Raw genomic sequence first — 72,089 nt, 5'->3', positions numbered from 1 at the left:
CCAAACCAAGCACGGTCTTCTGGATCAGGTTAGATGCATTAAAGGGATAGTTTGGGTGTTTTGAAGTGGGGTTGTATACTTATGCTTACTAGGTGTATTCCTTACAGTAGATGATGGTCGGCACACCCCCAGCTTGGAGAAACAGACAGGAGCACGGGCACCGGAGCAAAGCACTACAGTGCTGTGGATGGGGCCGGCAGAAAAACGTATTTTAGCTCACCTAAAAAAATTATATCCATTTAAGGGCACGCTATATTTATAATATTTTCCGATGGTGAACTGAACTGAAAGTGAAATATATCGATACGTTTTTTTTTTCATCTGAGCCTGCTAGCTTTGGAGAGGGCATAAGTTTCACTTTCAGGTCAGTTCCTTGTCGGAAAGGAGAAGGAAAGGGCTGGCTGACGGCAAGATAAATTGGTGAAAAAATTCTAAATATAGCATACACTTAAACAGATATTTATCCTTTATTGCAGGTGGCTAAAATATGTTTTTCTGCCGTCCCCGTCCACAGCCTTGTATTGCTTTGCTCTGGAATCGGTACTCCTGTCTGTTTCTTCAAGCGGGGGGCATGCAGACTGTCATCTACTGTCAGTAATACACCTATATCGATAAATACCTCATAGAACTGCACTTCAAAACACCCGAACAATCATTTCAAGGAGTTGTTCCACCAAAAGTCTGATGATCTGAACTCCATAATAGATCTTAAGAAGGAAACAATTCATTGTTAAGGTGGAGGGAAGGAAATATAAAAACACCTGATGAAACAGGTTAGTTTATGTTTGATTGCTTTCCACTTTCCAGTTGGGTCAAGATGTTGGCGTCTGGTAAAGCACCATCGGAGAACAGTTGCAGTATTGAGTTTTCAAGATGTCCTGATCCCCTTCTTCATTGTACTATATAATTACTTTTTTGTCATTAGTCAGTGCGGCCCAGTATGACTTCTGCTGTGATTTCTCTGTTGCCAAAACCAGGCAAAGACCATTTGCAGGTGAATGATGTCTTGAGAGAGTGGTTATCTTTAATTCATATAGATCAAGTGGGTGTCATTGCTGGCTGCCTCGCCTCTAGTAACATGAGGAGACCTTTTCACATAATGTCAAGAGTGGCGTCATTTCAGCATCCAGCAATGGCAACACCACTGGATGCCGAGAGAGCATTTGACATCATAGAATTGCAGTATTTAGTATGTACCAATATGTATACAGTGGGTTAAGGCTCTTTATTGTACTGTAACGGTGTATTGTCACCTCATTTTCAACTGCTTGGATCTACAAGACAGACTTGTCCTGTATCGCCACGCATATTTACGTTAGCACTTGAACCACTGTTTGCACTATTAGAGATAATCAGTACATAACTGGCATCCATACGATTTTAAAGTCAATCTTTATGCCGACAACATTTTGCTATCTAACCCAGGACTCAATTCCATACTTTTTGAAGATCATTAATGACTTTGGCCAGCTCTCTCGTTACATGGTTAATTGGTCTGGGAGTGAATCCATCCCGATTAACTATCCTACAATTCCCGATCACCTATAGCTTTACCCCCATTGTATGGAAAACACAAGGGTTTACAATTTTTCATGGAAAGACAAAGAAAATACCAGAAATCTTGGTGGTTTGGGTATTCCGGATGTTTATACATACTATTTTGCCTATAATGGTAGATATCCGCTGTCATGAGCATATAAAGCCCAATATGATGTAGGTTTTTGGGTTTGGTCAGAGCAAAATATAATTCCAGAAAATAACAAATACATTTATTGTGGCTCCCTATTGTATCACCCTAAATGTAATAGAAATAACCCCTTAATTCTCCATCCATGTGAGATAACTACAGAACATTATAGACATATTTGTATTTCTGGCTTGTCCCTGCCTTCGTGTCCAATTTGAAAGAACCCAATATTTACAGCTGGAGGAAAACCAGTTTTTAATAGGGTTTGGCAGCAGTAAAATCATTACTAAATTGTATCGATTTCTTTCTGATGGCAATGTTATTGAATTTAATGACTTGAAAATGCAGTATAATTTAAATGATGCCAAATTATTTTATGCAGTTAACAATTATCAAACATTTTATTAAATGGTGACATTGCAAAGGGCATCCCCATACAAGCTAATTAAAAAATAAAGACAGAGAAGGAGGGGCAATGAGTGGCAAAGGAACCGTTTCCAGCCCCTTGTCAGGCACTTTTTATAACTGTTGCATAGATATGAAATCACAGTGGAAGTATCTCTCTCCACAGATCAGTTGAAGATTTTATTTAGGTCATGTATAATCCCCCTCAAATTAAAGAAAATGTGTGTTAGATCTGAGTTGGCGTGGTTGTGGTGGACCAAGTACATTTATACATCAACTGGATCAGAATAGCAGACTCCCAGACACTGTCAGATCTTTTTTTTCAGTAGTTTTTATTGCTGTTTTGTGTTTTCCTTCTTTTTTTTGGTGGTGTTCTGTCTGCTGCTTGAAACAAAATGAAATTGAGATCCTGAATGCTGATGTATATGCTACCCCACGTACCTTGATGATTTGCTGGAAATTGTGTATGAGCCTACTGATGATTTGTTTTGATGTCAAAGGTATCACTGTGAGCTTTCTGCTTTTGCGAGGGTGCCAGGCTGGAGGCTCCGCATACCCGTCCCATTTGCAGGACTGGACTAACGGTGTCTCCAACTTGACACCTCTCGCTCCCCCAACTCCCCCATCTGTGACTATGCATTGTTGTGTGTATGTCTCTTGTATTGTTTATGTCTTCAATAAATGGACAAATAAAGTTTTGAAAAAACAAATAGACAAGTGCCCCAAAACTGAAAAACCATCATCTAGAAAATGCAAGCAAAATTAAATCCAATGTTTACTATATCATAACTTTACAAAGTCCTAGATATTCTTTTTAACTGTTTTTTTAACGCAGGGTGGTATTGGGATGGAATAAACTGTCCTCATGTCCCTCTTAAAACGGTGAATTATTTCCTGTTGTTATTGTTTTACAATAAAAAAGGGCTACAATTAGGGCTGTCAAAGTTAACGTGATAATAACACGTTAAAACAAATTAATTTTAACGCCACTAATTTCTTTAACGCATTAATGCAACCTGCTATTTTAGGTTGTCGTGGACTCGAACCTTGATTGAAGATACTGGCATCATACGAAACTAGAAAAAACAAAGAAATCCATTGGTACCAACCATGTCATATTAGCTTGTTACGAAGGAGGTTAAATAACGCTCCAAACGTATGCTAAATTTTGGCGAGGAAAACTGGCATGTCCATTTTCAAAGGGGTCCCTTGACCTCTGACCTCAAGATAAGTGAATGAAAATGGGTTATCTGGGTACCCACGAGTCTCCCCTTTACAGTCATGCCCACTTTATGATAATCACATGCAGTTTGGGGCAAGTAATAGTCAAGTCAGCACACTGACACACTGACAGCTGTTGTTCCCTGTTGGGCTTTAGTGTGCCATGTTATGATTTGAGCATTTAACATATTTTTTGTCATTGTTTTGTGTTGTTAATTGATTTCCAATAAAAGATATATACATACATATGCATAACGCAATAATATTTTGCTCACTCCCATGTTGATAAATGTATTAAATACTTGACAAATCTCGCTTTATGGTACATTTTGAACAGATAAAGAAATGTGTGTTTAACTTGAGATTAATCACGATTAAATATTTTAATCGATTGACAGCTGTAGCCAAAATACAAATCACTAACTACATTTGGTTTCACAATTTGCACTTTCTGATGACAACAGTGGGAAAGCAGGACAAAAAACAAATGAGAAATATAGGTGTTTTTTTTTTTGTTTTTTTTTTAAAAGAAGACATTTTGACATGCCACAGAAAAGCACGGGTGTAAATAATAACATTAATGCTATCTGAATTTCATTTAGCTGCTACTTTGCATGCTGGCTCACTGTCACACTGTCGTGGCTTACTGGGACACTTGAATAGAGCAGAGCCATCGTTAATGTTATTAGCAACGCCTGTGCTTTTCCCACTACGACAAGTCAAAACTGCTGTGAAAAAGGCCTATTGTATTGTTTGGCCTATGAGGAAAATGCCACTGACTTCATTAATTTTATTATTCTACGTTTTTCACTTTGTGACGTGGATGAGCATTGCTCACACATGGCTCTTTCTGTGCTCACAGATTGTCTAGAGGAAGCGACAGAGCATAACAACCAGTGAAAAGTTTGAGTGATGTGAGGAAATATCGAGTTTGCTACAAGTTTGCTGCACTTTTCTCAGAGTTTCAGCAGCCACAGAAGACACATAGGAGCTAATTACTAATTAGACACAGCTGCTGGAGTGAGCAGGAAGACACTGACATGTGGGAAGACATATGGTGGGCAGGTAGAGAAACAAAGGGCCTGTGAAAGAACAAAGGGGAAACACATTTAAAAAAAGAACTATAAGAAAATACAAGTGCTTTATTTTTTAACTGCACACAATACCTTTCTGTACATAGATAGATAGATAGTAAGTTTAATGATCCTGGGGGAAATTCAAGTTTCCAGCATCACAGTTCCTGCATACATTAGAACACAGCATACATTTATTGCTGATACAGCACAGGATTGCTGTCGTGTTACTGCAGTTGCCTAAACCAGCAATAAACATGGAAAGATTGTTTTATCACTCGTATGGATCATTTTGGAATGCATTGGACTTCTTTTTTTTTTTTTCATTGATTTAAGAGCACTTGTTGTGATATAACAAAATGTCAGAAGAGAATGATAAAGGGCAAGACGGATTTGAGCTGATATTAAAATATTTTTAAATTTGCCCAGCAGAGTGGAAAAAAAGGGCCACGCTCATTTAACCTTTGCTAATAAGGAGGGAGAAGAAATGACAAGAGAGACAGATGGAGAGCATGATCAATGAATAGAGGAGAGTGGAAGAAAGACAGAAACAGCCAGGACAAAGAGAGAAAGAGACAGAGATTGACTGAGCAAAGACAGAAAATACTTCATTAAGGAACTGTCAAAGGAAATCTGAAGGAGGAACGAACGAAAAGACAGCCTCCCACTTCAATCTTCTTCTTAAGTACGGGCTACTTCACATACTGTAAGTGTTTTAAAACCTGCTAGTTAAATGATGCCATCTGTAGAATTTACTCAAAGGGTCATCAGCATGGCACCATAAAGTAGGCATAATTACAGCTAACTGATAATGACAAATTGGCTTGAATTTCCAAGAAGAAATGAATGTGAGTGGAGGATGTGGGTATAGCAAACAAGATAACCCACAGATGGCGGAATTTAAATGAAACTGTTAAAGTACTGAGCATATTCACAGTTTAAACCTAAGCTCTTCTTAGAAAAAATTTAAATAGAAGCTTCCAAACACTAAAATTTGCCTATTATAATTTATGTAAGAAACAGGCCAGTCTATACAGAAATGCATTCAAAATTAATTAAATGTTAAATCAAAGCTAACTAGTGCTTTAGCAGTCTGAATTAGTCAATTCAATTAGTATTTTCCAAAGTTAGTCTATGTAGAATGAAATGTCCTTTTTGTGTTGGCCAGTAGGCTTTGTCCATTGCATTAATGTTGCAGGATGACATTTACTGGTATCCACATAATTGCCTTTGCCCAACCCAATCTTAAAGGAAGGTGTATAAATAGCACAACATTACAAGGACATTCCGTGTGTCATGAGAACACATTTTAGCCTTTTTGCATGTCATTTTTACACTACGGTAAGGGCCATAGTTAGGTTTAGGCAACAAAACCACTTAGTTAGGTTTAGGGAAAACATTATTATTGGGCTTAAAATACGTACAGAAACAACGTAGCAGAAGTACAGAAAACACGTCACAAACGTCACTAAAAAACATGCCAAAAACGTCGCTTCAAAATAATTCAACAACACTTTGGAACACGAACACCACTCTCGAACACCGATCTCCTGATTGGAAGTCCTGTGTTTGTTGGACCCATCCACTTCCCCTCCCACCCGCCATAAGCAGTCTCTCTCACTTATTATTCTACGTCACTAGCTCTGAGCGTAGCATGTTTACACAGATGTGTTCACATTGCAAGCAATATAGACTACATGGCGAACAAATGACACACCAAAAGCAGGAACGGTGCTCTTATTGCACGTGAAATGACTTGCGAATTACCATGTCATTCATACGCCATTTAGTGCGACCGGGATGCTTTGCCAGTTTCTGCTGCAAAGACCACCAAGAACTTGTGTCCAACCATAAACTACAATGTCCATGGTTCGAGTCAGGGGACTTTTGTTGCATTTCTTTCTCTCTCTCCACTCTCCAGTTCTGAAATAACTGATGCTATTGCAGCATCTACGCTAATCTCTTCAGGTCGTGGGATGTGTGATCCCACGAAAACCCAGCTCCGGGCCCTTCTGTGTGGAGTTTGCATGTTCTCCCCGTGTTAGCTTGAGTTTTCTCCGGGTTGTCCGCCTTCCTCCAACAGTCCAAAGACATGCAGGTTAGGATAAAATACCCCCCCAAATATGATAATCCAAAAGGCCACTAAGCACCACACAGAGTAGTGTTTGGTAGTATATTCCACCCCGTCTTGATTTGTCAGCTCTACAGCAGTTTGTATGACTTCATGTTTCAGGCACCTGCAAGAAAAAAAAATACATGTTATACGTTTAATATTCACACTTGAAGTTTTAACTCAAACTGATGTAAATGAAGTAATAGCTGTAAGGCAGTACTGCTGGACTACTTAGTGATTTTAATCACGTACGCTTCTCTTCATTTGATATTACTGCTCCCTGTAAAACCGAGACAATTAGGTCCGACAAAAGATCCCAGAGGATAAATGGTCGGCTAAAAGAACATTATATGCCCCATTATATGTCTCTGAGCTAATAACTACCATGAGTCACAAACCAAGTCTGCTATTCATTGTCCTGTTAATGCTCCGCCTGCCACCCTGCTCCTTGTGACTGTGAGAAAATCTTACGCTTAACTTGGCAAAACTGAAGGTATTTGACAGATTTGTTACTCCTAATTCCATGAACAACTGTGCTCCATCTCCTTGCAAGACCTTGTAGACGTACTGTAAATACCATGAAACCCCCTTCAGCCCATTAGTAAAGCACATTAAAAAAAAGGATTGAGCCACTTGGGTCAGACTTACTGGTATTTGCAGCCCTACTGGCCGTGTTACAAAAAGACAAAACCTGATATCAGACTGTTGAATCACCAAGCCTTTCCTCAAACTCCCCTTTATCTTCCCTTCATAAAATCGGACTCCCAAAAAGCAGCGTATCCTCATAAAACGGTTTGTATGATATTTTACGAAAAGTTATTTCTCATTTTTCATGCGTTTTCCTGAGAATGTCCAGCAACATGTGTCAATTTCCGCCTGTTACATGCATGCAGTTTTTTCAACATAAACTTCCGTTTTCACAGGAAACAACTTGGTTAGATTTAGGCAACAAATCTATTTGGTTAGGTTTGGAAAAGAACATGGTTTGGGTTAAAATAACTATCAAAGTGGGTTAACTTAAGTGTAGAAGTTATTTGACAAATAAATCAACATTGACTTCTGGTTTCACGCAGGATGCGAAAGTCTGTTTGTTGACCCACCCGTCCACCCCAACGTCCTCCCTATGCGCATTTGTCGCTCTTTATACTTCCTGGTTCACAATTACGTGGATTACATTCAAATTGATTTCATGGGATATATACCAGTTACAGTGCATTATTTTTCGTAGGTATAGCTACGAACGATGTATGAGAATAGCCTGCAAAAAGACACATTAATGAGTTATATAATCTGGGTTCTCCTCTTAAATATTTAAATTACACCAGAAACACCGGAACTAAAATGTGCTCATGCGAAATTGTCCCAACACGCACCACATTTGCACTGAAATTAAAAAATATAAATTACATTCGTACTTTGTCAAACCCTTTAATTCAATTTGACACTAATAGCATTTAGTATAAGTATTGTAGATTCTATTAACAGCCTAAACTCTAGGACCAGAAAATGAAAATCCTCCTGTTACTAGTTTTGTTTTTTCTTTTGCAGCCTAAAGATGGTTTACAGGAAAGTATGATCATCAGAAAAGATAAGATACTGTATTAGGCTCTGACTGTGCTTGTACTTGAAAACTTCGGTAAGCACTTACAAAGAAGGTTTTGTAACCCTCTGCTCTAGACAATGGATAGAGAATTTAGTAAATAAATAATTTAGTAAAAAGTAGAAAGAATATTTCAGTTTTAGACAAGCACCACACCTGTCAAGAAAACAACCCTGTCTCCCACAAAATTAAGTTCCCACTAAGCTGTATAAACAAAATACAATTTGAGGGAAACATATTTTCTATTACGGTCGCTGTTTTAAACAGTTTTAAACATGTGATTAACAAAACGAAAAAGCAACAAAACTACTGGGTTAGGTTCAGTTAAAAAACATCATGGCTTGTCTTAAAATGACTACGACATTTAAACAAAACAAAACTACTTTGATAGGGTTAGGCAACAAAATACTGGGTTAGGTTTAGTAAAGAAAAAATCATGGTATGGCTTAAAATGACTTAAAAACAAAATGAAAATGCAAGAAATTACTACGTTTCACACAAGACACTAATAGAGGTCTCCTAGGGGAAAGTGCTTGCTCGCTCGTTATACCCGTTGTTATTCAATAACATTTTTATTCAACTTATTTTAATTCACGGTCGCTCGATGTACTACATCACCTGCTCTGCGCGTCGCTCCTTGTGCTACTTCACTCACTGCAGCCGTCCGCAGACTTACAAAGGTATTTGTGATACGTAAAAGACAAACGTAATCCGTGACAAAATAGAAAAACAAGAAAAATACCTTTTTTTGTTATCTTATTTTATTGATACATTTAAATCCTATCCTAGGAAATAAGGCCATATCGAACAATTACATAAGGAAGGGAGTAGTGCTTTATGTAGAGAGGCGGAAAGTAAAGATGAGGATATCAGGTTGCTTAATGGGCGTGATGAAATATTGGCATTAGACAGTAAAAACAAATATTGTCATTTAACATAATCAAGAGTTGTGCAGAATCGTCAAATGTCAACATTCTTGGAGTTGTCACAAGCAATTACAAGTGATCAACAGAGTATGGCATTTCGTCAATAAGACTTGGTGTGCAAGAAATATAGTAACTGAAACATGTTTAGCACTAATGATGGTCCACAGTGGCAGATTACCAGCCATTGTGTATTCCACGCTGTCTGTTTTGTTTGTGCTCCCAAGGAGATGTTACACTTCCTGCTCCACTGCACGCATTAGCCAAATACTAGAGAGACTTAAATCTGCCCTCTTGTATATTACGCAACCGAAGCGTTTAACATTGTTCCACAAACAGAGACAGGAGCATTTAATGCTCCTCTATGAACTGAGAGCACATATCTATTATTAATGTGTATTTATTTTGACTTGATTTGATTTTATCATCACTAAAAGCCTTGTTAAACTGCTCTTTCAACACTCAGTGAGATGTAAACTTGTGCTGTTAAACAGCTGATGTAAAATATGCAGCGATAAAATTGGAGTCATTAAAATTATTACAAAAAGAAACCTGCAATAGAAAAATGCCTTAGGAATGTATATTCATTATGTTACCCTCTCCATCCTGCAGAGGAAAAAAAAAAGTTACTCAGCTTTTGCTAATGAAAAAAGAAATGGTGTAGGTTATCCAACACAACGCAGCCTTCAGGCTTCATGCTTAGTTTTAACTGTCTCCTCCTAAGTGGCTTTAATTGCCCAAGTGTACCACTGTCTGCTCAAATTAGATTAGTGCACCACTGGATACGCATAAGAATGAAGAACTAACACTGCATAGCCATCCACGTGCAACTGAGGCTGATGATTGAGTCTGATCATGTTTTTATTAGAGGCAAGTTAAAAAGCTAAGATAATTAAGATCAAGGCACTTTACAAAGGCATATTTTAATTCAAACTTTATTCAAACCACTATAAGCTATATGTACAGAATTTTGAATGCTGGCATCGTATAAAAGGGGTCTAGCACTATCAGTAATCTGCAACCTTCATTTTCAAATCAACATTGAAAGAAAACATTTAGTCACAACTGTATTTTAACCCCTCAACACAGAGTGAAGATACTGGTATCATATGAAACTAAAAAAAACATAAGGAGTCCCATGTTACCAACCATGTCATGCAAGCTTGTCAGGAAGAATGCTAAATAATGCTATTATGTTACGCTAAATTTTGGTGAGGAAAAACTGGCATGGCGTTGTCAAAAGGGTTCCTTGACCTCTGAACTGAAGATATGCAAATAAAAATGGGTTCTATGGGTACCCACGAGTCTCCCCTTTACAGACATGCCCACTTTATGAATATTACATGCAGTTTGTGGCAAAAACCATGCAGGTTTTTGCATGCAGTACAATGTTTTATTTTTGCTAATTCTAAATGGTATATTTTAATATTTCTGCATACTGGGGTTCCTAAACAGTCTTGGAATTACATACATTTGGTATGACTTGAAAGCTGAGACTTAGGTGTATTGACAATAAGGGGGGTTTGTGAGCAGTTTTCAGAACAGTGTTGCAATTCTTGCAGAAATCTCTAAATATCAAAGTTTTTGATACCAAATCACAGCATGGCTTTTTCTACGGTGTTCCTCAAGATCTTGGTGTCTTAATGTGGTATTTTGGAGGGATTATTGATATATTTTATACATTTTTGAGTGGTAAAAAATGGTTCTAAGACCTTATACACTTTCACAATTTATTTTAATTAATTCATTACTTTTGATTTCTTATTAACGACTACAACAACTTGACACACAGTACAGTGAGCTGCATTTCAAATTAATCTTCAGGTTCCCAGCTTTCAGATGATGTACACCACTTCTATGTGATATATCTTGTTGACTTTTTATCTACCCCCGAACATCCCCTGTCCCCTACCCTTACCTCTAAAAGAGGGCATAATGGTGAGGGGTTAAGGGTCCCATAGTATTGCAATAATTTTCTAAAAAAAATAACTGATATAACTGTAATTTCTTATGAAGGTTCCTGGAGAGGACCGTTGAATATGGTACTAATTATAGGGAAGATGGAGACAGTGTTTGTTAGATTTAAATTAATTTTAAATTAATTCCAATTAATTGATATAGTAACCAATGGTACTAATTATAGGGAAGATGGAGACAGTGTTTGTTAGATTTAAATTAATTTAAATTAATTCCAATTAATTGATAGAGTAACCATGAGAGTCGACGGAAAGTTGGTCAGCTGAACGTGCAAAAATGTAAATTTTGTGGTTGTAAATCACAGGCAAGCTTTAAAGTGAATGTGTGAAAGACATTCTCACTCCCAACTTGTCAAATACCAACGCTTGGTGCATCCCTCTGGTGTCAGTTTTGGACGTGCTAGGGACGGCGTGCCAATATATGTTCATTACATGCATAGTGTGTTTTCAAAATGAACTTCCGTCTTCACAGGAAGTTTAGGTTTAGGCAACAAAACTACTTAACTTGACTGACTAGCGAGTGACTAACGAGTCACGTGATTAGCGAGTGACTAATGAGTCGCTTGAGTATAGCGACTCACGTGACTGACTGACATGACACAATAAGTCAACGTTGACTTTTAGTTTCACACGGGACACAAACAGCAAGTGAAAATCCTGTGTTTCTTTGTCCCATGCACCAGCACTCCCATCCGGCCTTAGCAAACTTCTTGCTCTTAAATACTTCGTCAGTTGCTCTGACCGTCTAATAATGACACGAGCGGGCTTACCTTGGAGTTAGTTGAAAGCCTGATACAGATGCTAAAGGGTTCCTCCGTGCGTCTTTATCCGACCAAGCGTCGGCATTTGACGAGTTGGGAGCGAGAACGGGTTGGAACGTGTGTGCAGCCCAGAATCCCTTCTCACATGAAGTGAGTCTTATATGAGTTTGAGACAAGGTCAGTGACAGCACTCAAGTGTACTGCCACTGAGCAGGCAAACAAAGATCGAGGAATGATGCATCCTTCGCCAATTCTGTTCATCAACAGCCATACTGCTGTTGCACTGCTGTGGGTGAAGCTACTGTGAGACACAGGCAGCAGTGAAGAAGAACACTGAAAAGAAGTATCCTCGAACTCATGTAGGTAGTGATGAATTCAGGAGTGTCAGGGTATAACAACACAAGTTGCATCATACGGACAGCATCCTCATACTCCTGAATAGTGATGCCCACAGCATAGCTAAAACACCAGCACCAGCGTGTTCAGGTGGCTTGAGTAAATAATGGAGCCAGAAGCTTATTTTTTTGTATAGCATTCAACTTAGATGCCTTATGGCGCAATGGTTATTGAAAGGTTACATGAGTCATGTACTGCAAATGTTCCTTGAGTCATTAATTAGATGTCTGCTGTTCTTATTTTATCATGTAATGGACTCAATGTGCAATGTGCGTTGTAGACTCTTATATAATATGAGTCATACCTGATTGTACTTAATACATTAAAACTTCTTCTCTCGGAGCCTCAAAACAGAACAAAAGCTAGCTCAAGCCCAGTTCACGGTAACATTTTGACATTTCAGTGACGATAAGCAGCAGAGAGAAGCAAGTGAGTGAGCAACCCTGAATAATTGAATGGGAATGTGTGTGCAGCCCTTTATTGCTAAGAATTACATTCATATTTGAGGATTCTGAAGGATGTACAGTTCGTCCGATGTCAGTGCCAGTGCAGGAAGCAATGCGCTTCAGTATTTAGCGAGGTGGGAAGTACAGTAAGGGTTGGGACTTGATTAAGATTGAAATATTTTGACTAACTATTTGACAGATTGCCATGAAATTTTCAACCCGGAAGATGAGCATCAATCAGCATGTTTGCATTGATATTGGCATTCAGCCCAAAGCACAACTGTGCCTACATGCAGCCTCTCAGTAGCCACTAGGTTAGAGCAGCAGTGGGTGGAATTGGAGCAAACGTGATTAAAAAATGTTTATAAAACGGTCACTATATCCTGACAGTAGTGCATGAAAAAAAAATAATATCCCTTAGTGTCCTCCGTTGTCCTCCGGTGCTCCTAATGGCATCTTCAAGATTTCACCGACCAGAGGAAAACATCCAATCAGAGCTCATCTGGAGCTTTGCTGTCTCTGAGCAGCTGTCAATTGCTCACAAACTCCGATCAAATGCTGAAGTTGAAGAAATACCAAGCACCGCCCACCAGCCAGAGCACAGACAATAGGAACGCTCTCTCTGAAATTACCTGTGATTGGCCAAAGTCTCCCGTAACGGACTAGTTTTTCTAAAGCCTGAAAGCAGAGCCATGAGGAGGTGCAGAAGTCTAGTTATTTCTCAGAACACTTGAATTACAATATTCTGAAAGGTTATTATGGAATTTTTGCCCAATGATGCCAAAAGCATTCTGCCTACTGTCACTTTAAGGCATGTAGCTGTTACGGTTATGGTTAGGTTACACCTCCAGGAAATAAATATAAGTCAACGTAATGTCCTCACACGGGACAAAAACATGTGTGTCTGGATTTAATGAGGATACATTCCCACTATAATGACTGAAACTGTTCCCTGAAGATGTTCTCTATATTGATCTCCTTGCTCTCCATCCTCTATTCTCATCATTGCCGTCATCACTCCCTGTATCTGCAAACGGAGACTGATGACATTGCATCAAGCTAGGATAGAGCAATAAAAGAAGAGAGAGCGAGAGATGGATAAGGTGGAAAACAAAGAAGAGATATGAGGAAAAATGACAAATTGAAGAGGAAAGAAGCAGAATAGGAAAGGAAAAAAATTGTAGAGAAACTAAAACAAAGCTACACAGCACAAGATTAAGTGTCCAGGAAAAATGTGGGGCACTAGAAGAGATAAGTGGATGATGCTATACCTTTCCGTTTGTGTACTATCTGTGTGTTTGGGCTGAGGGAAAGATAATGAAACAATAGGGAGGGAGAGTCAGGGTTCAAATTGGGACTGACACCTTGAAAGTTTGTCCAAAAACCAGACAGAGAAGCATCCCATCTCTGAAACCAGATCTGTCAAGACAGAGAAGTTTAGAAGGCTTGGAGAGGGGAGGAGAGACATGGTGGGAAGAGAGGAAAGGAGACAAAATCTATACGAGAAGAGCTAAATTATTACGGACGCAGCGGAGTTCAGAGGAGATAAGATTACAAGACAAGAGGCTCTGTGAGATAGAGGCAAGATAGAGACAGGTGCACCATTCATAGAAGGATAAATGAACCAGAAAGCAATAGAGCAATAGAGGAGGTGTGGGTAGATCATCAGCCGGCCAGAGTGTCGGGCAGCGATATGAGGGGGAGAGTGTGACAAGGATGCATGGCAGCAAAGAGTTGGTCATGATAGATAGAAAGAAAAAAAAAGAGGCAGAACTGCCAGAATCCACAGCTCGTTGTCATTGCAAATAATCTGCTTGGGGTCACCTTATTCAGCATGGCCATGGCTGTGTCCCTTAGTAACACCTGGCTGCTGCTCTTCTGCTCCACACTTTGCCAAAGAAGATGTTGATGTCAACACAGTATATGTGCACTGAAACCCAAACCTTTAGGAGGAGGATTTGAAATGAGTTGTTAACCCAATTAACATATAAGAACATGTCATTTTTACCAACACAAAAGAAGAATTTCTATCTGTGCTTTTAAGTTTAAGACACGTAAACACTGTCAGAGTTTGAAGCAAGTCCAAGTCAGGTCTCAAGTCAATCGAGAAAAGGTCGAATCAAGTCTCCAACTCCAAGTTTAGACTCAGTTAATAGTTTTCGGTCTGCACAAGGTAAGCGGGTCATTCAGAGATGATTACATGGCTTTTTCTTTTTTTACAGTCACCCAATTTGCTTGCTTCACACTCAGGTTCGCATTATGAGTTTTGGGATTTGGGAGGTGTATGCATTAATTCCCTCGACGAGCCTCAGTGACCTATGATTTCCCACACCCTTCTCTGCGTAGGTCAGGTCCTCTTAAAGTCCATCTAAAATCACTATCAGTCACTCCTTTTTGCAGTCAAAAAATCGTTTATTTTTTTATTTTTAAGAAAGAAATATAATAAAATATATTGTGGAGAAATATTACAAATGTTCCTTTTTCTGTTAGCCAGTAAAGGGGTGGGGTGTCCATGTTTTATTGACAGTGGAGCTGGCAGGCTGAGCTCCAGCAGGGAAGTGACAAACAAACTGCGGCTTACAAGCCATTGGCAGACAGCATTTTGTTAACAGTAGCATTGAAGAGTAAGTACGCCAGGACCAGCATTTAAGTTGACAGAAATGTCTTTTTCAGGTACATTTTAAAGCTGTATTGTGCTGCAGCTGACCAGCTAACTAAGCTGCTTGACGTCAGCAGTGCGCTGTCCCCTGACGATGTTTGTGTGGTAGCTCATTCAACAAGCAAGACGGAGGACAAGACATGGGTCCATGTTTGCAAGTTAGTTAAGAAAGAGACATTAGCAGGAAAATTAATACTAGCTGTTTTGTAGCATGTATGTCATGAGGAGGCATTTTAGGCTTTTCGCGTTTCATTTGTACGCGACGCAACATGCCTATGGTAATGTAGTCAATTAGGTTTAGGCAACAAAACCAATCACTTAGGTTTAGGCAACAAAGCCACGTAGGTTTAGGAAAAATGTCATGGTTGGGCAAATAAGTAAAATACGTACAAAAACAACGTGACATAAGTACAGAAGACATGTCACAAACGTCAATAAAAAACATGTGAAAAACGTAACTTACAAAACAAATCACAGGCTTGAAAATCCTGTGTTTGTTGGACCCACTCAACTTCCCTTCCCATTCACCATAAGCGGTCTTTCTTGCTTTTTATTTTACGTCACTAGCTCTGAGCGTAACATAATATACCTGAACGCGTTTACATTGCAGTCAATATAGACTACATGGCATAAAAATGACACGTCAAAAACAATAAAGGCATTCTTATCGCACGGTGATTGCCTTATCGTGTCTTTCATACGCCTTTTTCTTTTTGACATACTGTGTAGTCATGAACATAAGTATACAAAAACAGAATATGTCTCCATTAAGATATTAAGTATGCTGTCGTTCTCGCTCATGGAAAAACACACTTCCTGCCAACAGGTAGAAATATCCACAGAGACCAGAATTGGTGAAGTCCTGCCAAGCACTGTCATCTCCATTTTAATACTGCTTAATTAGCTTGGTTTGACAGGCTCTGTTAATATGTAGCTGCTAAATGACTTACATCCAAGGATTATCCACTGACCCTACAATCAATCAAGACGGCATAATGGTAGCCAACTCTGAACAGTGTTTTATTATCAAGAGAACGAGCTGAAGCAATAATAATTTGTTTTGGATTTCACCACATGGGGTGCGACATGTGTGTGACATTCATGCAGATGCAGGCTTTCAGACTCTTAATGGCCTTCCATTACCATCAATCACAATAACCTTAAAGCACAATACCTGCGCTAGGATTAGCACTGGTGGCAGCATTTCATTGAGGTTTGTCACTTCCAGTTAATTTCAACTTGACCTGACAAAATGCCAATAACCTGCACTGATGTCTAGGGTTAGACCATTGCCTTTAAAGAAATAGTTTGACATTTTGGAAAAAGACACTTGCTCACTTTCTTGCAGAGAGTTAGATGAGCAAATGATTTCTTTCAGATAGGATTAAACCTACAATATTACCAAGAGGATTTACAGACGGAAACTCGGGATAATTAAACAAAGGTTTTCTAAAACATGTTGTTCTGTTCATGCACTTAGGTGAAATTTGATGTCACCAGTTTGATATATATATATCTATAAATTTCCGATTTCTGTGTAAATACCTTCTTTTCAATCTGCCGAGCCACTTATAGAACAACCCACTAAGCGTGTATTTGTAGAGGGAAAAATGTTTTATGGACCATGGAGCTGACAGACATGCTTTGCATCCATTTGGCTACGTTAATCTATCATAGTTTCCATTATATGTGTCCCAAACTACTACAAGGGAAGAGATTTAGATGGCTGTAAACAAGCGTCAGCAGCATCAGTGTGGGGTAGTGTTTAGCACTTGCTTGGTATTAACGTTGACATCCTGCCATTTACAAGTTACGCTTCAGAGTAAGTGGTTCGAAAAAGAAAAAAAAAAGCAGCATGCCGCTCTCAGGCAATGACCCGTCATTGAATTAAGAAGGCTGTCAAAGTTACATAGCAAAAGAAAATCCCATAAGTATGGAGTCCAGTGACAACTTGTACAGAACCTTTGAGAAAGTGACTCAGGTGATGACGATTGGCCATTTAGCTTTTGGAGCACACCTGTCAGAGCCAAGAGGTGGTGAAAAAGGTGGCACAGGGAAGTGATTAAATGAGTGTTTATATCTTTGTGTACATACTAATCTAGTGCATATAGTACTGCAAATGCATCTATCATTTCGGAGTCCTCCTCAGATCCACATATCAAGGCTGATTAGGGTCACTGGATGAGAGAGATTTATGGCCGTGCCCGTCGGAGCAAGTGATAAAACTTGACCATCCGTGCATATAGTTGACTAATAACCAAAGAGACCTAGGTGGAATCCTAATGGGGAAATGAGGGAGCGAATGAAAGGAGAGGGAGAGGGAGAGATGAAGGCGCACAACAGGGAGAATTCAGTAACGCAGAACTTAAATTATTGCGATTTTTTCTTGAGAAGAAAAGGAATCTGATTGTCTTTGTCTGCCAGTAGAATGACCCCCCTTGCATATAGCATTTAGTTATCTATCAGACAATCAACGTAGCCCCAGTTCTTTCATGCTTTATTAAATTCATACAAAGTTGTAACATAGGAAGAGAGGAAGTTAGGGGAAAAAGGAAAGAACATGAATCAGAAACAGCTTCTACTGAAATGGTGTAAGATGCAAAGAGGAGAGAAACTTTTTTCTTCGGCGCCTATGTGTGTGTTTGTCCACGAGTTTGTATGTGCCGGCCCATGGGTCTCTAATGCTGTTCATTAGCTGGAGGAGTTGTGTCAAGATGTTAAAAACAGGCTGCCAAAGCCTTGAGCCCCTTGGTGTAACGCTGCCTGCTCATAGATGGCATTCCTCCCAAAGGACTGGGCCTCGCTGTCGGTAACAGAGCACAGCATACACAGAGCCCAGTCAATTAAACAGCAACACTGTTCATATCACAGTTACACCAAAGGAAATACAAGGACACGAGGTGCCACATGCCCCCTGTAGAGTGGGAACAAGAAGAGATCTCAGGAGAAGGTACACACACCTAGAGGCAAACACAGTCATGGATTCTCATAATTATGCTAGTACAAACAGACTATAGATTGTTATACCTCTTCTGGCTCAGATGATTGGTTTGACAGCCCCAGCAGTCCTCCTTTTTCTTCCTAATCCTCTCAACACACATCCATGTAGTGACCTTCAGAAGGTTGATAGCCGCACTGGAGCTGGAGGGAGGGACAATGCTTCGCTAAGCTCAGTGAGATCAGGCTGCACTTTATCTCTCCATCCGTTTCTTTCAGCAACACTGGTCCTGCCGATGTCCCTTTTCGGGTTCCTCTGCAGGAATATCAGATCCTGGTGGAGTGTTTGGCATAGTTGACCAACCAGCATTTATCTGCTGTCTTCACCGGCAATAACAGGGCAGTTTGTTGTCTCGGTGAGACAAGAAGAGCATCCTGGGACTGATGTAAGCGGCATGACAAAGTGTTTACCACCAGTAATGAAAAGTGACTTTAGACAATAACAGTGCTTATGTAGATAACGTTCCACAACAAATTGGATGTGTTTAGGATTTAGCTCTTAACTCCATCCCTTATCCAGGACCATTATACAAAATTGCTGTCTATTTCCAAGAACTCAGACATTTCAGTCACCCAGCAGCTAATGGAATTGGTTTCCAGAAGAATGTTGAAAATGCAAGCACATCTGATGTTAGGCAATCTTCTTAGGTGTGAAAAAAAAAACATGTAAAGTCAAAGATGTCACAGGATTTCTTCATCCAGAAGTGCGCTCAGTGCTGTCACAGCTGGCTAGAAGATATATAGAGAGCCTGAGTCATGACCTCACGTAAACAATGCAATCTCTCATTGAGCATTTCTTTGATCAGTCTTTGGGAAAATTGACTAAATTACATTTAGACATGTCTGAACTAACCATTGCCTATTTTGTTGAGCAATGACACTGAATCTTTGACCTGTGATGGTCTAGTGCTCATAGGAAATGATGTTCGTTAAAGGCCCTGGCAATTTTCATCCCCCTAGTTCTGTAACATCTCATTAGCCTAAGAGGATTTATAACTGTATGACCCTCCAGCTTTGGACCATAGACTGTATATAAGAAGTGGACGTAGTCACCGTTACGTCACCTATTAGTTTGTGGACTGCCGTATTGAAGCCTCGACTTTGGCATTTTGGCTGTCACCAAGTTGGCTTTTTGCAACCAGAAGTGACACGAGAGGGTGGAGCTAAGTTCAACGGAACGCTGAATAAGACATTTTCAGGCCAAAATGTTACAATTAAATTTCATGAACTGAAAACACACTGTGAAAGGGTTAAAGTTGTAAGACGAAAACACAGACAAATCCCAGACCAGACAACGCCATGGTAGCAACCTGTCAATCACAAGGTAGCCACGCGCTCAATCATATCCTGCTTTATCATCTATTTTACTCTAAATGGGACCATAATTTACTAAATGAACATCATGCTGTGTTGAAGAAGACTTAAAACTAGTGGTTGAGAGCATAAACTTATGTTTTCAATGTTTACTGAGGTAATAAATCAAGTGAGATTTTCTCATAGACTTCTAAACATTCTGACTTATTTTTGCAACCAGAGGAGTCGCCCCCTGCTGGCTATTAGAAAGAGTGCAGGTTTAAGGCACTTCACATTGGCTTCACTTCTCAGACCCGGAGGTTGCCCACTGCTCTGGACTGAATTGTTGTGAGTGAAAATGTCCAGTCTTTGATCAGAAGACACTCCTCGCTTAGGGACAAGGCATGAAACAGTTATTTCAATTCCAGTCATGCATGTCTATTTTGACTGATTTATGTAAACATGTTACAAATAAATGTCTATCCGAGGTATCGTTCTAATATACACATATTTCTTTCAAACATACAACACAATAATGCGAAAATGCAGCAATTGAAAAGAAAGGACAGGTGTCCTAATATGTCCAATTACAAGACAACAACCTTATTACGTCAGCTCAATCAACTCAACGTGTTTGCATACAAAGAGCGTATAAACAAAGGAAACAAACACCGACGCACATATACAACCTGTTCCTCTCATCCATTTTATTCACAGTGAAACTAAAAGTATTTGCATTTCATTTGCATGTAAATTAAATCCCCCATCTCTTTGGTGACTGACTGGAGATTGAGAAGCTAAACAAAAAACACCTTTTAACCATTTTAACTATTTAGGAAAGTAAAACAGGCTATTTCTTTGACGTTTACTTCCAACGCAACACAAGCTTCTGAAAAATGCATATACAGTAGCTGCACTCGAATTCCTTTTTTTTTTTCACAACACCTGTTCCAGCACCATAGCAACAGTGGTCCAGTCTACCTCATCTGCTGGTATGCTGCTCAGTGCATTATGGACAAAAATAAACCAACACCTGTGGGGGTGGACATGCATTATATTTAAAATTTGGCGTACTTAGAAGGCACAGAGATGTTTTATTCAGGCAAACAACACAGTGAAAAAATCTTTTGATAATGGTCAACCTATGACCTGAAAATGATTGTAATTTCGGGTTATTCAGAACAAATGAAAGTTCTAGGCAATCCTAGGATGGCTCATTTCCCTCAGGCTTTTTATATCTTGGCTTCCACGATGTCCTGTGGGAGGAATCATTTTTCACCAATCACTCGCTGAGTGTTGTGCCGAGAACTAATCCCAGTCCAATTTATTCCATTTAGGTCAGAGAACCAAGTAAAGAGAGCACTCTTAAATCTTCTGTCTGCATTTAGAAACGAATAAACTAATTAAAGGGCTGCAGAGACTGTGGCCGGGAATTAGTGCGCCAAACGGCCTCCCATAACCTCGTTTCCAGCAGGCCCGTCGATTCCACGTGTCATTTATATGTTTTGTTCCATTTTATTACCGCGAAAAAAAGCCAACACAAGAGGAAGAATGATTGAAAGAGTAAAAAGAAAGTCATAAAACTGTAATGTAAAACAGGCATGTGCATTTTCGTGTTCTTTTTCTTTCTCTCTCCGGCGGGCTTTTATTAGCTTGTGATACAGTCATAAAATACTAATTCTTAATGCGAGGGACAGGAAAGCATCCGAATACAGAAAACAGATGAGGAGAACTTGTGATTTATCACACATCTCTATATTACTGGTTTACGATGCCTTTTTCTTTTTATCTTTGGGTAGATTGCAGATCTTATTTTACATGATGGTTTTGAACTCTCCCACTTGGCTATGATGTTTGCAGGGTTGTAAGCATGGCGAGAGGGAAAGAAACCACAGGGTCTGTCTGGTATAGCTGTTGTAAGAGGTTCTGCATTTTAACTTTAATCTGCAAGTGTCAATTCTTTATGGAGGTGGACGATGTGTGCATGAGTGTGGGAAAACTATAGTGCTGCTGCTATTCCCGTTGGAAAAATGGAGGAGACTGGGCAGGTAATAGAGATAAAAGAGGCAATAGAGAGACTGAAAGCAAAGGGAGTGTGATAGGATTTTAAAGTGAGAGGAAAGGAGGATACAGTATAAACTAGGTCACAAAGGAAGGGAGGGAATGAATGTTAAATAACAAGAGGACAGCTGCTTCTTAGGTCATTGACACACCGAGAGATTTAGCAAAAAGTACATAAGGGAAAGACAAATTAGATCATGCTCTCTGCAACCTTAAGCAATCTCCAAAGGCTGACAGAGACAGCAGATATTAAACAAAGCAAAATAACAATCTCTAGTGAATATTAGCCTACTCCAACTTTAATCTGTTACCTAACTGCCAGCTGGGAATATGGCTGACATATCCGTTAAGGGATCTTTTGACCGATTTTTGCAACAGTTGCAAGTTTCAAAAACGAACTGCCCTTTAGAACGACACGTAAGCATTTTCTGATCTGATGCCTCTATGGTTTAGTTTAAGGCACAAATGACGTATTTAGGGAAAGGTTGTGGTGAGTTAGAATAATTTCCTAGTTAGGGAATGATCACAAATGACATAAACCAGTCTCTCCTATTCTGATCTCCCAGGAAAACATGATTATTATGCTTATTACTACTGACTACATCATTGTATTAAGTGTTTTTGGTTGGTTTTATTTGTTTTACTTATATTTATATGAGTTTGTCATGGCTGTATATATTGTGTTTTAATGTTTTTTTTATTGTTTGGTTTAACCTGCATGCTTTTACTTTGAAATGTACTGTTTGCTTTATGTTGCTGCATCTTCACTTCCTGTTGTTGGGCATGTGATAATTATCACTAATGACATGCACCTGGTTGAGCTCTCACCTTTTAACTGACATTGCTTTTAACCTATCAGACACCAGGATGGAGCTACTGGAACCAATGGTGTTGCTGGGAGGAGGGACCTGACCTCCAAATACAGAAATAAAGACAAAAGCAAAGAACAGCACAGCAGGAGGACGACGACACAGAGAGAGACGAGAGGGACAAAAGGGACGGAAGGCAGCAGGGTGAAGCCAAGGAGGGGGACAATGTAGGTGAGGACCAGGTGTGCATGTGGGCATTGACGATGTACGTATTTAGCGTATCTGTGAAGGAGTCACGAGAAGAGGGAGAGGAAGGGTCCAGCACTTCCACTGCACCATGGCAACAGACAACCGCAGACCGGGCAACGGACAACCGCAGCCCTTTCTCATAGGCCTATTTCACAGAAAACATTTTGACATGTCACAGTAGGAAAATCACAGGTATAACTTATTAAATGAATGAGGTCTGAATTCCATTTAGCGGCTTTGATTTCAGGTTCAAGGTATCAAAATGTCTGCTGTGAGAAAGGCCCATTCCCAGGGCGTCAAATACCGAGGATTTGTAATGGCCATCGGAGTGCAATACCTCCGCAGAAGGCCCACCTTTAGCGCCGGTATTAAAACACACCGGGCTTTCAATTAGTCAACCCATCATCGACAACAGGAAACGCTCAGAGAAAGTGCTGTGGTGAAGTAGTTTAAAGAGTCAAAGAAACACAGGGTGGGCGGAAGGGAAGGCGAGGGGGAAGGGTCCAACAAACACAGGGCTTTCATCCAGGGGGCCGCTGTTCGTCTCCCATACGTTAAGTTTCATTTTCACGTTACAATCATCTGTCAATTTGTGTCCTGTGTTCACAACGTTCAGTTTCATTTTCACTTTATAAACAAAGCAGTTGTAAGGCCAACAATGTTGTTTTTTTCCTAAAACTATGACTGAGTGGTTTTGTTGCCTAATCCTAATGTGACGCAAAGGGTAACCATGGTGGTTTCTCATGCCAAAAATAAAGTGACGCCAATTGGCGTGACAAAGTTGGGATGAGAACATGTTGGGCTCCGGTGCCAACATAAGTCCCCCCCCTCCCCACATGCTAGGCAGTCGTAAAAAGACTGATGAGTGAGCGGCTGCCACGGTGGCCAAGCCGGCCGGTGAGGTCCAGGCACACAAGGACATTGTCCCCGGCTCTTACTCTAAGCTATTCAGACATTTAACCTCATCATTTCTGGACATTTCATACATCTTTTAGGGTTACATTTTAATTGTTGGTTTATGGTAATATTACCTGGGTTTTAGTTTTTTTTAGTGCATTTTATAACTGTTTTTTGTAACAATTTTTTTTTTATACGCACACCCCTTTTCGACTCCTTGGTTACCTCAGTGTCGCTCTCCACCCAAGCGAAATAACCCTTAAAAACTCCCCTTCCCCTCCATTACAATATAAACTTTAATTCAGTCAGAACAAGAACAAGCTGTAACGAAAATGAAAAAGCCAAGAACATGTGTTTGAAGACTTCATTAGGGAGTACAGTCGACGAAGCACCATTTGGAACAGAACAGCTTAGGAATCCTCATTTAATGTACTGTACATTGCTGACTTTACTTTGCTGACCAGCACATCACGGTGAAAGACTGTCCTGCAGTTATGTACAGGGGCTTACATTATTCTCTGCTGTCAAATTCCCCATGTACTTCGTCTATACCTCCATCATCTCAAGGCTTAATTTCTCTGTGTCTGCACTCTCCTGAACGCCGCTTATTTAAGTCAATCTAGTCAATTGCCTTTTTATGCCAGAGCCCCAAGGGAACCTTCCTACGACAATCATTATCCTAAATAGAAATTCTATGACTCATTTTCTTCCTCTCCTTTTGTCCTGCACAATGTTTCAATTTTCTGTCTTTTTTCCTCTTTTCTCTTAAAGGTGGTCGGTTCAGCTCAACTTCAAAATGAATGTGAAAAACAAAATGACAGTTTCTATTCATGTATGAAATTTAGTAATCCAAGCCTGAGGTCTCATGTCAAAGTGACACTCTACTGCTCCCTGTGGCATGCATAGTAACCACAGGACCAGCAGCACCATCGGTCCCTCCTGTGAGCAACAGTGTGTTGTGTGTTTCCATGGATATGAGTATCCTGGTTATGATCATGTTCGTGAGAAGATGTTTAGATGCAATATAGAGAAATCGGGAGCAGGGGAGCAGTGGAGCAGTGGATGAAGATAGGCAGCTTCTTTCATTACCGAAAGACAAAATTCTGTTTCTTCATCAAATGCTTTCACTGCCTCCATTATTTGTATTTCTGTTAGGTCAATTGGCTGAAGCCGCGCCTGCGCAGGTAGATGGCGGCGCTCTATAACCAGGATAAGGTGTAGGCTATACATGCAACCAACCCGTTCTCACTCCAAACTCATCAAATACTGCCGATTGGTGATGAACCGGCTTTCAACTAACTTCAATGTAAACCCATCCGCTGCGTTATTCGACAGTCAGGGCAAGTGACGTAGTGTTAGAGTCAACTTAGGGTGGGCGGGCGGGAGAGGTGGTGGATGAGTCAAACAAACACAATATTTTCAACCAGGAGACCGGTGTTTGTGTCTCGTGTGAAACTAAAAGTATAACGTTGACTTGTCAATCTTTAGTCACGTGACTCATCTGTATCGTCAGCCCTGTGAGTCACGTGGGTCGCTAGTCAGTGAAGTTAAAGTTTATTTTTGAAAGGACACTATGCATGTAATGAGCGTAATATTGACACCCCGTCCCTAGTCCGTCCAAAAGTAATGCAAGAGAGGTATCCCATGCGTTGGTCTCCAATGCCAAGGGGCACTGACCAAGTTGAACGAGTTGGTAGTGAGAATGCGTTGTTGCAACAGTACCTTTCGGTATATTCCAGCTAGCATATTCCGGTTTCTCTTAAACGGGATAAGGGTTTATTCGGGTTTCTGAATTTGAGATATGGTGTTTACATGCCCAAACACAGGCTAAACGGGATGCTTAAAAAAAACGATCATAAACGGGATACTCATGTCCATGTAAACACACAATAATCAAGATCAAGATCTGAAATTTGCTTATCGCTCACCATGAGGCAGGGCGCAGAGCATATTGCACACACTTATAAGTCATCATTACACCTCCACAACACTTCACAAACAGTTCATCCGAATGAAAGTAGCCAAGTCAGTTCATTTCCAAAGAATAATGATAAACAGAAGGAGACATAAGAGCAAGCTGTGGGCTACTCATGAGCTTTGGCATCAGGCTGAGCACACTACACCAGAGGGTCAAACTATCCAAACATCTCCAATAATTTCATCATCAGTTGACCAATAATCCAAACGCCAGTGTATCAGTAATAAATAACATAACATAAATCATGAAACGGTATACTACCGGACAACGGTGAATAGATGGTAAAGTGTTTTGCTTCCAACATTAATCCTCAGAGCCAACCAACAAGACTCTTATCACTGTTGATAATATCTAGAAGATGCAATGTAGATATTGCCATCATATATCACAGAAGTTCCTTAGACAAACAATGATTTTAGATCATTTATATGGTCATACAATAACTTTCCCTGCAACCTGCTCGCACCTTATTTAGAGATTGGTCTGAAAATTGTATTTGCAGGAAACTAACCATTTTTAAAATCGAAGGAGATAAACCTGCATGAAATGACGGATGGACATTTATTTTAAATAATAATAAATCACTTTCTGCTCTGGGGAAACAAAAGCATACAAAAGAAAAAAGAGTGAATAGTGATTGGCAATGTCACACATTTTGGTTTCAATCCAGTACCAAGTAACACCAGGACAGTATTGCTGATACCAGATAAACTGACTTTATTAACATTCTGAACAATAATGTCTTGTCAGATTTTCATGTAATTTTAAACATTCAAATAGGAAAGGGCTGATATTTCAGTCTGCAAATAATCATAAAAATAAAGCAGCACTGGAAAAGCTGATAGGCAACTGCAGTAGTTGTCGACAAAGCCTCCGTTTGCAGCCTGCCTGGACACTCTCTGCCTCTCCGAGGGGCATTCATCAGTGAAATTTGTTTTGGTCACCGGGGCTTCTCCTTTCTCCTTCCCCTTTTGTTGCTGCTCTGTTTGTTCTGTCTCATTTTTAACTCGGAGTGTGTGTGTGTTTGTTAGTGGCCAGCCTTCCTGCAAATATCACAGTTGGGGACATTGTCATTAACAGGCGAGGAAAAATGACCAAATTATGGCTCAGCACCTCTAGAGGATGACGACTGGGAGTTATACCCAGGTGATGGCTGATCTCGTCTTTGACAGTCGGTGCAGATAATGCCGTGGTGTGGTTGCAATTTAGCTGTAAATGAAAGAGGAATCCTTATTTTTGAGATGAGGAGGTAAAACTGCTTTACAAAGAGACATAGTTATTTCACCGGGTGTGGACACAGTATTGCCAGACTGGGCAGTTTTTCTTTCCCAGTGCACACTGTTTTTTAAATGCAGAGGACACTGGACTTTGGACTTTTGTCTAAAACTAAATCCGTTCAACATCCAATTGCAACAGGCCCACTTCAATGCACCTAAATCTGTAAAATATCAATAGTGGTCTCATCCAATTATTTCGAGCGACTAATTTGTGCTCCAGTCCGTACCATACGTCAATGTATGAATGCAATCATGCTGAAGGATCTATGGAAATCTGGTTCTCATTAAAGTATATTTTCAAAAAGTCATTGTTAAGAGATTTAATCAAGAGCACACTCTGACTGGTGACTGAAAGCTCATTCCCTATAAAAAGATCATTAAAAAATGACAAAGCACAGAAGCCCAGACTTTAATGGCCAGTTACTCAATTGAGTAATCAGAATAAAAGATTTTTTTTTTTTGCCAAGTACATGGAATTCATCTTGGTGTTTTGGAGCATAACAATAAATGCAGTGCAACAATCAAGAGACATAATAGACAATAGAAAAACAAACAATAGAGAATATGAAAAAATAAGAAATATGTACAAATATAGCTGTTTTTAAAATGGAAGAGCTGTACATTTTGTGCAAAATGTGAGGCCAAATGTTAAAGTTGTAATGTTGACCTAGTTGGCTTGTTGTAGTTGTGCTTGAGGCATTTTGCTAAAGATTTTCTGTTGTCCGTAGAAACACCACTCTTTGTGTGAAGTGGCAAAACAGATAATTTGCAACATGCTGCAAATGCAGGTTACAATATTATAACCCTAGTTCTATAAGCACAGACGGAACCCTCTATTGGACTCTATGGGTATTACTCTCCTCCAATCCCAAGCAGCATTCGCCCACTGAAAATTTGCATAAGTGTATCCAGCCAATCAGGAAGTACCTACCCAAATACTGTATGTGTGCACCCCACAGTATATAAGGCAGCACACACTGCTGTCTGCTATCCTACACCGTCCGTCAACGCGGCGTAGGAGCTCTAACTCACACAGGCCTCCACCCTACTGGACTCTAGTGGGTGGAGCCTGATGAATGCACGCCCGCGCAACCCAACTACTTCTTTATAACCTTGGCTGCCACAGTGGAGAAGTAGGGGGGTAAAGCCATGGCCTAACCCTGCAGGGGTCAAAAAGACAAGCAGGACACCCTGCACACCACATTGATTGGGTCATCAACGGTCACAGGAACATGTAGGTATAAATGCGTGAGGGTTTAGGTGGGGATCAGGTGCAACTCAACCGACACACACCCAACCCTTTTCAAGTCCAATCCTGTGTTGTTCCAGCAACCACAGACCCTGAAAAGGAGCCCGACATGTCCAAGAGATAGAACCGTATAACGGACAGGGCGTCGACCATGGCGCCGCTGTACATGTGTGCTTGGAACTCACAATGCCATCCCGCCAGGCGTTTCTTGGAAAGAGCTTTACTGGCCACACCTTCCCGAAGCACACAAACTGCTGTTCAGTGCATCTGATGGGGCAGTGGGTTCAACATAACATGACAACACACATACTGGGCAAAGCAGATCTCCGTATCTTTGCTTCCCTGAACCTGCATGGCCCCTCTCTTTGGTTCCTCTGCTGTGTCTGTGTTTTCTATCTCTAGGGCTGCAGACCTGAGGAGTGTAATCAGCGGCATGGGACACATCTGGGCCCTGTGTGCCCTATGCATAACAGCCTGAGCAGCAGCAGTCCTTTTTTTGGCAGATCTCCTCTTACCCCATTTCTCTGTATTGTGGCTTTTGGTTTCTTTTCCTTGTTTTTAACAGCACACATCCATGCAGCACATTTTTCATGCATCCACTCCCCACACTACTGACTTTACAGATTCCTCCCAGCCATTATTTTGACTTATTTTGACAATCTTTTTGGTTAATAAATCGCTTTATTTGTATATTGTTTTTATATACAGTATGTTATATGTGTATATTTTAAGTATGCCCATGTGTCTACCGTTTTTGTCACAGGTTTAGCAAAAGGGATCCAGCTGTATAACCACCAACCTGAAATAACTCCTTAAATTATTGGGAACAAAGGAGGGATTTGGTCTGATGGTATAGCCCCACTTCGGTCACCACGTAACAGTAAGCAACTGGAGTGCACCGACAGGGTTAAAGTTAGGTTTAGTTCACACACTCTCTGAGCTAAGGTCAGTATGAGCAAAGCTGTCTTGAATGACAACGCTTTCCCAGAGGAGCACTCCAGAGGCTCAAAGGGACCCTTCCCCAAGGTCTCAAGCACCAATGGCAGTTCCCACTGCCTCCTGACCCCCCTGCAAGAACATCTTCATGAAAGGGAGGCTGTCCTAAATGTAGAGGTTAATCTTTTTGGAGTTGTGACAGAATCATATAGTCTGGTTCTTTGCACTGACATGGGTCAGTTGAGGTGGTTTGGGTTATCTGATCAGGATGCCTCCCGGACGCCTCCTTCTGCAGGTTTTCCGGGCTTCTCTAACTAAAAGGAGAGCCTGGGGAAGGCCTTGAAAATGCTTGAGGGATTACATATCCCATCTGACCTGAGAGTGCCTCTGGGTCTTCCTGGAGGTGGAAGGAGTAGTAGCAAGGGATAAGGGCATTCTGGGCCCACTTTGCTTAGCCTGCTGCCACTGTGATCCAGACCTGCAGCTGCAGAGAATGGATGAATGCAAACACATCACGGAATGGTGAATGAATTCCATTCAGCATTGGTGGCAACCGAATCATAAGTACTATAATTTGGCTTAACCCATTATCTAAATGCACTGTAGGGAGGAAACATTATAGCCTGGATAATGATTTCTGTAATACATCATAAAGAAGGTTCACTGCCAATAGTTTGAGATGGATGCAAAATAAATGTAGATGTTTAGAATAACAAATTGGCAATCCACATTAGTGCAATTAATGCACAATTATGTAGGATGTATGCATTAGACTCATCCTGCAGAACATACTGCACGTTGACTTTGCTTATGTGTTCACTCACTTACTACTCGCATGGAGAATTGTCCGTGAAATTCACCTCAATTTCTTCAGCGGACTCATTATACTTATCACACACAGAGCACTGCAGACTGTCTGCTTGGTCACCTAGCTGGCAAACTGCATTGCACAGCAAAAGGTAAGCAAAGCCTCTATCACAACACATCAATGAAGTAAGTTCGCATAGCCCATATCAGTGGCTTGCTTGCCACTGAAAAACGTGTCTGCAAAAACCAGATAACTAGAAACCCTATGTAGAAATACCTGAAGACCAAGTGCTCCTGGCTCCCAACCCAAATAGACACCGCTGAGGGGCTGAGAATGGGAAAGTCATGATACAAGCAGAGTCACAGAATTAAAGAAAGACAATCCTTGAGACGTGGTATGGTAGATTGTTGTATCTAATTGCAAGCCTGGAAGCAATAGCTAATCTGCTTTAGTCAAAACCAGGTAATGAGGGAATAATGTCTTGTTTTACATTTCACACAGTGGTTGCCTATAGAAAAAAAAAAGAAAATACTGTTTCCTGAGTAGGGCCTGCGGGGTAAAAATGTTGTCAATAATGACTGTTTCACAGCAGAGCTTTAATTCCAGAGTGTGGATACTTGTATTGCATCGATATTTTATTTCCCGCAACTGAGCTACTGAGGTTTTGTTCATGTGCTTAGATGGTTGGCTCATTATCTCACTCCACATACATTGTGACTAAAGTGTGTTTGGAACGGTTCAAGGACCACCCTGTTAACAGTGTTTGGTGAAGTGCAGGGTTACACTTGAATGTGCAGTATAATACATATGTATAGTGAGATACATTTAGTGCAAAAACTCCCACATAGCCTACATGGCTTTGGCTTGAATGAAAACCTGATAACTAGAAAACCTCTGTAGAAATACCTGTAGACCAAACACACTACTGAGCGGCTGGGTTAAAAAGATATATATAAAATGTGTTGAAAACTAGAAATGTAATGATTGAGAACCAAGGGTTACAAAATTGTAGGTAATGAAATAAAAGCATGCACCACACTAATGACACAGACTAATGCAACCTATTTAGAGCTCTGTTATCTGTCTCATGCTGCTCTGAGCAGTAGCAGAGTGATTACAAAGGTGCTCTTCAGCATTCACTCTACAGTAATATAACTCTGTAGCCGTGTTTGTCATTTTCACGTGAGTTTTCCTTGAGCTGTGTACAGGATTGTGTCTGCCCCTTGCAAGACGAAGTCTCTGATCAAGGTTCGCTGTGGGGGCAACTCCCCAGCTACAGAAGGATTAGTAGTTAATAAGGGCCGGCCCAGCGAGGAGATGAATCACCTCTGTAGTGTGCACTGGTGAGACCGACTGCTGTTTGTTTGAGTGTGTGTGGAGAGGTGCTACACTAATATAACAGCTTCAAAGACAGCCTGAACACAGCATGGCGGGCCACCCCAAGAGAGACTTGCACTTGATCGGAGCAACCGTGCAAAGGTAAAGGTGTTGTTCTGAATGTAAAAAGCGTGCCAGAGCACTCGCCCGATTCCCTATGCGCATTTTGTATTGGCCAAGATAGGCCTTTCCTCCTGATGTCAAGATATATGCAGATACTGGTGTCATATAATTCAGGGAATTCTGAAACTACAAACATTTACTTTTCCTATTGGCCATGTGAGGTATTCTTCACCTGCACCCAAAGTTCAACTAGGTTGAATTTTGGGTGCAGGTTTCTAGCCTATGGTGTCCCGCATACAGAAAATAATTGACGTCCTAACTGAAGACCCTCCTTGATAAGAAGACTGACAGGTTGCATTTTCATTTTAAAACCAAAAGAACGTGATGACATGTATAAATCCAATAGACTGGGAACGATGTTTCTGTTATTGCATTTGAATATTGTCCACTGTACAGCAGGTTAAGTCTTTGAAAATGAAACGTCAAATATTTTCATTTTCAAATGGTTAGAAAATTGCATTTTAATTTTAATTGTGACTTAAATAATGCTTGCACAAAAAAAAATGTCATGTTGTATTTTAATTAAAAATGTGTATATAATGTGAATATTGTCCACTGTACAGCATGAAAAAATGAAATGTCAAATGCTGTTTTCATTTTCAAATTGTAAGAAAAGTTGCATTTTCATTTTTACTTAAATATTACTTGCATAAGTGATAGACTCTGGTTACGTTGTTGATATTATATTTAAATTTTCAAATTTGATTTAATATTGGAATATTGTCCACTGTAGAGCGGGGTACAACTTTGAAAATCAAATGTCAAACAGCTCTTTCATTTTAATCATAGAACGCACATTTGAGTATGTGAAAATGAAAATTGGATTATTGAATTTTCATTTTCAATTTCACTCAAATAACATACATATGTGAAAATTCATAATGCTGTTGTTGAATTACATATTAATTTTCAACTTTACCTTATCATTTTAATAAAGTCCCTTACGGGCTTCCATATTTGTTTGTGCCTGTCAGATCTAACATGTCCTGTCATTCCCTCTTAACCCCTCTAAACTCTTCCTGCTGTTCCCCAATCACCTGATCATCAACTGCCAGCACACCTGGCCCTCATTCCCCTTAATCAGCCACCCAGTATACCTGCTCACAAACTCCAGTCCTCTGCCAGATCATTAATATTGTGCCACATTAGCTGTAGTGTGCAGCCTTCATCCTGTTTGAATGCATGCCTGCTTCCTATTTGGACAAGTTTTCCCCTGCTGATTGCCTGCATATTGCTGAGATTGTCTCTGAAAAATGACCAAATATATGTCTACAGAACATAATTGTCACAATTGACATAAAAGAGCAAAATATTCTGTTTTATCACAGACATTCACAGATTTGTGTCAAAATCCTTTTGTGCTCCTCTGTGTGCTTTCAAAGGGCTAAGGGGGTTATAGATTGGGGAAGTCAGAAAACCATCATTTCTGATAATGTCAGAGATTTTACACAAATAAATAATACAAAACCACAGGATTTTAGCACAGCTGAGGTATGGTGGCACAGTGATTCTGTGGTTGAATCTTCAAACAAAGCAAGCATCAAAAGCATCACTCACACTGTAACAGTCGAAAATAAATTTTAAAAAAGAACACATCACTTTAAGAATAAACATACAAAGAGACATAAACATGAAAAAATAAACATAAAAAGATTTTTATTCATCGGGATGTGTCTATTCACATTTAAAAAGGAGATCAGTTACAATCAAAATGATGGTATATTTTTGTATTTGAGCAAACTGCAAGCCTGGAGGCAATAGTTAATCTGCTTTTGCCAGAATGAGGGAATGTCTTGTTTACATCTCACACAGCGACTCCCTATAGAAAACACTTCCTGAAGAGGGCCTGCTTGGGTAAAATGTTGTCAATAAACACTGTTTCACAGCAGAGCTTTATTTCCAGCATGTGGATACTTGTGTTGCATCGATCTTTTATATCTGAGCCACTGAGGTTTAGTCCATGTGCTTAGATGGTTGGCTCATTATCTCACTCCACATAAATTGCTCCAAAATGTGTTTGGAACGGTTCAAGGGGCCACCCCGTTAACGGTGTTTTTGGTCATCACATACAAGTGCAATGTTCTTGCAGTAGAAATGTGTAGAAAAAGATATATTTCCAGTGGTAAAAACATAAGTTTTAGTGCAAAAAAAAAACAAATAAGCCTTATACCGTGTTTGCAGTGAACTGTCAGTGCAGCACCCCCAGGCATTAAAGCTCCAAATACCACAATAATTTTGGTTTGAAACTAGTTTTTAGCTTTGAAAGGAAATCATTACTATTCATAAATATTGTGTGAACTTTACAAGATCAAGAGAATGACATGAATAAGTTATGTTCTAAGACTAAGAGTATCCAGCCACCGTGCTCTGGCTCCTCTCCCTGGTGGCTTGATTATCCATGGGTAAAACTAGGCTTTCACAGGGCCTTTTTCAAACCGGACCCTCCCCACTCCACCTCCATGAAGGAGTGAACACCATTTGCAGTCACAATCTCAGCTGAATGAAGCACCCTTCTTTAAGGTGTAGGGTATAAATACAGCGGCAAGCTTAAGGACGATCTTCCCTCTTTTCGACGATAACTGTGGTTCGCAGTATTAAGAATAAAAAGAATATGCAATATACAGAGAAACTAAAAATAAAACTTACTCCCTGGCTTCTGTGGTGGCATTTATTTTCCTTTTTTGTAAACAACTCTCTTAACTGTTTATGTGATTGGTTTTTGCAGCAGTCCCTGTAAGTATACAACACTTACAATCAAGGGAACACATCTACCATTTTCTAGACTAGACAATTTGATTCTAAATACAATGTAACCATATGTTGTTTATGTCTGTATGACAATATTAAATGTCTATCTTAGTTTGAGCAGTTTACGTATGCATGGGTATTTGCACGGAACTTATACATTTGTACGGAGCGTGTTCCATGACGAACACAAAACGACGTTGCACGTGACCAGTAAGTCGGCATCGATGCAGGCTCGCTGTTGGAGGGTTTTATAAACCACTTCCACTCCCCGCTAATCGGTTCGGGATGGCACTTAATATGGCGGATTCTCCACGTGAATGCGCAAACGGAGTGGAAGAAGGGAGAAGGTGTAGGCGGTGGTTTGAGAAAGGCCCACAGTGTTTCTGCATGCAGGTTGAGCTGAATAAACACTCAGATCCATGCTCTGCCTGCTGCTGTCTTCTGGGACTAACTTACCTATCCACATTTTATTTCCAAATAGGACTCCATTTGTAAAAAAAGATTTAATAATAGAACCGTTGAAAGAAGTAATATTCGCATCCCTTTAGTCCTGAACACAAATCAACCAACAGATGGCAGATTTCTCAACGGAAAAGTCACGCCGCCTCTGAGCTTCTTCAGCCTGAGTTGCATTATAATTGGCCACACTCCTGTACACTCGGCTAAGTTTAATGGATTTGATTTGTCAGATAGCAAATTGCACCTTGCACAAGCTTTTAATCTAAACTGGATCTGTCTTTTTATCATTAATGTTTTTTTTTGGGGGGACCAGGTATCTTCTTTTGACAAAAATCAAACTTCACACACTACACATATGAAAGTTTTCTAGTTTACTTTTTAAAGTAAGGTCTCATAATTCACTTGACTTGGAGGCACCTTGTTTTTTCTTGCTGACTGAGTTTCCAGCTCCAAATATCTGGCAAGTCTTTGGACTGTGGGAGGAAACTGGTGCACCTGGCACAGGAAAGTCATACAAAGACGAGAATAACATGCAAATCCAAACCCAGGACACTCTTGCTCTGAGGCGAAAATGGTAACCAATGAACCACAATAACAGCTGGGTCATATAAACAGGAAAAACAAATAAACAAATACAAGAGTTAAATTAATTTTAAAAAGGGTCTTGTCGTTTGCATTTAAGGGTAACTTCGGTATTTTTGAACCTAGACCCTATTTTCCCATGTTTTTGTGTCTTAGTGACTAATGGGGACAACAATTTCTGAAATTGTTCCAGTGTTGAGCCAGAGTGCTGTAGACAACTCCCGCTCACAAGCTAGAATGTAATCCTATGGGGCAAGCTGGCACCATCATTTAAGTCCAATAAAAGTGCTTGTTTTTTGCCATGACTGGCTCTGTTTGCTATTATAAGTGTCTGACATTATGGAAAGAGGCTCACTCAAAGAGAAGTCTCTTGCCTGAAGACAATGGTGGAATAGTGGAATACATCCATGGTGGAAACGTGAGGGACAGCCGGGCAGAGTTTGTTGTGTTGTAGTACAGAAAGCATAGCTTAGTGTTATCGCAAAGATTTTCAATGTCATGGCTGAATATTTAGATGATTTTGACAATGTGGATGAGGTCTTTGAATTCGATGGCCGCCTGAATTTATTTGAGCCATGAGTATACGGATATTCAGATTTCACAACGAGACTTCTCCTTGAGCGGACTTAGACACGATAACAAACAGTGAAAGGTACAACCCGTTCTCACTCGCAACTCTTCAAATACCACCGTTTGGTAAATGCCCCACCACCGTTTGGTAAATGCCCCACCACCGTTTGGTAAATGCCCCTCGGCATCGGAAACTGACGCGTGGAGGCACCCTTTAGCAACAGTATGTGACAAATCTACTTTCAACCAGGAAACCGTTGTTTTTGTCCCATGTGAAACTAAAAGTAACGTTGACTAGCGTTATCACGTGACTTGTAGGCTTGTAGGCTATTATATCTCTGTAGGGTCCTTTCCATAATGTTGTCAGACACTTAAAATAACAATCCGAGCCTGTCCGTAGCAAAAACAGGCACTTTTAGGGAACATAACGTTACAATAACGCTGCTCACTTGCCCTCGCAGCTTGTTTCGGCCCTGCCGGTTACGGCGTTATCCCCTCATTACTGGACCAATTTCCAAAAATGTTGTCTCCATTAGTCTTAGACACCAAGACACAAACACCTCGGAAAATAGGATTGAAAAATACAGAAGTTACCCTTCAACAGAGTTAAAGTGGGCTTTAACTGACAAATAAGAGTAAATCAGGAAACAGTGGGGATCACATCTGTCACATTAAAGTAGCAATAGGACTGTAAGAGAGGAACAAAACAGCAGCAGCAAGAAAAAGAAAAAACCACAAGAGCAACTAAAAGCTGAAAACGCCCCCTACAATGCGCTCTGACGTTAATGCAGCTCGGTTGAGGGTGGGAGGCTGTCGGCTTTAAACACACAGCAGGGCGATTCCTTGCTGTGTCTTTGTAATGAAAGCACACGTCTTCACAGTACGACATGCCACAGGGTGCTAAAGCCTGTTAAACGTGCTTGTGGAATACAGGTTGTGTACAGTGGAGACAGACTTCAGTTAATTAGCATTTGTTTATAATGTTCTCGTTAAAAATTGTGCACTTAGGTGGATAATTAAATGGCACTCCCATTGAGCTGATACAACGTGTGATGTGTGCTCTTTGCAGTCTCTCTAACAGCAGATTCAATCCACGTATTGTCATCTCAGCCAAGATGCATTTCAAAACATTCTATTTGAACAACCCATCAGAAATACCTGTGGTGAAGTGACCACAATAACCATTCACATTCACTGCGATCTAATATCAACAAGGAAACTTGCTGAGAAGATAGCCTGCTTTAAAAGAGGTGAGCCCACAAAAGCTTACATTTTGTGTTGCATATAAAGATAAAATATCTACTTCGGAATTGGATGAAGTTGTGAAGCATACCACACTGCCATTTAACTGCAGGTGTGTAATTGCCGCTGAGGAGTAAGTCTGCCAGGACAGGATTTACAACACTTAAATCGATTGGCATATTATGCGACTAATTAGGAATTTTGTTTGTTTGCATATCCCTTTGAGACAACCCCAGAAGCTCTACCGCAGTGTGGAGTTTACCTCAAAGTCGACTGACACAAAGGATTTCTTTCAGCGCGGTCTCTCTCCATCAACTCCCAACCCTGCTGTGCCAGTACAAAGGGGAACTGTTTTAGAATTTATTATAGAATATATTATATCCTCATAAGCGTAACTACATTTCAGATGAAAGCGATAAAGAATGAAGAGCATGTTTTTTTGGCCATGCAACCATTGAGCCAACTTCAAGCCAAGGACCTTAAGCCAAACTAGCTGGACACAGTTACTGTTCAGCAGCACACCATACAGGGCGCATTGCCGGTGCCATTGAAAGATTATTTTAATCGAGCAGAGTGTTGCATCTCTGTTGACACAGCTGCTAATTGGGTGGAACACCTAATTAGGGTCCTAAAACACACGAAGCAAACAATTATAATTAGAATGTAGAGAGAGATTTACAGATTAGGGAAATTAAGTCTTGTCCAAATAAAAGTTGGACGTGCCAGTAAACACACAATCCCCTAAATACATTGTTTTTCCTTATTTGACCAACTTACTAACTACTGTAGCTGGTGAATTAATTAATTAATAGTTATATAACATTATTGTATCAATTTAAATTTCCAATGTTGATAAAGACAAGGAAGTATCGAGTGCATGTATTGACAGATAACAATAAAGTTATTATTAGCTAATTCTGCATAATCATTAATTGAACATACCATGGGAAATTATGTGGTAAAATAAATCAAAATAAATGTTCAAAGCTGAACCAATTACATCGAGTTCATTAACACATCTAGCAAATATTTATTTGAGAATATTGTATATTTGCTAGAATGACAGTTTTTCTCAATCGCTTCGGTACATTTTTTGAATTGTCTGTTAAGGTGCTAAATGCGAGATTGGGAGTATTTCTCTTGCCTCTGTACGGCTCTCAACATGGAGACAGCTGAGCCAGAGGTTCAGGTCTCTCACCCAAAAATTATTTTTACCTGCCTGGGAGGTCTGTATGATTCAGTACTGGCAGTATTGATATCATTTCCATAAGAAATTGGAAGATGGCTATCCATACTCTATAGGCCTTACACCGGAGGCGTGATGAATAAAAAACACAAACAACCATTAATACCAGCTAACTGTGCTAATAGTGCCAACAGTGAAAACTACGGCAACTGACAGAGCTAACAGTGTTAACCTGGGGGGGTACCAGAGAATGGGTGCTATGCTTCAGCAATGACGCTGTCGGTCGGGGCGGCGTTATCAGCTGTAACCGCGGTATGAGCGCAGTGCAGAGCGGTGGCCGTGAGCTAGCCAGTGGGGCACGCTCACATGCATGAACTTTCACTGAAAGTACGGTACGGATATGTCAACAAAGCAGATAGAAGCTCAGATTGCAACACACACAGAGAGAAAGTGACTTCATCCTCTGCTTAGGTAGACATTACTCCTCTATATCTTTGGGGACTGACCCATTGTTCAGAAAGCCCATTGCTCCAAAAATACACACTCGCCGTGCAACAAACAAAAGTACATAATTATTACGCAGAGTGACATCCGCGGACCTTCCCGCCTCATTGCCTTGAATGCCTTTGTTGGTTGGGTTGGATAGGTTTAGGCATGAGGAGTGAGATTAGTTAGGTTTAGGGTAAACATATTAGGGCAAGCCAACCAGATGCAAAGTACGGCAGGTCATGCCTTTGCCATGGTATTATTATTAAAATATTGCTGCAGGGAAGGTACGATGATGTCATTTTGCATAATAATTAGCCATATGCTTCTGTTCTGGATAACAGGCTTTCTGGACATTTTTCGGACTATTGGGGTTTCAAAATAATGGGTCGTCGGAACAATGGCATGGCACCATATCTTTACATAGCAAATAGTTGTTTGCTGCTATATCAATGCTCTGGATATTGTATAGATAACCTTTTACTTTTGTAAAAAACAGTAAGTGCATTTCTTGAAACAATCCGTATAAACTGCACCACACAATGGATCATCTGCAAAAGCCTGTAACTTGCTCAAAATCCTTTATTTTAGTTTATCACTCAAAAGTAAATGCTTTTGTCAGTGAACATGTCAGTGCCATCAGAATGACAAGTCCTTGTGTTATTGTTTATAAAATGCCAAGCTAACATTGTACCCTGATGTAAACTACAGCCAAGGTTTTGATGTACAAGGCTACACTTTTTCTGTACGGCACATATCGATTTCAACAGTACAGAGTTACACACTACTGTATGTGAGAGATTGATTGCAAGAGACTGGACAGGATTCACATTTACTGTTTGTACGATCATTTGTTGAAAGACCATGTAATTGAGATACAGAAAAGAAAAAGACAAGGCTGTTTTACAGCACTGCATAGCACAGATCTCTTTTATAGAGAACTGGTTGATCATTCGTTGATCTAATGCTTCACACATTCCCCTTCATTAGTGAAAGTCACCTGAGAGCAATTCATCAATTCAGGACACATTTACAAAAAAAAAAGTCTATTAGAGTTGGATATAAAATATGTTTGACATATTATGACAACTGGTTCAACCATTTTGCATGTAATGACTTTTTGATGATAATGCAATTAACTAATGCCTAGATGAACCACTATGATACCTTTTCATCAACATGACATAAGCAACTGATAATGTAGGTGACAGCAGATAATTGTACATAATCATTTGCATAAATGTGCAAAAGCATTAGCAAAAGATATTTTTTTTTTTTTTCAAAAGAATGAAATTGCTTTTATGATGTGCACAAGTGACTAGATGATGTGGAGGTTGAACAAGTCAGAATTTCAATCTGATCTGAGATATATACCAAAGCGACTGAGAAAAACCTGTAAAATAGACTAAATAGTTATTTATAATTATTATATTATTTTGCATTTGTTCAGTTTGGTCCAAAATTATATATTTTATTAAGTGACGTATAAGTATACAGGCTGGTCTCATACACCGTTCACAGCTATACCCACGAAAATGAATGCACTGTAATTTGTGTATGTCCCACAAAATGAATTGTTATCAACGTAATCGTGTATCAGGATATATAATTAGAGCGCCGCATACGGAGGAGGTTGGGGTGGATCAAAAAATAACAAACTTTTGCCCAGGAGACCGGCGTTCATGTCCCATGTTAAACCAGAAGTCAACGTTGATTTTGTTTACATACTTAAGTAACGCCGCCGTTGTAGTTATTTTAAGCTAAACCACAATCTTTTCCTAAACCTAACTAAGTAATCTTGTTGCCTAATCCTAACCAAGTCGATCTTTTCCTAAGCCTAATTAAGTAGCTTTCTTGAATAAACTTAAGAAAGTTGTGTCCTGTGAAGACGGTAGTTTATTCTGAAAAGACTGTATGCATGTAACAAGCAGAAATGGACACGTGTTGCTGGACATTCGTAGGAAAACGAATGAAAACGGAGGAAAAACTTTTTCGTAAGATATACAAACCGTTGCATGAGAATACGTTGAAGTATATCAAGTACAATACGTCCAATTAACGTTTCTAACCTGTTTTTCTTTCCCTTCATTACTATTTTCACACCTTGCTGTCTCCTTTTCTCTGACTCTTGCAAAATCCTAACATGTTGGTGTGTCTCATAGGATTTATAGATCTGTCAAAAATTCTTGAACAATACTTAATCTGCTTTAAGACTGATGTACAGCCCAACGCCTCAATTTATAATAGGCTCAATTGGGGATTAGAGCAAAGTGACAGACAAAGACTGACAGACAGACAGAGACACATGACACCTCTCTCATTCTAACCAAGTTCTAATGATTAATTTCCAATTAGCCAGAGTGCCTGTTTATCCTCATAACTTTCTCTTTGCAGCATTAACCGAGATGAAGTTTCCAATTAAATAAGTCTGAGGCTAAATCAATTTCTGGCAGCGAGTGAGGCGGAGTCAATAAATTAATTTAACCAGGTGACAAAGACCACTTAGACATTTTCAAAACAGACTTTTGGCACAAATACCCTTTCTACACACACTTCCTCCCTGCCATCTATACAAAATTTGAAGTAAAAGCAGGGAAAATAGGTTTAAAGCATGACCCTGTCTCCTAACTTTTTTCTCAGTTCAGGCGATATCCATACTTCCATTTAAATAAAATATCTCACAGTGAGGTTGTGACCGAAAACTGTAGTTTGACATTTAAAATGTTAAAACTGCGGTGGAAATATCAAGCAGCCAACTTTCCCTGCAGCCTCACATTATCTGAGTGTCACAGAAATATTCCACGTGCATCTTCTCAGCGTCTCCGTGTCGGCCGGTCACTGACAGGTTTTAAAGGAAGGTTGCCGTACGTCTAGGTGCTGGTTTCTCAGCAATCTCATATCCAATTTTCTCCATTCGCTGCATGCTACTAAATTCACCTAGGCCTTGAACTGACTGCTTTTCTCTTTTAGACTTCTAAAACAGTTTCCTTAGCTATTACTCGCTATTACTAAAACACAATGAATTGCTAAAAGTTTGATTTGACTGTGGCTTTCTAGCTTTGATGAACGGCTCCAAATCAGAAGGAGCAGGGACATCAACACTGTCAGGATATCAATGAGTCATGTACAACAATGAGTCATCTCCCAACATGGTTTCTTTTAATGATGACCTTGGTTATTCCCTAGCCGTAACCATGTAATTGTCTAAACATAACCAAACCTTACCACAGGGCTGCTTCCCGAACTGCACAACGTCAACTTTGGAAACCAAGGAAGGTTTCTTTAAACAAAAGCATCTCTGATCACATTACTCACCGTGTGTCATGTGCTCTTCACACATGAAGCCATTGCTTCCAATGTAATCCAATAACTTGGTCTATGATTGGCTGTTGGGCGGTGGGAGAGCAATGGCTGACACTGCTGGTGTGGAAACTGCGGCCTGAGGGCGTGAATTGATTTTTGTAAAGAGTGACAGATGTACACTTGCTTGCTTAAAAAAAATGTATGGGTGTACATTATTCCCACATGCGGGTCTGTTAACCCCATGAAATTGATCACATTGCATTTCAAAGGCTGGCAAAATGAAAACAGACGGTCCATCGTTTTACAATTAAAAATATCTGCAATTGGATCTATAATGTGCTTTGAAAACAACAGGGGTCTAAGCTGAACTTGTTTGGAAGATAAAACAAAAGCAAATGGTAAATTAATTGCCTTAACTGTCCATTGAAAAAACATCCATCACAAATTCAATTATTACATTTTTCTGTACAATGGGGTATTTTTAGCGATTTTGGTGAGTGCAATATTATCATAACTGATATAAATGATAGCCAAAACCACAAAAATAATAACCAAATCGTAATAAATTAGATTTTTCCTTAAATTAAAGCCAAATTAAATTAACTAATATGAATTCAATGTGACTAAGATAAGCCCTTAACCTAAACCAATGCAGGTCTAATGGCGAGAGCAGGTGGCTGTGGATTTTGCTGCCCTGATAATGATGACAGGAGGTACAGTGTGTGGTCATCCAGGGACCAGACTCATCGGGTAATTGCTGTCAGAGGGACTGCTACTTATTGCTTGGGGAGACAGAGTCAAGCACTAAGTTCTTGGTAGCAATGCTTCTGCTGCATTTCAAGGATAAATTAGAAGGGAATCGTTATGTAAAACCTAGATGTACATTTGGGGCCAGGGACGTATTTATGCAGATGTGTTGTTAAGAGCCTGTGCGTCCCTTGTTAGCTATCGGGCCCTTTAAGAAGCACACGGGTGTGACGGCCATGTAAAGGTGGATGGCATGGGTGGTAAAGCGTGAACATTTCTGTTGTGCATGAGACATATGACAATCTACATTTGTGATAATGAGAGTGAAACGAGAGGAGTAAACTGAGGGTGGTAAGATGTACATAACTCCCATCGTGAGTGATAATTACAGAAATCTGCTCATGTGCATCTCCGCTTAAAATAAAGATTATGTCCCTGCTGTGTGTGCTGTTTGTTACTTTTTTTTAACATGCGGGCTGCAGGCTAGCTGTTTTCCCACGTCTCCAGTCTTTATGCTAAACTAAGCTAAACGCCTGCTGGATCTAGCCTCAAATTTTGCATAAAGAAAAGAGAGAAGGGGTGGGCGATACCGCAAGATTTGGCTTTGATCCGATACCATGTAATACAGGCCCAGAATCGCCAATGTCAATACCGATACGATGCTTTTTTATAATTAAAAGATGTTTATGTACTTTCATGTTGCTTTCCACTCTTATTGCATGCATGTTAAAAAAAACACGAGGACACTTTTTAAAGGCAACACAAATGTTTTTTTTTACTATAATAAATTGAATGTGCAAACTGGAAAAAAGTATTTTTTAACAAACAAAGTGCAAAAATGTATTTGTTTAGAATAATAAAGCTTTTTTAGTGCAAATAACTACAAAAAAGCACAAACTACCCTCAACCATCACTCACAGCTGTGAAATAGTTCCAAACATGCCCCTTTTTCTTCAACCATCATGTGTCTGTCGGAGTAATAGTCCGCATGTTGTTTGAATGCACCCAACAACATAATAGCAGTGAGAAGCAAACAATACAACAGATCATAGTTTGCACAGAAAGTTCTACTCTTTGATGAAATACAAATGGGTGTAGAAGAGAGAAACTGATCCCTATATTTGTATCGATCCTGTTAACGCCAGAATCGTTCTTCAAAACGAGACATAGGTATTGGTAGTATCAATATTTTTGGATCGATCCGCCCACCCCTGCAAGAGAGGGGTATTGAAACATTCAAAACTATCCCTTTAAGGTCGCTTTCACAAGCCATAGTCCCTTTGGCTATTCTGAATCAAGGTGAAAGTGATACTTATGATTCGTTTTCTATTTAGTCTGGTTCGGTTTTACAGTGCACAAATTAAAACGGACCAATTAAAAAAGTCATTTGCTGATGGGATCGAGGAAGGAGTGAATTTATCTTCTTCGTCTGGAGAGCTGCCACTTCCATGCAGGGAGACGCAGACTTTGAAATATTGCTATCAAAGTTTTTTCACTTTGACTCGGCTCTAATCTACTGTGCACACGAAATTCACTCTCCTCCAGTTTATGACTTCATAAACTTCCTTCGCTATTTTTGTGGACTTTATTAAGCATATTCTGTGCGTTCTCTCCGGCCCAGATGTCAAGCAAACATTGGACTCCTGCAGGTCAGTCCTCTCCCACTCATGTTGACTTATTGTTTACCTGTGTACATCTCAACAAATGCCCGCACAGGCAGCCTGCGTCTTGGTTCGCTTGGAAATGGTCCAAGACCGCCTCTCACAAGCGGTCTCGGACTGGTTGTTTTGGTCAGCACCAGATTACTGCGTTCACAACTGCCCAAACAAACTGCGCCAGGGGTTGCACCGCACCAGAGTTTGATTAAAATGTTGGCTTATAAAAGGGCCCTAAAAGAAAAAGTCATGAATATATGTTTGGGGGTGCTAGTTTTGGATGAGAGAAAGTAAGCTGAATCAATGACACTTGTGGAATGCTCAGGAAACTTTTTATTGATATAAAGGACATACAGTTGTTTTATAAAGTAAAAACCTTTCTGAAACTAGTTATGCAAAATGTTATAGAATGGTAAATAAAATAAAAAATTGAAAAGGAGAGTTAAAATGGAGGTGCTGGCTGTTAACTCCATGATTTTGCATGCCGAACACACACTGGCAACAGAATGGAGGTGGGGAACGAGGGCATTTGATTGATGTTGGTGCACTATATAGATGGAGATACAGTACAGAGCACACTCAGCTCAACGTAGGAGGAACGTCAGAAGCAAAATACTGTGCTCTTATAGTGAGTGGGATGTATTGATGAACATCTGTAGGTGTGATTACTTTGTTTCAGAATGTGCAGCAAACGTGCCCGTGTATTTTCAGGAATCACACACTGAATGCAATACAGAAAAAAACAGAATGGTTGCATAAATGTATGCAACACTGGAGAGCCAACTGAAAACTTAAATTATTTGTCATCAAAAAGGGAGCTGATGCGATATTAAAACATTAGTCACTGCTTTGTTTGACTGTAGTGACACCTCTCCTATAGGGAAATGGAAACCAGCAAGCAAGAGTCATAATTTCACACTTGATTTTCTTTTGATCCTCAGGGTGCTGGTGCAGAGATTAGGATTTATCGACACATGCTACAACCCTTTCCACTGTTCACACATGTGGCAGGAAGACAGATGAGGGAAAGAATAAGAAGGTGGCTACAAGGAGGGAAAAAAAATGTAACCAAACAAGAGAGAAACACAAAAGGATTGAAAAATTAAACAGCATCAACTATGACATAACATGAGTCATACTGTATCTTTGTTTAGTTTTTTTTCCTGCATAATTCAGTACTTGAGTTGAATGGAGTTTTGTTTTGAATAGGATCAAGCGGTGAAAGCCATTACTCTAAAAGCTGAATCTATCAACCTCTGCCCCCTTACTGTATGTTCAAAAAGCGGTGTCTGCTGTGATGCACTCAAAAAAGAAAATGCTCATACTTGACTGGGAATTGTGTCCCTGTAACTCACGAATCCTACAGAACTGTGACAGCTAAAGAGAAATGTCCTTTTCAATACTTCAGTTTGAAAATATATGGTTCTCGCTTTTCTCTTCCTCCACTCCAGAGGACAATTAAATATATAAGGAGCTCTTATCATTTACCGATAAACAAAATGGGCCGACGTGTAAGAAAACGAGAGCAAAGCAGAAGTGTATCTCAGAGGAAGGTAAAGACAATTAGTCTGTTTGTCCACGACTAATTTAATGGCGGCAATTGTTTCCCGTCTGTAACAGATCACAGGTCAGTAAACATCCTCCACAGCTGTCACAAGGATGAATAGACAGCAGTAATGAGAACGTAAGCGCTCATGGATCAGCAAGCCCTAATGGCCATAACTTTATTTAAGTGATTGTTTCAGCGGGCTGCGTTCAGCATTAATTAGCACACGTTGGTGGAATTCTAAAAACTTTGTGTAGGTGGATGTGACTCCAGAGTCACGAGCCGGGCAGTGTTTTAAGTTAAGTATCTTCTATGTTTGTATCATCTACTGTAACAATTACAAGATATTTTTCAAAACAGTTTCTCCAGAGATACAGTAGGCTCTACACTCCGCTAGTGTGGAATATATTATATATATTAATTATATATTATTCATCTGTAGGTTTAGACAACAAAACTACAATTTCTTTAGGTTTAGTCTACAAAACTACACCTTCTTTAGATTTAGGCATCAAAATTACGACTGCTTTAGGTTTTAAGCAACAAAACTACAACTTCTTTAGGTTTAGGCAACAAAAACAAATTAAGTTAAGGGAAAAGCATTGGGTTTTGGAATAAAATAACTATGAACACAAAGACAACTATACATTGTTGGTTTCACACGGGATGCGAACTCCAGTCTCCTGGATGTAAAACCTGTGTTTTGTGTTATGGCGACTGATAACGCTTATTTAATAGCCTGACAACAGTCTAATCGGCTGACCATTTGGACCTCACGGGGTCTTCATAATTAATTAATTAATGATCAGTCACCAATAAAGTCACCTCATATCATACTCAAAACACTCTCTCTGTTTAATAATAATGTTTTTATTCGCTAATTATACTATTATACTACCTTGCTGGTGGTTTGATTGCTTTTATCACTGTTAAGCTTAACTCAACTTTTCCTGCAGGTTTTTCACAATAATATATATATATAGTATGTATTTATACTGGCATGGGGCTACATTCTCACCGTAGTTTTAACTTCCATAGCCAGACACACAGAAAACATTTCACTGAAGTGTTAGTTGGAAATCAGGTACGTTTAACCAATATCAAAGAGCCAAGGGAATAAACACAATAATAAAACCAAACATCAAACAACCACATGTATCATCCCCAAATCCAAAATGGCCTGTTTTCTGACTCTACCCACAACAGTCTAGTCTAGCTCCTGAAAAACTCGTCAATCCACCTCCTGCCGACTTCCACCCTGTCTACCAAACTCCCCGGGGAGACGTTTCCCCCCAGAGCTCCATCACAGTCAGCTGGAGACAAAACAAGCTGAAATCAGACGCCAAACCCCACAGCCACCAGGGAATTTATCCCCTAACAGGGAGTCTAGGGAAGTCAGACTTTCCTCCACTTATCTTGAATCATGGCCAACGACAAGTCAAGCTGGTGTCATCGTTCAGTAACAATGGTTTTTGGTGAATTGAAGAGATGCCTGGGTGTCTGGGGTAAAACTGGGACACATTTGGGTGGAGCAATTCAAGGTTACATATACATTTATTTTTTTTGTATATTAATATGCCTCAAAATATGTTAAGCTTCACAAAGGTTCAGGCTTGGATTTCAAAGAGCAAACATTACTTTAGTGTTGGTGACAGTGGGACTGTTCATTAATCAACTGAAAAAAAAAAAAAATTATGTGGGATGGGCTGACAGTCAAAGGACGCTATTTACCCAGAAAATTAGATCCAAGCTCCACTGCTAACAAGATTCTGACTAATATCACAAAGCTTGTGCCCTTACACCAACAATTATCCGCTCTTCCTGCATATTAAACGATGGATATTTGAAGTATTTCAGATGTTTTTTGAAACGCTTCTTTAACTTTAACACATATGGAGAAACTAGTCACATCAAAACAGTTTTGATCATTAGACATGCAGTTAAATTAGAAGATAGTTGGGTTGACCCTTTTAATTAACATTATAAAAGCCCAATAACACACCAGTTAATTAAAGAGCTTATCTCGCCTTTTATTTATCAGAGCAATTAACACTGGGGAAATATTATAATTGAAACTTAATTTAATTATTTCAATGAACAAAAAACATGCTAACGGGAAAAGTGATTGCAAGAGAGAAGGTGACAATGTTGAAAAGATTTAAGGCCAGATTCCGTAAAAATACAAAAATGTATAGCCATTGTCAGAATTAGCTCCCCATATGGTGCAATTTGAGTCAGTAAGTAAGAAAAAAAAAGCTGTTGTATTTGAAGAGGAGCAGTCTCTATGGATGGGAGATCCTCAGTCTGGTCCTAAAAAGAGCTCATTTTATTTCTGTAAGACTGCAGACTTCCATTCTCCCCGCTCTGTCAAAAATAAATGACTTTCCCGGCAGGACAGGTGGGAGTCGTAATAGAAAGTAGACACAGTAATGGAACGTGGTAATATGAAATGGTTCCATTTCATAACAATGGCGGCCAACCCCTTATGAATATAAGTCTAAAGTGAAGAGGATAGAAGGTGAGGATTCCCAGCCTGAGCTGAGCAGATGAGCGGGCTTATTGAAAGTAATAACCGTGCGAGTTAAAGGTCCAATGAAAATGGCCTTATATCCAACAAAATTACTAATTTTATCAGCTCCTCCGGGTGAGTGCTCTTTTCTTTTTCTTTCTTTTTTTTGGTGAAAGGAGGGGTGGCTATGTCATCTGAATGGGATTCTGCAGATAACTAACACAGAAGCATGATGCAAACTGCAGAATGTATGCATGAAAAAGGGCTTCACTTGTATTCCTGAACACCAAGATTATCATCCAAACCTCCATGTGTGAATGTTAAAGCTCCAGATGTGGTGACTCGTATCCCGTGACTGCCCTTGCTTTCTGATTTTCGAAGAAGCGGGGCAGCGGTGACCTTCGTTTATGACTCGCAGGGGTAACAGTGGAGCTGAAGAAAGTCAAACTGGGAGATGTCAGCCTTGTTATTTTTCAGCATTTGATACTGTGGCCCCCGCTGACATATAAAGGTTGACTGGCCTCTACAATGGCACAGGTCATGGTGGTCACCAGCAGGAGAAAAGACCTTTTTTTTTTCTTTGAGAGCCATTGAAACTATCAGATTTTGGGTTGAGTGTGTATATGTGTGGAAAATATAATGTATTTCAGTACACAGCCCTGGAATAAGCACTATATTTTGGATTATTGTAAGGTATTTGTGTGCAACACAAAAAGGACTACTGGCAGTCTCAAAACTTACCAAAGAGTTGAATCTACCCCTTTCTGAAGTGGACACAACAAAATTCACAAAGGTAGCTATAAATGCAGATCTATTGAAGTGGATCGCATCACCTGATCCTACTGATATCAGCTCATCAAATCAAATGTGCGTTATCAGTTGTTATAAGCCTCATTGAAGTGGATCAGATGGGCCAAACTGCACCCACTATGTTGTAAAAGTGAAAGCAATACTAAACAAAAACTGCATGAAGCGTTACGTTTTGAACACAACCAAAATAGCTTGTTTAGGTTTAGGCAACAAAACTACAGCATCTTTAGATTTAGGCAACAAAACCACTTGGTTAAGTTAGGGGAAACAATTGTGTTTTGGCTTAAAATGCCTATGTTTGAAAAGGGAAAGTGAAACTTAAGGTTCTCAACATGAAAACAACTACATGTTGTTGCTTTAACACAGTCTACTAGGTGATCATACCTGATGTTTTGTGTCCCATCCATCGCCCCCGACCTCCACCCCATATGGAGTTTCACGTTGTCTATACTACGTTGTCTGACTTCCACTTCTGCTCCGGTCATAATTACTATAGTCGCTTTGGAGGTTGCACCCCTTAGCACCGGTATGAAACGCACCGGGCGTTCCATTAACTATAATGTAAAACCATCCGAGGCAACAGGAAACACTCCGAGAAAGTGCGCCGGGAGTGTGGTGACGTAGTTTTAAAAGCGAAAAGACACACACCTGGCGGGCAAGAAGGGAGGTAGATGGATCCCCTGCGTCATGTTACTATCAGCTGTTTGTTCCTGCCGTGACGCCAAGGGGAACTATAGTGGTTTTGATTGCGAAAATAAAGTGACGCCATGGGCCATGACAAAGCTTCGGTATGTGACGAGTTGGGATGAGATTGTATTGGTGTAGCAGGCCCCTTCTGAACCACACCTACGAGGCTTATAACCACTGATAACGCCCATTTAATGACCTGATAACAGTGTAACCAGCTGATCGCATACGTATACATCCTGTATATGTTTTCAATTCTAAAAACCATACTCTCAGAGAGGAGTAGCAAGAGCAGATAGGCCAATCAAACAGGAAAATGATTTCAGCTGAAAGTCCAAGGATGTTGTATACCCCTGATACAACTCAACAAGTTGGGCTGGATAAACAAACCGCAGAACATGGTCTCTAATGCCAACAAGAAAACTCAGCGGGGAAAGAAAAAAATAATTCCAAAAATAGATCTAATATCAAACATCTAAGCCAATGTGGAATAAGGTTTGAGAGAATAGAGATAGCAACCTGTTTTTTGAAATTTCCTTGGAGAAGGAAAAGCAATATTAGAGCAGACATAAAGATAAAAACACATGTATGGAATGACATTCGCGTCTTGTTTAGAAAACACAGTCACAGCCCTACCGCGCATACAAGACTAATCACATTATAGAAATAAACTACATGTTTATTTTGATGATACCGCCTCGAAAAATACACATGGGAGGAAATCTGTGCGAAAGAAAAGCTCAATAATTCGTTATTCCCCTCCCTTGTGCTTTCAATGATGAATCGCTGTCATTACCTGGAGAGAACACAGAAGAGAGGTAATCTCCAGTAGAGCATATATTCCTCTTCAAGACTGCAAGCAGAAATAATAGATAATGATATTTTCTATACACTTGCTCTGAGCTGCAGGTGTCCAACTTTAAACTGAATATTTCTGTGGTTTCGGCTTCTGGATGTACTGCAAAAGGAGCCTTTCCACGCACATAAATAATCTAGTCATTACTAAAACTCACTGGAGAACACGTCGTGCTCTTATGAATTTATAGAATGCCAATGTAATAGCCTCACATGGGTTATATAGCGACAGGCAGGAGTTATGGCGTCCCCACAGCCAGGGACTCACTCAGTAAACTGCTTTTACTCTTTGACTCACAAAACTGAAGTTTCATCAGATAGATAAGATTCATAAATAACTGAATATAGAAAGTGGAATTAGACATTTCATCACTGTCAGTGTTGTGTTATGCATCTTTCTGTTTTGTCCTGTTTGTGTGTAAGCATGCATCAGAACAATTTCCTATCAATCGTAGATGATTGATGGTTCCAATAAAGACTCAAACTTGATTGCAATCAAAGTTCAGTTCATATCGTGTGATGCACTTTTGTTTTGTGTCTAGAGGACATTTTTAATAAGCCTTAAATGTCTTGGAACGTGTGCACACATTTTCCATATTTTCATATAACTTTTAAAGAGGATCTATTGTGCTTATTTTCAGGTGCATACTTGTCAAGTCAATTTTATTTGTGTAGCCTAAAATCGCAAATCACAAATTTGCCTGAGGGGCCTTTAAAATCTGTACAGGATACGACACCCTCTGTTCTTTACCCTCTCATCGGATGAGGAAAAACATTTTAACGGGGAACAGTGAGAGACGGATGTACACAGCAGTGCTTGTGGGACATAAACAACAGAGGGTTACTGAGAGGCAGTGGCTTAAAAATAATATTATTCTCATCAGCAGGACTACTAGGCTTAAATTATACATTGAGACTGAGACCGACCCGCCAGCCGAATATTAAAAGAATAACTAGCTAACTAATTGAAAGTTAGGGCAAAAAGATGGGTTTAAAGTTTGGATTTAAAGGCCTCCACAGAATCAAACTGTCTGATGTCCATAGGGAGGTTATTACAGAGGAAGGGAGCTCGATGAGAAATGGCCCTTTGGCCTGCTGACTTATTTGTCACTCTGGGGGGCAGACAGGAGCCCTGTATTCTGAGAAACGGAAAGTCCTTGTATTTTGGGTTTCCACTAGAACATGTTTACATACTCTAATGTTCAAAAATCGCTTTACTTTTCTCATACTGGCTGTGCTGCAGCACCTCTTTTCACCCTCTGTCTGAAATGCTCTGATTGAGCTTCTGTCCAGTCTGCTCTGATTGGTCAGCTGATCCACTCTGTTGTGATTGGTCAACCAAATCAAACTCTTCGAACTCCACTCCGGCTCCGCTCTAACTAGCTTTATTTGAGGGCGTGCCAAACTAGCTGCTAGGCAGGTATTATGCAAATGTGTTACTTGGTGACATCACCATGTTACAGAAGAAAAGGCGGGACTTCAAGCTAAGCGTTTCAGGCAGTTCAGGAGCAGTGTTTCTGTGGGGGAGAGTAACTCCCTTTGACGTGGACTTTGGGGTTTGTAACTTTGCAGACCTTTTACATGTACAAAAAACGACATAACACACTAAAGGAAAGGGAAAAAGCACAAAAGCACAATAGGTTATTTAACTTTAAAAACACTTACATTAGCATATAGCAGCCAACTAATACGCTACAACAATAACATTTGTGTTTCATGGAGACATTGGCTGTTAAGTTTAAAGCAATTATACATCACCTTTTCTTTTCACTTCCTCATATTCATTGGGGAAGACAAAAATATGCTCCAGATTTCCATATCTACAGTAAAAGCATACAGCATGACAACAGCATATGTACTGTAAGTGTGTGTGTACATTTACAGTATGTGTATTTAGGAGAAAATGGACCCAATTAATTTTTTTTTTTCTAATTTTACTCCTGCGTGGCTTCAAACAGTCGGTTCATGTTACAGTGAGAAGTGTGCGACGTTGAAGAATTAATCGCAGTATTTTCTACAACAGTGAAGATCAAGTTTCTCCACCAGTGAGAGTGTCTGACATTAGGGAATACATGAAAAATTCATGAGCTCCATCTCCCCGCTGGACCCTTGGCATTTTGTTGGCAATTCAATGCCCTCAAAAGTGAGATTAGAGAAAGGTCTCCTCGGCTTTGTTAGTCAGGTTTTCCCACTGTAAATTAAAATACTGACATGTAAACAAATGATATCCTCAAGATACAATGTCAATCACCGCAGAAGCTCTGACAAAGACTTTACTTCTTCACTGAGAACCTGATTGACTGGCTCTCCAGTATTAATGTAGACTTGCCTGGATTGTCTCGGCTGTGAAGCCTTTCAAGTGCATGTTTTTCCTAGGTGGGAATGCTAATTTCAAACCATACATCTGTCACTATTCCTGATTGGACTAGATGCTGGGGGGAAAAGAAAGTTCAAGAGTCCCCTCTGAGGCGCTTTCTTCAAGTTGCAACAAGCAGAGAGAGACCAGCACTTGACGCCCTCCCCTGAGTGCCCACGGTGGCAAGCAGGAACCAACATCAGCCGTCGAGATGATGGAAATCCGGCCCCTGTAATTCCCAATTGTTTCCCAAGATATGCATATAAGTGTCTGAATGTAAATGTGCTTTCCATCAAGTGCACCAACACAATTTGGATGAAAGTCCTCTGCAACAGATATGGCCTTCCGCTGCAGTCCTTGGAGTCTGAGAATAACCAACAAAGAGGTCCGTTCATTAATTATGCATGCTGGCATGTGCTTAACAGTCCTTTTGCAAGTGAGGCACAAGCCTTTACTGTTTGCATCGGTGAAATGTTGTAATATAGTTAAGTCGCATAGCCTGTTTAAGGCAGATGAAGACTATCATTCCGACTACAACCAAATATTTCTATTTACACTATAATTTAAAACACATATATTATACTGATGTTTTGTATGTTTTGTATGTATGTATGTATATAGTAGTGTTGTAGTACTCAAGATCAGTCTTGGTCTCAAGACCACTTTTTGAAGGTCTTGGTCTCGTTTCGTAATTTTTACTCGGTCTCGGACAAAGAGGACTCAGGATTTCAAGACCACAGCTGTGTGGATATCACTAAATTTTGCATGTTCCACATTACATCGTAAGTGTGTAATGCAGCGAGGGACTCACCAGGTCTGGTCTTGGTCATGACTTGGTCTCAACCGCCCCAAAGTCTTGGTCTTGATACACTCAGGTCTTGGTCATGACTTGGTCTTGGTTTAGGTTGTCTTGACTAAAACTCTACACTACAACACACAATTTTCCCTCCCTTCTTTTCCCTCACTTTATTTTTCTCTTCGTTGTTCATTCACCTTATATTTGTTCTGTTTTTTTGTCGCTCTTCCATATTTCCTGCCATCTTTCTTTCATTACTTGCCTCTTGCAGCTTTTCCCTCTTTTTGTTAGGCGTGTCAAGAACACTGTTGCTAAATGTGTTCAGAGCACTTTCCGCCATTTTAAACATCTGCATTAGTTTAGAAAATCAGGTTCACGGCAGCTGATTATTATCTGATTGCCCTGTGCAATGTGGAACACATACTGGACACACTGACCCCTGATTGGCCTGCGGGTGTTTTTCAGAAAGTAGTTTGTGATCTCTACCTAATATGTCCATTTATCTAATTGCCATTACTCACCGGAGGCAGTTGCATAATTCTTTGGCAACAGGTCAAAAAAAGCCTTAAATACAGTGAGTTGAGGTGAGGGTGTGATATTATTACTACAAACCGACCCATACAGGGGCTATCATTCATAACCAGATAGAGAAAAATGATAATATTTAGAGTGAAGTTTTGTCCAATGTTCGTTTGACTTTAAAAGTTTAAACATACATTAAACACTGATTGAATATGAGCCATTGATGTATAAAGAGAACTGGATACAGCATTGGAGGCTGGCTCCCGTTCATTCTTCTGAAAGTTGCTCAGTGGCGCATGATGCCAAAATGGCTTGACTTCCGAGTGATAAAATACCCGGCGATCTTCCACATCCATTGGGCCCATAGAGCAGGCACAGTGGCGTTTACTTTATCTCCACATCCCAGCCCTTGCTCCAGTTGGTCTGGGTCTCATTCACATGAACGGAGAAAAGAAAATAACTCTGGATTCGGCTATTAGTGCATTTTATAACTTTTAGGCCCTAATGATTTAAGTAAGGGCTATTCAATTGTTCATACTGGGAAGTTGATTTACCTAAAAAAAAATTATCCTCTGATTTACAGACGTCTCTTTATACATTCATGGCTATGGACTCGTTGCCGTTTTCAGTCCAAAATGGCGGCAGCGCTACCGCAGCGCCTTGTAGCGGCTATTGTCAAAAAAGCACCAGAGTTTTGCATCTTTGCTTCTATACTCTTTGTACATAGTCATGGAAGGGGGCTTAGGGGAGCAACGGGTGTCGAGGTGGAGACACCATTAGCCCAGTCCTTCTGCAAATTGTTACTGACGTCTCTTTCCCAATTTAAGTCTATGGGAAAAAGTATTTTTGGCCCAATGGCATCATTTGACGGACACAAAAGTTGTAGTACCACCGTTTGATCACTATGAAAATATGCTTCATTGCCCGGCGCTCTTCCTGGGGGCTTGATATGAGTGCTATGATAGTACATAGAAAGTGTAATTCTTGATGAGACATTTCCCCCAACCACAAGGATGAATGTCTATCCTTACAAATCAAGGCAAAAAGTCCTTCCTCCACTCTTCTTCTTTTTGTATGCAGGTAACACTTGTACCTGCCCTTGTGCCTAGTCTTGCTTGAGGGTGTAGTCAGTCAGGGGGATGGAGTAAGTGAGCCAAAGACAGTGATCAGAGTAAACACATTTCTTCTGTAAGACAAGTCTGACCCGCAGGGGAAAAAGAATGTACATCTCTTCCCTTGTGGTCAATGGCAGAATGCATCCTGGTATATACACTGGTACTGAATTAACAGCTTGTGAGAATACTGGCACACACTGTCCACATATTTGTCTTTAATCCTACTTTCAGATAAAAACCCTAGAAGGATAGCGGTGCAGGCAGTGAATATGATGAATTTAACTACTTATCTAATCTAATCACTGCAAAGGATTTAAGTGTTTCAAACGGAAGAAGAAAACAAGTCACTTTTATATTAAATTTATATACTCTCCCACTGATTCTTTAGACATAGCTTCAGGCAGCCAAACAGTGTGTTTGGTCCAGGTTGGTCCACAAGCATACTGCATATAACTTCCAGACTTACCAACACACCGTCACTCTCAACTCGTCAAATACTGCGCTTGATCAGTGCCCCTTGGTATCGGAGACCTATGTAGGGTCAAGAAACAGTCGTGGTTGACATTAACTTCCCTGACTAGCAACTCACATGACTCACAGGGCTGACGAGTACTGACGACTGGTGGAAAGTCTTGTGTTTGTTTGACCCATACACCACACCTCCCACCCGCCCTGAGTGGACACCATATTAATACTGCATCACTTCCTCTAGCCATTGAATTGCACCGTTCGGGGTTTACATTGGAGTTAGTTGAAAGCCCGGTTCGTCACGTACTGTTCCTAAAGGGTGCCTCTGTTGGTTTCCGATGCCGAGGGGCAGGTGAGACGAGTTCGGAGTGAGAACGAGATGGACTCTGCATATTAATATCCCGCTGCTTCAAATCAGACATAGCAGATTAAGATTAATACACTATCTGTTTCCATTGTGGAAAAAGTTGGTGTGACGAACTTCCAGAATTTAGAGAATGTGTATTGAACCTCCAAACATCTGAGAGATCTTTTTTTAAAGATTAGTCTTCTGTGCAGGATAGCAGGCTGAATCATTAATGTCTTCCTCCCCCCCCCCCCCCCCCCCCCCCGCCCCCCCCCCCCCCCCCGCTGTGTTCTGTAGTCCCAATTAAAACACCCTAAATATCCAGCCCAGTTTTCTTCCTCTCTACAATCAGCTTGCAAGGCTGCGGGCTTTGCTGCAAGTCCCAACTGAGTGCTACAATAAAGAGCCTGTAAAATTAGCCCTCTAATTGTCTTCATACACAGAAGATCCAGCCAGAAGTCCCGAACACAATATCCTGTTTGATGACTCCATCAATGTATCTTGCTAAAGGGGAAAAAATAGGTTTTAATATAATTTTTGCACAGTGAGGGATAATAGTATTTAGTTTGTGTACTAATTTTACAGATTGTAAAAGTGTAAAATGTCATTGTTTTGCACAACCTTAGAGAAAACATCACATACAAATGGCTGTTCAGAAATGTACGAAATGTTCCTTCCAGGTTACATTCCAAAGTAAATTGGGAAGGATAAAACAATCAGCTGGTGGGGTTTCTGTTAAGAGTGAAGGCGCTAGACGGTGGCAGAGAAACTTTGAATGCTGAAGTCCTTTCTTTGATCACAGTTAATACGTCTCTAAGAGGATTAAACTGTCATATTAGATAGATTTGCCTCTGAGGGGATAAATATAAATCCTCGAAGTCTCAGCAGTGAAATCTGTAACCTTTTGCATCCTGCCACACATAGCAGCGTTACTGAAAAATGCAAACCCTCCGCATTAGGTTTGCCATTACTCGTCATGCATTATACAGCATGTCAGAATTCACTAGTGACAAGAGAGTAAAGGATTTATAGTCCTGCCAAAAATAAATGGCATTAATATCTTATATTTGCATAATAGTGTATTGTACAAACATATCCAACTAGAATGGGGTTGTTCCATTGATACCTCCCTGACAACTCAGTACACTCCGCCTAATTGTCAGATTAGACTAACCTGCTTTTACATCAGTGGAGAAGAGACATTGACGAAACAAGCTCACCTCAAAATAGAATGAAGTCAACATAGACCAGAAGTCCATAAAGTGCTCAGAAAACAAAATGTTGTTGCATTATGTTACATTGCGTTACGTTGTTGCGTTACGTTGTTGCGTTACGTTGTTGCGTTACGTTGTTGCGTTACTTTGTTGCGTTACTTTGTTGCGTTACTTTGTTGCGTTATGTTGTTGCGTTACGTTGTTGCGTTACGTTGTTACGTTACGTTGTTACGTTACGTTGTTACGTTACGTTGTTATGCTATTACTCTAACACAAACCAAAAACTATTTTTTTCAATTGTGTCTAACCGTAGCCAAGCAGTTTTGTTGCCTAAACCAACCAATCGTTTCACAATGTTAACCACGGGGCATTGTGTGTTTCTGCATGTGTGATACAAGGCTGATATTGAAGGTATTTATGAAATACGTTTTAGTTTCAGAAAAGTCGACATTCAACGTATCCGTGGTTTGCAGAAACGTACAATACCAACATTTTTTTCTGGCGACTGAGTTAAAAAAACATATTATTTTGTCACAGGGTGGTTGTGGCAGTATTGACACATTCCTCCTCCTCACATTCGAATTGACTAGATTTATGTTTGAACGAAAAAAAGTAAAAAAACAAAAATAGTGCTTGGCCCCCAGGACAGAGCATTTGGCTAGTACCAACCCAATCAGATGAGCCCCTGTGAGAGTGGCAGGTTGGGCAAGACAGGAGGCAACCAGGACACATGTCTTGGTGCTCCAGGTGCCACTATTATTTAGGAGTAAGCCAGTTCAGGTTGGAGCGTTCTGGGGAGGCAAGTGGATTTGCTAGGATTAGTCAGGAGGCTTAATGAACCTTCTGGGCTTCAATGATTATTTCACAAAGAGCCTTTTCGCCATCTCAGGTTAAACAATGTGTGAAATTAATTTATAAATATTAATGGCCTATCTAATGAAACCCTGCTAATCCACTCGGGATTTTGTTTGCAGGGTTGCTGTGGATTAGATGCTTTGAGCTGGCTCCATTCGGCTGTTTATCTCAGGTGTTCATAATGAGCAACTGATCAATGCATTGATTAAATCTCACCAAAGATATATTTAGCTTTTTATCAGCCTCTTATCACTGCCATAGAGGTTTTTAGGTTCTGTCTCCAGATGAGGCATAATTACATGCACACAAGGAGAAAATGATCCCGAAATGCAGGAGAGGATGACTAATAACCAAGGCTGAGTCTACCACCAACAAGCATTTGGTTGGTGGCTGCTTTTCCAGATAATAGCTAATTGATGAAGAAATATGATATACAAAATTCAAAATGTTAACATTAACCTTTAAACTACATATTTTCAGCTATTTCCTCACTGCCTTGGAGCGATTAGGTCTCAACCAGCCTCTACAATCACACCCAGGCGGGTAGCTTAACAGCTTAATTGACACAAATATTGGCCTCTAGCAAAAAAAAAGTGAGGCTGAAAAAAAGGAAATCTAAACTTTTTTGCCACCATCATCACAACTATTTAAAGGTAACCATTTTAATAATCAGCAGAACATTCCCCTGACTATATCGACCTTTTCCTGTGGCCTTTTCCCGTGAAGAATTGAAACGCTGTGAGACAGCAGCTCTTAGCGGGATTAAATTGGTGCTGAGTAAAGCCCATTTTATCCTGACCAGCGCCTCAGGACGTATAGATGCTACCACGAAGCCCGGACTTGGCATTTCACTCCCTGAGCTGCAGGTTCAAGATCTTTCATCACAGCAAATGTTTGTTGCACGGGCAACTAAAGCGCTTTTAAAGCCGCGGTCAGTAACTTTGAGCAAATATCATAAAAAGTTATTTCTATGAAATCGTCACTATATCCTGACAGTAAGGCATGAGACAGAAAAAAAATCATGTTCCTCTGCCTCCTCCTAGTGCCCCTATTGGCATTCCGCCGCGCCATAACCACAACAACCAATCGGAGCCGAGGAGTTTCTGGGCAGCCGTTCTCACTCCCAACTCGTCATTGGCATCGGAAATCGACGCACAGAGGCACCCTTTAGCAACAGTACGTGACGAACTGGGCTTTACCTAACTCCAATGTAAACCCACCTGTGGCGTTATTCAACGGTCGTAGGTAAGTGACGTAGTATTAATAGCGTGAGAGTCCATTGGTGGGAGGCATTGTAGATGGGTCAAACAAACACAAGACTTTCAACCAGGAGACCGTTATTCATGTCTCGTGTGAAACTAAAAATAACATTGTCTTATTTTGTCACGTGAGACATTAGTCATGTGACTTGTCGGTATCGTGAGTCACGTGAGTCATTTAGTATCATCAGCCCCGGGAGTCACGGGGGAGTTTACGTCAACCACAACCATTTCCTAACCCTATACCTAAGTGGTTCGGTTGCCTAAACCTAACTTCCTGTGAAAACGGAAGTTTATTTTGAAAGGGACACTATGCATGTAACGAGCGTATATTGACACACCATCACTGGTTCGTCCAAAAGTAACGCAAGAGGGGCACCCCGTGCGTCGGCCTCCAAAGCTGAGGGGCACTAACCAATTTTTTGACGGTATTTGACGAGTTGGGAGTTAGAATGTGTTGGCTCGCAAAACTCGCAACTCCGATCAAACTGTCAAACTAGTGCTGATCAACTATGAATCCAGATTTTGTTACTGTAATGCTTATTCCTCTCCTCAAATGTTTTCAGAAATATATTTTAATGAACTGGGCAGTGCTTGGTTTTGTGCTCGACTGTTTTCAACATGCCTGCAAGGTCACAAACATGGTTGTTTTCCTTTAAAGAATAATCTTGCAAATGCTACGAGGAGCACAAGGAGGACACAGAAGAACATGATTTATTTCACAGATTATCTCTCTCATGCACTACTGTCAGGATATAGTGACTTTTTAATCACATTTGCTCACAGTTGCCGACTTCAGCTTTAACTCAGTGTTGTAATGAGGAAAATAGGGTTATTTTATGAAATGTCAAGCAACGCTGTCGTGATAGATGCTCTGTAATTACAGTACAGCTACGTTATGTTATTGATTTCCATTTGCATCAATGCGTAGTCATCCAGTAGCGGGCAGAGGGAAATGAGAAATAAACAGAGACAGAAAAGCAAACACACGGAGTCAAACAAACAATACAAGGAGACAACAGATGAATAGACCAACAGATGAATAGAGACAGATAGCAGGCCGGGATATAGGGAAACATATCTCTGTTTTTAGAAGACTGGCTCTGATTGCATATCACCGCACTAATGATATAAAAGGCAGTTTGGTAGCGGTGAAAGAGTGCGGCAAACATCTCATTCTTTATCTTAAACTGGATGGAGCTTTAAGGAATGGCAGCTTAACGGACTCAGACAGAGGCCACAGTGGATGGTAAGATAATTTAGTTTCATTCTCTTGGATTTTTTTGACTGGCGGCAGAACTTCATGGCCTGATGACTTGTTCAATAGCTGTACATCTGTGAGCTTTGGTTGTAAGAGAGGGGTTTTCTTTTGCATAAAATAATCTAATTGTACAGAGAAACCCATTAGAGAGTGTAAAACAGATCATTTAGAACATCCATTAGTTTAATCTCATGTTTTACACCTAGGCCAATTCAGAGGTATCATCACAAATAAACGATAATTGCTCAATTTGCTTAGCAATTAAGAAATTAATTATTGAGCTCCATAAAGAACAACTAAAATTTAGACCAATAAAACCTATGGTTTAGAGTAAAATATATCGCAGACGTGTAGGAAGAAAGTTTTAAAAAGAGATGCGATGAAAGTTCAGGACTATTATTCACCACATGACATATTTCTACCACAGTCAGCGCAACCATCTATTTTGATTATTCATACATTTACACTTATCATATTTCACAGTCCATATTCAATAAGTAGGGATATGAAAATGCAATATTGCTTGAGAAATGGCACTGCCCCTGACAGTCACACAGCACACAGAGAGAGTGAGACAGACCAAAAAGAGAGACTTTAGGTGTCTGATGTGATATAAAACAGTTTCAACGGTGCTCATTATTGAAGAGACTGTAGAAGCAGTGATCAGTAATACATAATGAGCATACATACATACAGGATGATGGCGCATTTTGACATGTTTCTATTGACATTGTGATACATTTTTCCCAATTTGAAAACGTGTTGTAACTGACTGAATCAGCTGTCCCTTCTCTTCAAGGTTACTACAAACAACCACTATAGGGATGGGCTGATCGATACTGTGGTTTGCTACATCGACACTCGCAAGCTACTCGTTTGTTATCAGTTCTTTTTTTTAAAATATCAGTAAAATGATATAAACAAAACTGGCTGCTTCACTTCCAAACAATTTCAATATAATGTTTGTGCCAAAACAGCCCGGAGTTGGCCCGTGTCACATGACCTACGTGAGATCAGAAGAATCGTAGAAACGTAGCGCCGTGTGGTGCTGCTTTTCCCCTGTAGATAAAATAACGGAAAGATGCAAAATTTGTGGTCAAGCAGCAATACGAGTAACCCCTTTAAACATTTAAAAACAAGACACACTGAAAGTTACAAGGAGGCGGAACAAAAACAAGAAGATGGCCATGCACGGTGCACCGTTTTCTGTCCGACAAAAGACGTTACTTTCGTTTTTTTTTGAGAGAGGCAAAGTATATCCATGTACATGTTGCACCGGTATTAGTTTGTTTTTGCCATGTCTGTCTGTCTACCCTAAATTCCTATACATCATCATCACAAACTCATTTTAAATTTGGTTGTGGGATGAGTTTCAAATTCGTTGTAATCATTTGCACAACAATAACAGTGAATTAGTGGTTGGCAATGAAAATCTTGGATCTTAGACTCCCTCCAACAATGCTCATTAAATATAAAAGAAAAGGAAAATCATGCAAATGAAAGCAAAATGAGAATCTAAGACGTAAAACATAGTTTCTAAAATTATAGGGCTAAAATATGAACATAAATAAAAGGTAAAATAAAGTAAGGTAATATAAATTTGTGGTAGACAGTAATTACAAATTAATTAACTCAATGTAAACAGTTACAGGTATGCGTCATGTGATTTTGCCTTTAAGTGTAATGATCTGTTTGTTTGTTTATCTAAAAATTACCATCATTAAAAAAAAAAAATCACATACCAATTTAAGAAATTATTAGTATCGGTATTGTTAAAAGTGGAACAAAAAGTAAAGGTATCAAATTTAAAAAGTCTGGTATCGCCCATCCCTAACAACCACCTTTTACAGCCACCTTTCAGGTGACTGTTTGACACTCAAAACACAGATTTTGTTCAGAATATCACTTTAACCTCATGAAAAATGATTTATTGTCTTGCACCCACACTCTATTACATCATTTGTACAAATCTGCCGGCGTATGATGCCTGTGCACAGCTGCTGCTGCTGTTGTTGGGAATATTCGGCCTTGAGAATTCATTTACCACTTTGGTTGCGACTCCCTGTGACAGGCGTGAAAGCTTGTTCTGTAGCGTTAGTGTAAAAGCAATGGAGGTGAAGTTCAGCTGTGATGCTCTGTGGCAAATTGATTATATATGAGCTGCAATGAGGTACCTGTTCGGAGTATTGATTGGGAGACCGTTCAGTCCAAGGTAAGCAGGCAACCCGTCTTTACTTTAATGAACAGACAAACATTCGGAGCTCGAGCCCTGAATCTCAAATCAACCTCGAGGCCCTGATGGTAGAACAATAAAATGGGAGGTCAGACACATTTTCTAGTTCACCTAATTGGCACCAAAGTCATGTGGCCACATATTGCTTTCCCTATCCCTCCTCTTCTTTTTTTTGTTTTTCCCCCACAGAGCAAATTGGAGCTTAGTGTTTCGAAGTAATTTGGTATTACGCAATGTGCCTCTTTGAATCTCATTTAGGTCTCCCAGTCTGTTGAACTAACATGCTTTGTCATACAAATAATGTCACCCAAATGGCTTCTGTAAATTGTTATGCGCTGCAGTTTGTTTGTTGCCAGCTTTGTGAAAGTGGCACGCAAATTATTCCTCCCCTTCTGTTTCGGAGCAAAGCTGACAGGCACAGATGTGAGATACATTGAGAGCATTAAGCCTCCAGCTTCGCTTCTTTCTCCTCCTCCTCCTTCCTCTACCTCCGCCAGCAGTTTGTGAGAAATTATCACTTGTGTGGATTGGCGCAGGTTGCTGCGAGGCGTCATATAGACAGGCCAATAATGAGGATATGATTCCACAGTCCGCCACCTGGACTGGAAGGGATGGGAAGGAGGAGGGGAAGGAAATGAAGAGGTGAAAGGAAAGGGGAGGACACGGATGGGAAGATGAGAGGAGAATTGAAGGAGGATATGCTGGTGTTTGTGTGGAGCCACGGTCCCCAGGCTCTGTCTGGACCCAGAGGTAACAGAAGTAGCATCTGCTCTGGGCGACAGAAGGTAGGAGAGGCGTATAATGCTGGGGAAACTGAAGAACTCTATTGATTAAAACCATGAATTCATCTGGTTTTTCAGCAATCAAGTTTTTCCACAGAAGTGATCATAATAGAGTCTGTATGAGATGCACCGGGCTTTCAACTAACTCCAATGTAAACCCATCCAATATTAGATGCTCAGAGCAACTGCTGTGGCCATCCATTCACTCCGTCCACGTAGGGAGGAGGTTGAGGTGGATGGATGGGTCAAACAAACACAGGATTTTCACCGAGGAGACCGCTATTTGTGTCCCGTATATGAAACCAAAACTCAACTTTGACTTAAAGCAGCAGTGGGTAGAATTGGAGCAAATATGATTAAAATAAAAGTTATTTTTATGAAACGGTCGCTATATCCTGACAGTAGTGCATGAGACAGGTAATCTGAAAAAAATCATGTGCCTCTGTGTCCTCCGGTGCTCCTTGCAAGATATGCCGGAGGAAAACATCCAATCAGAGCCGAGCTGGAACCCGCCATCTCTGAGCAGCTGTCAATCACTCGCAAACTCCGATCAAACGGTCAAACTAGGCAGCGCTGATCAAATATGAATCAATATTCTGTTACTGTGATGGTTATTTGTGACCCGGCAGCCATGTTGAGATAAGTTGAGGAAATATGAAGCCGGAGAACACTTTCTCATTTTACAGCTAGACAGTACACTACAAGATGTTTCTGAAAACATTTGAGGAGAGAAGTAGGCATTACAGCGACAGAATATTGATTCATATTTGATCAGCGCTGCCTAGTTTGACTGTTTGATCGGAGTTCGCGAGTGAGTGACAGCTGCCTCCATTGAATGAACAGCCAATAGGAACGCTCTCACTGAAATGACCTATGATTGGCCAAAGTTTCCTGTCACGGGCTAGATTTTCTGAAGCCTGAAAGCAGAGCCATGAGGAGGAGGTGCAAAAGTCCAGTTATCGCTAAGAGCACTTGAATTATAATATGCTGAAAGGTTATTATGGAATTTTTTGCCAAATGATGCCAAAAACATTCGGCCTACTGCAGGTTTAAGTTAACTTACGTAATGTACTTGACTTACGTCATGTACGTAACATACTTATCTTTAGTTACTTAACAGACATACTGTACTTATTTTAACCCAAACCATGATCTATTCCTAAACCTAACCAAGTAGTTTTGTTGCCTAAACCTAAGTGACGCCAAGGGGTATCCAGTGCCTGAAAAAGTGATGTCAAGTGCTGAAAACATCATGGTTTTGGGATAAAATAACTTATATTGCCTACGTAATTTAATCTAAGTCAATGTTGACTTTTGGTTACACAAAGGACACAAAAACACAGCCTCTTAGGTGAAAGTCCCAAGTTTGGGAATTTGTATGTATACCATGACAAAAGTAAGTTGACCCTTTCAGATGGTTTGTTACACAGAAGCCATCATTGGAAACTCTTTCAAAAAATACTTGGCAGGTGATTGTATGAACTATCCGTCAGTCAAATTAACAAAAGTGAAACTAACTTAAGGAGAGAACATTGCCATTATTTGAAGCCTGACAAGATAGATTTTCATGTGACAGATGTTGCGTGATCAATCTATGTGACGAGTTGAAATTGAGAACGGGTTGGATGGAGGCAGCAGGAAAGGGAGAAAGAAGACAGAATTCGGGGAGAGAAAATCATCCTGTAACCATGACATCCATGACATGACATAGTGGAATATGATACAGCCATACCGCAACGAAATAAGTGATTGTTTAGCATCACTTACTAAAACCATTGGCATTAGTATGCTGCTTTATCAGCCTTGAGTCATGTTGGAAGGCTTTCAATAGAAACCTTTGCTCTGATGTTGAGTGATAAGGCCTTGCTGGCAGTCGGTCAGTTCATTTAAAGATGTTCGTCGGGATGGAGGTCAGATCTCTGCGCAAGCTTGCCAAGTTCTTCCACACCAAACACAGAAAACCATTTCTATGGACCACGCTTTAGCTGTCATGTTGAAATAGGAAAGCCCATTCCTGATGTTGACAGGGCTGTCCACTTACTTGCACTCCTTGTAGTGTATCTGAATTACAGGCTGACTGATGATCATGACAGGTTGGTTTCGATTTGTCAGCTGTTTTCACAGCCTGTTGCAGGCATATTGTTTATTTTGAAGTATACATTCACACATGAAAGCAGATCTAAACAGGTGATGCTGAGGGAGTGGATGTGTGCTACACAGCGACAGCAGTTGTGTGTCATTTAAATGGCATGTCAGAGTGTGTAAAATGCTGACTGGTTCACTGACACATGTGCACTATAGTGGATGAGCTTGAGCTTAAGTTTTCTGATTGAATCTTGTTGATATGTTTGCTGGCAGTGCTGAGGTGTGTTCAGACCAGGGGTGAAAGTAGGTCGGTTATGGTCCGGTGTTGTGTTGAATACTATTTCCCTGTCAAAATGTTCCCCCTATGTTGCTTGTTCCCTAAACCTGAACCAACCCTTATCCATAAATCACCAAGGGGGGTTCTATCATTTAACAGGAGGGAAACACTATTCAAGAGTGGAAAAGACTTCGACATAACAACGGTACTCTGCACCACTAAAAGATTCTGTGCTGGTTCATAATACCGGGAAGAGGGGACAGCAGCTGCCTGACAAAGCCGACATACAACAACCTGTCACAATCGCATTTCAACAAGAAAGTACATCTGCTAACATTTAGGTCAAAATAAACTACAGTTAGTTATGTATGTTTCAGCTCGGTTTTTCTGTTTATCACCAGGATTACAGGAAAAACTACTGACCCGACGAAGCGCATACGCAAATTATGTTTCACTAACATTGGGCATTTGTGCTGCATTCCTGTGGTGTCGGAATAATCGGAAAAAAATGATTGGTAAAATTCACATGAACGCCCCCCTCAGCTAACGTGTTGTTTAAACGCTCCGAGCAATAAAATACAACACTTCTTCTTTGTAGCGTCCATGTTGTTTCATTTCCACTTAAAGCTCATGAACACCAAAGTCGGAAGAGCCACTTCCCAACTCGGGAAATGGGACAATGCGAGGTGAACGTGAATGCACCGTTGTCTGTACTCTCCAAGTGCCTACAAGTTCTAGTTTTCTTAGAAATTGTTTCTAAATTGTTTGTGTCAGTGTGTTTGTGCCCAGCACAGACTTGCATGTTTTTAATCCGTGCTGGAGGGAGCCCCGCTCCGCTGTCTTTCTGCTGGCAAACATCAACTTCTGCTGCAGCCGACTGTCTGATATCGAGTGCTACATTTTTTTGGCAAGAAGTTGTTTCTTGAAAAATCTCCCAAGGAAAATGACAAATGTGGACAATGAATGTTCGTTTTATTCCAGCAACATAGACAGCAGGTCAAACAAGTGACTTCTTTAACTCTGCTGGACACTTACTGCGACTTAAAAACGAAAAGCTGGTCCTCTCTCTAGGTACCATGGTGGAGGGGATGTTGTGTTGCTCTGACTCTATCTACAGTATTTGGCATGGAGAGGAGGTCGTGTTGCTCTGGCTCTATCTGTTTGGTGATGCCGGGAAGCTGCTTGACATCCTCCTGGATCCACCTTCTAATATATGTTCACATTATATGTATTGTTTTTTTGTCATATGGATTGTCCATGTTGTATTTTCATTATGTTGTTACTCTGTACACACAACATTTATTGCTCGCCTGTCCATCCTGGAAGACGGATCCCTCCTCTGTTGCTCTTCCTGAGGTTTCTTCCATTTTTTTTTCCCCTGTTAAAAGGGTTTTTTGAGCGGGAGTTTTTCCTTATCCGATGAGAGGGTCGCACTGTAAAGGACAGAGGATGTCGTATCCTGCACATTGTAAAGCCCCCTGAGGCAAATTTGCGATTTGTGATTCTGGGCTATACAAATAAAATTGACTGGACTTGACTTGACTTAACACTAAGTGAATTCTGGAGATGTTTGAAGTGCATACAAAGTCAGTTTTTAGTTGCAAGAAAACAGCACATTTCCCAAAATGTTGTCATATGTTGTCATTAATTTAAATAAAATGAAAATGTTTGATTAGAGGGTGCACAAGCTGATCAAACTAATTGTAATTTTGGACATTCTCCAACCACTGAGTGAAACATCTCATTATTTTTTTGTCCACATCTAGGTGCCATTTATTAACACATTTGTGTTGGTCTTGCTATGATACACCGTTTAGAGTGTGAACACATTATAGAGTGAGCAAACAGTGGAAATACTGTAATCACTACTGCCTGCAGGGAGTCAATCAGTCAGCAAATGCTGAGTCTAGCATAAGCAGCAATAGCGGAATTAATCACCTGGAATAAAGGTCTGTTTTTTTTTTTCCGTTTTTCATTTGTCAAAATGACACGGTGAAAACAAGACTAGCAGTGATGATTAAGCACCCGGTGTGACACCTAATAAGTCTGAGATCTGATAGATGGTCCGGAGAGAGGGCAGAAAGGGGAAAAGTTTCAACAAACAGCTGCTAGTGTAACATACTGTAGGAAAATAGGAGTGTGATGCCAGAGGGCAGTGGAAGTGGTGATCTCTCTTACTGAAGTGTTAAACCATGACGCTTATAAAAACATGTGTTTCACATACTGCCCCCCCCACCCCTCTTTCTCATTCTCCCTCTTTTGCTTTCTGCCCTCTGGCTACATGGCAGCTGCCCCTCTCACAAGCTGACGTAGTACATAATTCCATTGTCACTGATGCATATTAGAAAGACACACCTTTTTTTTCTTATCAGAGCTGGAGAGCAGACATCGAATTGCTTTTGATCACAGCGTAATCAAATCTTTAAAACTGCAATTGGAAAATACCGACCACCACGACAATGTTTCTGACAACGTAGGAGGGCAAGTGAGCTACTGCAAATTACAAATAGAAAAGTTGCAGCGCTAAGCATTGGCAAAATGACAGCAGCATCTATCACAAAACTTTATTAAAAAGCAGCGCATGTAATGCTGTCTGTCTCATACACACAGACACTCATTTGCATGCACAAAGACCTGTGCACTTTGCTCAGCCATCGTGTTAATCCCGAATGTTATTTCTGACGGGGACGAAAAAGCCCATAACACCGGCAGCTGTTCTCTGCCAATTTGTCCTCTGACTCTGACATGACGTGCTGTCTACTCAGTATGACTGTGTGTGTGTGTGTGTGTGTGCATTAATCATTCCATACAAACTCCATATAAACTGTTGTAGTCAGAAGTTTATTAAGTATCAAAGATGGTAAAACTAAGTGTAAGAAGAACTTAATCTCTCAATTCTGAGAGTGCTGTTAATCTGACTTTTGTTAAAAACACTTACTGCAAATAGTAAATGATTTTTACTTGTGTGTTATGTTAATAATTATTTTAATGTCACTATAATATGATTTAAGGCCTTACACCAGGGGTCAGCAACCTTTTCTATCAAAAGAGCCATTTTAGGAAAAAAGCCGCAAAACATTTGAGCATTGTGATGAAGGTAACACAGTTTATAGTCTAAGTATATAGTATATAAGTCTAATGCAGTGAGGGCCAAAGTGCAAATGTACTACAGAGTATTAGGGCCACATTGAGGGAAAAAACATCTGAGATTTACAGAACAAAGTCATAACTTTACGAGAAAAAAAAGAAGAAAACACTTAAAATTACTACTTTATAATATTATGACTTTATTCTCATAATACTACGACTTTTTTTCTCATAAAGTTATGACTTTATTCTCATAATATTACAACTTTTTTCTCTTAAACCTTTGATTTTATTCTTGTAATATTATGACTTTATTCTCGTTATCTCAGATTTATTTATTTTTTCCTCAATCTGGCCCTAATACTCCGTCGTACCATCGTACCGTCGTACCAGACCTACAACAATGATAAATAAAAAAGAAAATGTAAACAAAAAACAGTTATTTTTAAAAATCCACAGGGAGCCACTGGAGAGAGGCTAAAGAGCCGCATGTGGCTCCGGAGCTGCAGGTTGCAGACCCCTGCCCTATACACCCATGGTTCACCCATACAGGTGTTTTCACTTATTTACCTGATTAGACCTTCTCCCAGGACTGCGAAGATGTGCGTGATTGATTTAGTCGTGTCTGTCAGGGCAAGCAAGCTTACACCTCTATCATTCTTATTAGCCTGCATAGTTTGGTAATGGACCTTTTCAACAGCACATTTTCACGTCATAGCAGGAAAAACCACAGGTGTTATTAATATGGCTGGTGGTGGCTCATTATGTGTAATGAGTCTGTGTCAAGGCTAACTGGGACACTTACATGGAGCAGAGCCATCGTTAATGTTATCAGTTCCACCTGCAGTGCTTCTCCTCGCTATGAGAAGTCAAGATGCACGCTGTGAAAAAGCCCAGCAACGCTTCCTCCAACTTCAAGCTGAGCAAAGGTCAAATTAACCAGAATAACTGATAACACCTGTGTGGGCGTGCGGGGCCTTTTAATTGGACCGTTTGAATGGGAGACTTTCCTTACCACAGATATCCAGTCAGGCTGAAGAACAGATCAATAAAGATAGTCTGAGCGGTGAATGGCTGTCATTATGGAGGCAGCAGCCTCTGGGATTTCATCAAACAGGACATAACTTGGCAGCAACAAAAAGTAATGCATCAATTTGGAACCCTTCTTTGTGTCCAAGTTGCCAGCCACTATGTGCCAATCAGGCTTTTTTCACAGTAGACCTTTTGACTTGTCATAAAAGGAAAAGCACAGGTGTTACTAATAACGCTAACAATGGCTCCATTCTATTCAAGTGTCCCCATAACCCACGACAGTTGGTGCCTTCAAATGGGGTTGTGTTTACCGCGTTCACGAGGAGAGTCCATATGAACGCCCCCCTCTTGTGGTATTCACGACCTCGTGAAGTGGAAAGTTTCTGAAAGCTCCGAGGTCAGGACTTGTGACGTGTTTGTTGACGTTGTCAGAAATGGATGAGGCCATGGAAGTTAATTTTTCGGTGCAAAATAAGTTAATATATTGTAATTTTAGTCATATATTGTTTTTCTTTGTAATTTTATTATAAGTCTAAGGAAAACAATGATATTCCCAACGACCTCATCCTTTTTTTCTTTCATTATGCCGTTGCATTTACTACATTATTATATGCATTACATACAATACAGCAAGCAATCAAAATATAATTTTTTTCAATATACTTATGAAAGTGTCCGTTTGGTGTCTTTATGTATGTTCTTTTAACTTTGATCTTGTGCTTCATTATGTGGAATGCAAAAAGCATTATGTAAAAGATCATAAAATATGACGACAGACATTGCTTCAAAGCTCAGTGTAAAAAAAAAAGTTAAATTCATTCAATTAATTTTTTTTATTTTTTTGGAGTGAGTGATTTGAGTGGGTGAGTTAAGCGCTAGCGGCCTGGAGTGGCGTGGAGCGGGGGTGTGGAGAGTGCGAACAACTCTGTGAGCAAAGAGCATTAATTCTCACCGCTCCACTCTGCTCACATGTCCTGCAGTGCACATGTAATTATGCAGGCAATCCAGCATCTGATTGGACTGTTAAATACTAATGACTTTATTTATTTATTTGGCATATTTCTCGATGGAAGTTTTGGTCGTTGATAATTTCATCTGCAGGACAACTACACGTGATAGCGGAAAAAGCCGGCATACGTAAACCCTGGTTTCAGGTATTAGCAAACCCTCAGGTGTTACCAAGGACCAAGAGTTATGGCTTGTGAAAAACTTTAGGTCTTGATTGTAAAACCCATGACAACACAAACGAATGGTCTTAATTATTTTTTTTTTCTTTGGCAAGTGACCATGGTATTAGCGGTATAATGCCCTTCAAGTTGTCCATAATAAGGAATTAACAGACTTAGCAGAGGTTCTGGCCTCCCTACGTCGTCTGGCATTATCCCTTACGTAGTGTATTTTTTTGGAGAAAAACTGTAATTCATAACGACTTTGTGAAGTGAGTTCTTAAAGCACAATAAAGCAATTTTTTTTTTCAAATTTTATTTAAAAGGAAATACATTTTTATCTAAAAAACAGTAGGATGAAGACTGAAAAACGTGTTCTGCATTTTATGACACGGAATCAGTATCACTAATCAGTTTGTTGTATATCTAACTAAGATGACATTATTGTCATTAGTAATGGCCAGATGTAATTGACACCTGTAATGCAAAACTCCTCTGTTAACTCAATCCAGTTGTTACACATTGCTTAGCCGCCA

Source organism: Sebastes umbrosus, chromosome 19 (genome assembly GCF_015220745.1).
Source record: "Sebastes umbrosus isolate fSebUmb1 chromosome 19, fSebUmb1.pri, whole genome shotgun sequence".
Taxonomy (NCBI): Eukaryota; Metazoa; Chordata; class Actinopteri; order Perciformes; family Sebastidae; genus Sebastes; species Sebastes umbrosus.
This window is presented reverse-complemented; position numbering follows the sequence as displayed.